Source organism: Agelaius tricolor, unplaced genomic scaffold (genome assembly GCF_023055355.1).
Source record: "Agelaius tricolor isolate 1412-34295 unplaced genomic scaffold, bAgeTri1.0.p SCAF_2, whole genome shotgun sequence".
NCBI lineage: Eukaryota > Metazoa > Chordata > Aves > Passeriformes > Icteridae > Agelaius > Agelaius tricolor.
Genome location: NW_027269262.1, coordinates 52,105,182 through 52,177,270, shown reverse-complemented (window position 1 = coordinate 52,177,270; position 72,089 = coordinate 52,105,182). Strand labels below are relative to the sequence as shown.

At 37.8% G+C, this 72,089-nt stretch overlaps 1 protein-coding gene across 4 annotated transcripts; it reads left to right on the top strand.

The window, feature by feature from the left end:
• The first annotated feature begins 18,460 nt into the window (after positions 1-18,460).
• On the top strand, positions 18,461-71,133 carry TRAPPC8 (trafficking protein particle complex subunit 8). Of its 4 annotated transcripts, XM_071418752.1 has the most exons (31): positions 18,461-18,829; positions 24,174-24,368; positions 26,973-27,056; positions 29,770-29,859; positions 31,169-31,343; positions 31,731-31,884; positions 33,022-33,103; positions 34,535-34,782; positions 36,364-36,479; positions 37,714-37,864; positions 39,183-39,283; positions 40,778-40,883; positions 42,408-42,539; positions 44,497-44,721; positions 45,732-45,840; positions 46,584-46,778; positions 46,954-47,084; positions 48,151-48,225; positions 48,912-49,038; positions 50,081-50,238; positions 51,023-51,465; positions 53,815-53,962; positions 55,206-55,302; positions 55,751-55,819; positions 55,936-55,976; positions 57,535-57,720; positions 58,219-58,320; positions 64,965-65,012; positions 66,371-66,516; positions 68,052-68,141; positions 70,100-71,133. In XM_071418752.1, the coding sequence occupies exons 1-31, from the start codon at positions 18,673-18,675 to the stop codon at positions 70,332-70,334; spliced, it is 4,416 nt and encodes a 1,471-aa protein (XP_071274853.1). In that variant the 5' UTR covers positions 18,461-18,672; the 3' UTR covers positions 70,335-71,133. The 4 variants fall into 4 exon arrangements, with proteins under 4 accessions (XP_071274853.1, XP_071274869.1, XP_071274863.1 ...); XM_071418768.1 differs by lacking the exon at positions 26,973-27,056; XM_071418762.1 differs by lacking the exon at positions 64,965-65,012.
• The last annotated feature ends 956 nt before the right edge of the window (positions 71,134-72,089 follow it).

Here is a 72,089-nt window from a genome sequence, read left to right as displayed (position 1 = left end):
AAACAATTAATACACTTTCTCGATTATTTCCTATCAGCAATGGTTGCTAGAATTAATCAGCTTAATCTGCAAATTCAGTAAAATAATATGCTTATGTACATTACTGCTGCTGTCTCTTCTGATCTGTGGTGCATGAGGCATGACCCATTAGCTCACCCTCATCGACTTTGCATGGGCAATAAGGAAAAGAGGATCTGCAAATAAGAAGTTGTATGTTTTTAGTGGATACTGATACATTTTTGTTACTACAAACTATAAAAGAAGTATTGAAATTTCCTTGGTCAGACATCATAAGGATCCTTCTTTTGCCATGCCAGACTGCAGCATGAGTGTGCAGCAGGCACCTGATGTATGCTATGCTGGCAAGAGGTCAGCCTTGCTAATGGATGCTGCACAGTTCCCTGTGCCAACATGTCAGGATATTGATCCAGAAAAGCACTCAACTTATGTTATGGTTATCCATGACCTTAGAGAAGAACAGATGAAAATACTGATCACTACCACTACAGGCATTTTCTAAAAGCATAATTTAATTGCTGTGATATTCTTGGAGCAGGCGTGACCAAACTATCAATTCTCAGGAGTGCTCATTGAGTATTGACACCTCTTAGCACAGGACTCCTACTCATTTTTCAGTACAGAGCATGGTCCTTTTGCATGGTGGAGACAATTTTTCAGGTCAGTGCAGTTTTCAAATGTATGTGGACAAATGTTCAAGTTTTTCTGAGCATCAGAACAGTAACTGAAAAGGAGGTAAGTCTGTCTTCAGCAACCTGAATAGCATGTAGTTTACAAATTTACACTGCAGAGTATAGGCACTTTAAATTCATAAATAAAAACATTTCAATAATGATACCAAAATTGCTTCTTATCATTAAGGAACAAAACTAAAGGCCATTGAATTTCAAGACCCGAGTAATTTTAGAATGGCTACACACTTAATCAAATTCTCTAACATGTTCTGCTCTGAAAGAGAATGAAAGGAACATAGAATTTGAACTTTTGACATACAACACACATATATTTTTAATATATATATATATATTCTTTCTATATACTCTATATTAAAAAGAAGAGCTGCTAATCTTCATAATTCAAAACTATTTCTGAAGAATAAATTCTTAGGAGATGGTCAATTACATTCAGATTATGATCAGTCTTATTCAACATTTTCAAGGCATTTTATTTGAAAGTAAACATAATTCTCCCCCAAGAAAAACAGCAAAAACTGCTGACTTTTCAAAATATGGCTGTTTCTAAAAAGCAGGTTTTGTGGAGCTAAAGTCTATCAAACTACTAAATGCTAGTAAAATGTATTGTTTTGTAGTCGTACACAAAAAATAGCATGCATCTGAAGTACTATTCCAGTATTATAATTTAAAAATATTAGTAAAGGATTAATGTTGAACTACATGAAACAGAAACAAGTCCAACTAAAACACGACAAAACAGAACAAAATCAACAAAGAGTTCTTCTACCAAATTGAATTCACTATGTTGGGATAACAAATTTAAAAGTGCTTTTAAAAAGCATTCATGGTGCATTCGTGCATTCGTGGTGTAAATGATGCCATAAATCATGACAATACACACCAGAAGAAGCTGCTGGGCAGTGGCACAGCCACAGGGATGAGCAGGCAGAGCTGGCAGCCAGGCTGGACCTGAGAGCCTCAACACTGAGGTCTACCTTATTACAGCAAGCCCAAGCTTCTGTATAGGCCTGTATTTTTCTACATATTTTTCCTAAGTTCTTAAATGAGGTTTTATTTTACTCAGATATACCTAAGCAGTGAGAAGCAGCAGCTTGTTATGGTTTATACCATGACCCATTCATGCTAAATCATTACTCAATATATTCTAGTTCAAACCTTATTACAACATTGTGGCTATACCTAGGGAAGGCTCTCCTTTGACTATGGGCTCAGTTCCTCAAGCATTTTATTACTGGGTCAGTATTGCACTAATATGTTATATAATAATAACATTCAACTTGTAAAAGTAAAGTCCATTTGGGTGAAATGATTATTAGTTTGTGGTGAATTTATTTGTCCATTATATTGGCTCTTAATATTTTTGAGTTAAATCTGGAAGGCAAAAGGGGAAAAAAAAATTAGTTTGGGGAGAGGGACCCTTCCAGATCACATCTGGCTTGTTTTTTGTGATGAAAATCTAGACCAACTGCACTAAAAGCAAAAAATATTCCACTGTGAGGGCCTGATTCTGACCTTGATGTAGTCTTCAGCCAAACTTTCTTGCAGATTCATTAAGGATAATTGGTGTTTGATATTGTTGCTGCTACTGGCTGTCTGATTTCCACAAACTCAGAACCTCCATATAACAGTGAACTACTATACTTCTGATGAAGCACAATCATGAGGTATTTTTGTGTCCTTTATCTGGTGAAAGCCAATGTAGTGGGTCAAGAAGATTCAGCTCCTGTAGGTTTAGGTCTGGAATTAAGATTTACAATTGCACTGGCAGAATGTTTTAGAGCTCTTTTAGATATCAGCTTGATGAATTCCAAAAACTTATTCTTCCATCATTATGCTGGTGGAATTTCTGTTTATCCTTGTCATTAAAAAGGGATTTCAATAGTGTTAGTTCTCAGGCATGGACACATCTCTGGAATTATTTAGCAGTTAGTGTTCAAGGCTGCAAAGCCATATTTTGCATTCTGTTCAGTTTCAGTATGTACTTTTCTGTCTTGGCCATATCAGTGGTTGGAATTCCTGCAGAAGGAAGATAAGTGCAACAGTAAGGACACATCCATGCCACATTATTTTAACCTGCAGAAATACAGAAATGACAGAATCTCTACATAGAAAGAAACAAACCCAAATGCTTTAAAATAGGCTTTCAATAAGGCAGGGTGTATAAAAAGGAATAAACATTTTGGATCACATGACATCCCTGGTGTAACATGCAGGATATTTGTTCTTCTTAGAATATGTTGTTAAGATTGTGCAAATCGGTCCTGCTTGCATCAAGCAGAGAGCTGAAAACAGACAAGCTGAGCCTCCTGGTAGCACCAAAATGCACAATGAGTGTGAGGATTCACTGAGAGCAGAAGTGAGGAACTCATTCCCCATGGGCCAGGCAAAGTCTCCAGTCAGTGATTGAAAACCTGACATCACAGCAAAGATGATTTCGTTTTTGTAGTGTTGCTGCTGGACAATGTCACAAATATGCACATTAACAGCTCACTTAAAGTCCTCCTGAGCCCAGAACGAGCAGAATATTTCCTGCTGCTCCTGTAAGAGACAACCATTTTGGGGCTGTCCTGTGTAGAGCCAGGAGCTGGATTCCATGATCCTGTGGGTCCCTTTAAACTCAGGATATTCTATGATATAAGCTATAAACTATCCAGGTTGTTGAGACAAGGCAATTTCTCCAGCACATGATGAAGTCAGGAGATGGAGAGTTACGTTCGGGGTTTTAGGCAGCAATTGAAGGGGAAGCGTTGGGCTGTTGTGTGGCAAGTGGTTCCTTGATTTAACCATCTCCGGGTCTGGCTTGGGTAAAGGCATACCTCTGCCTCTGGGAGCATTTTAGCCATGTCTCTGGTTTTAGGAATAACAACAGATTGAATTAGTGGTCACTGCAGCTGCTTTTGAAAGCTTTTTTCAGCTTTTGTCAAATTTGTCAGATATGATGGATAAGCTTTGGTGAATTTTCTTGCAGAGATGTAGAAAAAACATTGCTGCTATGTGCACTATTGAAAACTCCTGGTGCTAATGGGAGAGGAAAAGGCCTTCCCTTACACTTGCTTACTGCTTTCTGTCATGTCGAGATAGGGATCTGAAGCTCAAAATAACAGCCTGGGGCTGCATGGAAGGACAAAAGAAAGGATGCACATTGACTGACTCACAGACAGCCCCTCCGGCTTTGGAGGAGCTAGAAGAAGCTGTTGTACCAGACTGCAACCTTCAGTGTATCACAGACTTTTCCTCAGATACTTCTACTCAGTTGGCCATTTTAGAGCGAATCCACCTGTTTTCCCCGTTGCTAAAATGCTAATCTTTGCACCAAAGTGCTAAGGCAAGAGTCCACCTTGCTCCCACCAGCTCTGCAATGTAGAAGGCAGCTCTGGCAGGGAGTGGGGTTGGATAATGAGGCGAAACCTCAAACCACTGTAAAACAACCTGCCAAGCTTGCCAGAGCACTCTGCAACAGCATTTCTAACATACTTAACAGCCTGTGATCGATCTACAGGAGGATTTCAGATGTAATCTCCTTTGGAAGCCACCATCATCCATAGCTCCACGGAGCCATATAAAATACAATCAAAGTCCAAGTCAGACAAAAGGTGGTGTTTTGCAGTTATTTCACAGAAGTATAAATGATTGCACAAGGTGCAAATAGGGTACAGCAGAGACCCGACATGCTCCCTGTCCAAGGATAAACTCTGAATTGTTACACACTGTTTGCCCGCAGGCAGGTTTTAACTTAGATCATTCCTGTACTTTAGACGGGGTTGAAAAGGTTTCTTTGTTTCCCTGAGGAACAGATGAATCTTCTATAAATAACCCCGTACAAGGTTCACAAATGCTGTCTGAGAGCTTTCCCCTTTTAATGTAACAGAATATAAAATCAGATTACCCTTTGCCAGTTTGTTCACCCTCCCTCTAAAACTGTCAGTAGTAGGAAAAAAATTGATATAAAGGATCGGTGAAGAACAACTGCACTCATGCATTATATGCAAATGGTCTTATGCTGTTAGCCAGTGATTTCTTACCTTGACTATAAAAGCAATTTGCAAAAAATTCAGGTCCAGACACAAAAAGCCCTCCACCCTTAACTCAATTTATCACTTTGTTTGCTCAGACTGCACCTAAACACATAAAACAAACAAACAAAACTTAAGACGGTGCAGATAGATGAAATAACACCTAAGTATCTCAGGATATTGACTCTGAACACTGCTAAAGCCCTACATTTTTCCCTTCCTGCCTAGCTTCCAAACAATTGCCATGAGTCTCTAGCCAGGGGCTGCCTCACCCCTCCCAAATCCCACAAAAGCTAATACATTACTTCATCTAGGAGATATTGAGGCTGCTCTAAACAGTTGCACTTTTAGACATGCATGCATATATTTGTGTGTCTCAGCTCAGGAGCACCTCATTTTCCATAATCTGTGACCTGGCATAAATAGTGAAAACAAGCCCTGCCGGATGAATGGCGGAAAAGGCTCAACTGCTTAGCTGGATCACTGTTGGGAAGGAACACTGCAAAGCTGACTTAGCTTCTGAGGCCAGCGAGTGATCCTGGAAACAAGGGAGCTCAGAAACATGCAAGGAAACCTTTCATCCTTTTTTCTCATTTTCCTCCCCCTGGAATAACTCCTGAACACTTGCTTAAGTGACACTTCTGCCTGCCATAAGCAGCAGAAGGAGGCCTGTGCCAAGTGCCAGGCTGGGAAAGGGAGCAACTGCTGAGCACAGATGTTACTGACAAGGCATTTAAATAGTGGTAGGCAGAGGCAGGTTATCTCAAAGCTGATGATTCAGTCATCGATTACTTTTAAAAATACATTTCCATTAGCACTGGAGAAGGCGTTTCCTCGGGTGTGGGCAGCTGTGGCCCACATTCCTTGTGCCAGCATGATGGACCATCAACTACCTCTGTCAAAGAAAATAGGGAAAGGTTTAATGGCTAAATGTTAAAAACAATGACCACGGATATTTCAGAGAGATTTATTTTGCTCTATTTATAAAGGTCATGAAGGATTCTAATTTTTATCTGTTTTCAGCCTGTTATTTCTTTACCCAGTACTCTTATGATAGCTGTGATGGGATGTCTGTGGCAAATGACAAGATAGGGCAACAAAAGATATGAGACATGTCCTTGTGTTGGCTGACAGACACAAACGTAGGTTAATTTTAGCAGGAAGTTGAGGTGCTCAAGGAGTGCTGGGCTGTGGAAACAAAGCTGTGATTTTTCTTGTCATATTCTCTCACATCATTCATCCCTGTGCATGAAGCTTCTCTGCCAACAGTGGAAATGAGTGCTGAAGCCAAGCGAAAATCATGGAAGGAGTTGAACACTTACAAACATCACACAGTGACCTTAATGCAGCTGTCAAAGCAATCTACCAAAGCAAGTGTTGGGTTGGTTTTGCCTGTAATGAAGCAAAAAAAAAAAAAAAGGCAGATTCCTTCTAGGTGTCCTCAGGCATGTGAACACTCAAAGAACAAAGTAGTGTTCTACTTATTTCTGCAGGCACTGGGATATATATGATACATTCAGTAATGCATTTAAGTGTTTTGGGATCTGTCTAGGTTCTTCTCATTTGGCTAAAAGTTGCATCTGCCCTATTGAATACAGTTGGAAAAGGTTGCAATATCTTTTGGGCAGTGTTTTTTTTTGTCATGACAGAATAATATTTTTTCTTTATTATTGGGAAAATTTGAATATAGAATCATAAAAACTAATATCTGGCAATTTATGAATATATTTTCCAGTATCCAATGTATTTTCCACAGCTTGATATTTTTACAGAAGCAAAGTCAAGTATGACCCACTTTTGAGTAAGAAATAAAATAGGAAATACAGTAGACTTGGCACCTCCAAGATGAAAGCATCAACACATTCAGTTATCTTTCAGTTTGCATCTGGCCTGCAGTAAATCTAGTAATCTCCTGTCAAAGTGATTTTCTTGGAAATTTCCATCACAGATTTGGTTTTGGAGAAGTTATCAGCATTTTCTGGGTCCAAACTCTGCAGTGATTATTATCTCATATAAACAGCCTTTACAGTCATGTTATTAACTTGCTAAATCAAACATGTAATGACAGCAGAAGGACAGGAAATCCTGTCCTTTCTATTTACTCCAATGCTATCCCCCGATGAATAATAAAAGCAGATCTAAGAATTGTATGTCATCTTAGGTAAAACCCACAAAAGCCAGGATAGCAGCATGCATTGTTATAGAAACTGCAACAAAGTATGTTCCAGCACATGTGCAATCTTGTCAGTCAGAATCAAGTTAATGAATTTCCTCTGACAGCTTCTGGTTTCTTTTAGTATCCAATAAATCAGGAGGAAAACAGTAATACCATGCCACTGGCTGGACTCTAATTTTGTCTATTAGTGCATTACATTTGGTGTCACTTGGTTAAGATTTAGATCTGAATTACACCCAAATTCAATTTCTTTGCATATGACTGCATTAATAATCTAATGTGATAAAAGGTCATTAGCTACTCTAAGATAATTAAGTGCTCGGATTATTAAAAAAATCAATCAGGGACTAAATCTGTAGGGTTTTTCTTCTGGTAAATCACACACGCATTTAAAATCTGACTTAATGTAAGAATGAATAATATATGGAAAGCATTAAATCAGGAAGGTTAAAAGTAAAGAGGTTAAAAAAAAAAAAAGCAGACCAACAAACCAACATTAAAATACCCAGCAAATAAGCCCTTAAGTGCCTGTCAATAATATGTGAAAACAGAAATGGCATTGTCATTGCTGATGTGAAGAATGGAAGTCTCATGTAGACAGTGGTAAAACTGCTTTAGAGATTTCAGGGATTACTGATGATATTTTTCCAGTACTCAATAGATGGCACACATGGAAACCTGACTGTGGTGGGAAGGGCTGGAATGAGCACCAGGATGGAAGGTTGTGGTGGTCTGAAGACAGACACAATGCTCACAACCAATTACATCAAATGAGGTCACAGGGAGAACAGACTCAGCCAAGCTCTGTTACATGTGCACGTGTTTATGGCTGAGTAGGCATTTACAGAGTGTTTGCATTTAATGTGGACACACATATACAAATAAATTCTACATATGCCTGGTTTTAGGTTTCCTAGGGAAAAATTAGTTAAGAAATAAGGAGAATGTATTAGATGAGAAAATTAACAGTATTAATGAAAATTAGGATGTGTATCAGAAGACTTTGTTACATGGTGTTAAGCAGTGTTTGAAATATTAAAATGAACAATTTTATTTAAAACCTTTTCTGGAAAAGGAAGGAAAGACAATAGTTAGAAGAGGATAGCAAGCATGTCAATAAAAATTACCACACAAATCCAAAGAAAATTCAAGCCTAGTAAAATGAGGGACAACTGAAGGAAATCTAGAGTAGAAGCAAGAGAAGGTAAAACTGCAAGTAAGATTTGGTGCTAGATTAATAGGAGAGTGCTAATGTTAGCTACAGTATTTGGTAAGGAGTGAAAGGATGTATTTACATCTGATCAGGGTAGTGGATAATTTGCTAGGTCAAAATGCAAATGTAAGTTTTAAACAACATTAATAAAAATTCTTTAAAAAAATAAATATTCTAAAAGGAAGGGAGAGAAATAACCCCAGATGAACTAGCCAAAGAGTTTTCTATCTTGCTGTTAATCATTGTTAATAATTCTGAGCATGCAATGGAAGTCCTCCAATGCTGGACTCAAACATGTTTGACCCAATCAGTTATAAAATGTAAAATATGAAGCACCATCAATAGAAATATATTGATGCTCACTAATTTGGTTTTAGAAACAGGACTTGGAAACCTCAATTCAAGCTGTACTCTGATGAACTTCAATTATAATTGGGTTTTGTAACTGTGCTGATGTAATACACTTCTATAGGGCATTTAACTTAGTCTTTCATGGCCTTCAAACTAATATAAAATAACATTATGTAATATAAATGGGAAACAATAAATGCAGAATGGCAGATCTTACAAAGAAGTTTCAGAAACATACATACTTGACCTTACCATAGGTAATATTTTTATGGGCATTGTGGAAACAAATACACAACCACCAAGTGACTGTATTTGCAGATGCTGGAAGCGGAGATGAAGAGATAAATCATGATGGCAATGTAGATTGCACAGCACAATCTGCATTCCAGGATAAATTGGACCCATTCAGAGAAAGCAGATCCTAAAATGTCAAGTGCAATCTCATATATCCAGGGGAAGAAAAAATGTGTGCTATATTTCTGGAAGATTAACTAGTGGCTGAACACAACCTGGCAGCAGGTTGGAGAGGCAGCTTGCACTTCCCTGGTAGCTTTGCTATCAAAGAAGCCAAATGACTTCTGATGAGAAAAACAACAGTATAAACTGAAAAATAGGATATTTATTGCATTGGATTCACTGCTCTTAAATGCAGAGCAAGTGAAAGAAATTCTGCTACCGCAATTAACTAATTTTTTTTTCCTTATCCAAGGCATAACATACATCAGATAACCTGTGCCCACAAATAATCTGCACAAGGACAAGGGGATAATGGAAGGGGATGAGAAACAGGGCAATGTTTCCCAAGCACAGGATCAGGGATACATTCTTCTGGTGTAACCTGAGCATGCATATAATGAACACTGCTGTTAAACCACAGGGCATTTTCCCACCCACACAGAAGCTGTGGTTTTACAATTGAGGCTACATGTTGAAGCACAACAATGGATGTTTGTTGATTGACCTGAAAAGAGCACATCAAGTTGCCTTTCCTCTTTGTTCCCTTGTCCTAGTTGAAAATGCTAAGATTGTAGAGGATTTCCTCATATGAGTTTCCTGTCATTTATGCAAGTCAGAAAGAGGCAAGGATTTCCTACTCCCAAAAAGGAGACATTACACCATGCACATATGTCAGGCAGCAGTGCTGTTGCCTTGAAACGTGAATTTTAATTTCAGCGAGCTTATTTACATCATGATCCTTCATCTATTTACCTGATTTTAATGACACTATTATATGAGAAAGTAATCTGTGATAAGTATATTATTTGGTGTAACTTTCTAAAACCTTAATGTCTTAACCTTTGTTAGAGTGAGTCATACAATTAAGTAATTGGGTAAGGTCAATTGAAGTAGACACATGGTGCCTGGTGAAAGCATGTGTTGACATGAAGCTGGTTTTATAAAATCATGGTATAATTTCTTGCTTCTGCTTGTACCTTGAGAAACTATAGTTCCCCCAGGGAAAACCCTTGTGAATAAGAAAAGATGGCTGAAAAGATAAGCCACCAAGTAAGTACTGATATCTTCAATAGCTAGGATTTTAAGAGAAGGTTTTAAATCCTTTTGTTAATTTAGGAAATCACTTCTTTCATGGCAAAGTGGCAATACAGTGCCCAAAATTTACTTTTTGGTATCAACATTTAGGAAAACTTTTGAAACTTCCTTCAGTATTTTGATTTCCCCATTCCTCATATTTGCATCAAGCTCTGATCCTATCTGTTGCTGTGGCTTCCACACAGATTCACTGACCACCCCACTTCAGTCAGGAGGACCTTCCCTCCTGCCTCTCTTTCATTTACCTGCAGAGTATTGCCTGTCATCCTCATCAAACTGAGATTTGGGTCCAATGCTTTTTCCTTGCAGTACTGTCCTTCCAAGTCCAGCTTTCTTCATCTGTGTGGTTTTTTCTCCATCCTGTGTTTCTTTACAAGGTAGTTACCCATGTCTGCTGGCTTAGCTTTCTGGATTTGTCTATTGTTTTGCCATGCAGTATTTATTGCCTGACCAGTGAGTGAAAGCACTCACTGCTTTCCTGATGAATTTGAAGTAGAATTATTTGGAATGAGTAAATTATTTTCCTCCATGTGAGAATGCATGCTTGTCCAAATGTTCAATTTTTCTGTGTATCTTCCCTGCAACTTCCTCTGAAGAAACTTTTCCTGGAAAGAACCAGCAGGCCTGACCTGGTGCCTAGCTGAGGAATCTGGACAGTTTGATTGATTCACCAGGCTGGGCTTTTGGAAAGTGAACCAAGAGAGTGAAAAAAGGCCCTGGGGAATCATGAATAGGAGGGAAAGGGGAAACAAGCTATTACAAAAACTTCAAATTGCCTTAGAAGGGCAGAGCCACAGTGACCACACTCAGATTAGTGACATTACACCTCTTTGCCAGGCTCAGCTCAGGAGCATAAGATGACTTTGATGAAGTATAGTAGGTGTAGAACTAACAGTTAATTCCTGTTCCTCAAGAAATGACCTTGTTAATTTTTTTCCCCTTAAACTGGAACAAGAGTTGAAATTTTGAAATCTCCTACCAGCTGGCATTTTGGGGGTAGAAAAAGTCAGGAATGTGAAATACCTTTCTGAATTGAACAGAATTACTAAATGCAAAAATTTAAGCAGGCTGTTTAGAAGTGGTTCGAAAGTTTGGATGTTACTTTGCCATGTCTGGTACAGGACACAAGACATGGAAGAAAAAGTGATTATATCCTCTGGCCAGGGCTTTCTAATTTGGGAACCAGTATTGTCATGCTGAATCTATTGCGCTCCTTTCCTTCCTCCATTTCCCTTCCTTCCCAAACAGTAAAAATATAATCATGCATTCAATTCTAGTTCTCAGTAGGGAAGATGGATCTCTTATGTGTTTGCATTATGCATAGCTGGAAGCTGCTGGAGTGCAGTGCTCTGATTTTTTATCCAATTTGACCCCATCTCTTCCCAAGCTGAGGCCTATAGCCTTACAAAAATATAGGAGCAATCATGTCTTGCACACTAAATCCAGTGGCTTTTGATAAAATTCAGATCAGAATTCATTCCTTTGTGCTTCAAATTGTAATGCAGCAATTAAGATGTTGAATAATATCATAGACTAAAATATGCATGATGGCTCCTAAGATAAATAGTATTTATTTTTAATGCTGATCTTGTTTAACAAGCACTATGGTTGAAAGATATATTAAAATGAGAAAACCTTATAGATTTTAGAGGCTATTTGGACAGTTTAATATTTCACTAAACTTTCTAGGCACAGAGAATAAAAGGAGTATGTAACTTTAACGTTTCCCAAGAGCATTTTTGATAATGTCATTAGTAAAAAAATAATAAATCTCCTGAGTAGCATTTCTCATTTGCTTTTCTCTTCCTCTTCAATGACTTTTTTTTGGAAAAAAAAAAAAATTACAGTGACAGAGAGTCTAAACAAGGCACTTTCTAGGAATATAGAGAATTCTATAAACTCGAACCCAAATAAAAAATTATTTGTTTGGAAACACTACTTCTCACATCTTTAAGCATACAATTAAGACAGTTTTAAAAATTTCTGTCAATTCATTTCTCCTGTGATGGGGCAGATGAATTGCATCTGCTTGACTATTGCAACTGGTAAACTCTGTCAAGCTCAAAATGGCCCTACTATGCCTACCTGTTGTTTCCAATGCATTGAAATATATTTTGCAGTGAAAATCTGAACTGATGATTCAAAGACGAAATTTCTTTAAATGACAAGGAAAAGTTTGTTTAGACTTTTTTATTTGTTGATCTCTTAAATGTAGTAAAAGTATGTTTGTGGAACGATAGAGAGGTGATTCTAATCATAGGAAAGACAGGAAATCTCAAATGGATTGTATTCCCTGGAGTAAGATCTGGTGAACAATGGAAAACTGATATTATCATCTCACAGCATTTTATTATTATTTTATGACTTTGCACTACATAGCACTGTATTTATGTATCAAAAAACCTCAGAAAAAATACTCTTTCTGAACCAGGAAAATACTGATTTCTTGGTGAGAATCTACTCTTTGGCTCATTTTCATCTTCTGTCTCCAAGAATAATTACTTAAATATGTTGAACATAGAAGAGAAAATCTGGTTGGATACAACAATAATGTGCCATGACTCTCTTTTAAGGAAAAAAGATGAGAAAAAAATGTAGTATTAAGATGCCTTGGTAAATTCTTCTGCATAAAGCACATTGTCATTTGACTTAAAAAAAAAAAAAAAAGAAAAAGAAAAAGAAGAAAAAAGGATTCACCTCAGGTGAACAGATATAGTTTATTCATGAAATCACATATCCACTTGCATTTCCACATTCCCAGCTGTCTTTTCTCTAATTATTGCTCCAGTGACGATTTTTTGCCTTTATCTTTCTACTGCTTAAATTTAACATCCCTCTGATAGATAAGCTCAGTGAAAGCAGAGTGGAATCTGAGGAAGCAGATTTAATTAATCAGTTTTAATTTATACTTTCAGTTATTTGTATCCATTTATGTGTATGCATACTGTAACCAGTGCTTGCCTCCCATCCACTAAAATACACCTGCTTGCTTTGGATCAAATAAATAAATCAAAGCTGCACACTATACATGCACACTGTCATAAATACTGCAGTAGACACCTTGTTATAGGGACACATTACATGTAGGGCTTTTGCATGTGACTAGGACTGCAAAAATGGAAGAGCTTTGCAGAAATTAGTACAAATGTTGCCTACAAATGAAGAACGAGTTTGTTAGTCCTTTGTTAGTTTAGGGACTCAGGTTCAGGAAGTGGCAGGCAACAACCCCAGGAATATCCCTGACAAAGGGACTCCCAGAAGATTATCTGATTACAGTTTCAAAGAAATGAGCAGCAAGGATGACAGACTTTAGGTAGAAATATCTGAGATAATTAGGAAAAAAGAAGTATGAGAGTGTGTGAGAGAGTGCGCGTTAGAACTTCACTTTTTCTTACAAGGAGATTGGCAATATTTATAAATGTCCAAAGTTTTGCGGTGAATGGATCCAAAGACTGTGTTGCTGAGTTTTGATACACTTGTTTTACTTAATTTCTTCTTCGTTTCTACTTGTCTCTCTCTTTTGTTACCAGCAAAGAACAGAAGATTACTGCTAATCCTGGGCTGATTCAGGGGGGTGGTACATGGCTGGTTCTGGGGAACAAAAGAGAGGTTATAGGGAACGATTACTTTGGAATTCCCAGCCAGAGCAGGATCACCAGGAGCTACTCCTAGCTCTCTCTGAATACCCAGAGCTGTTCACTGTATTATCAAGAGCTGTATTATCATGCCTGGAAGGAGAACTGCATGATCACCGATTCCCATCCCGTGCCCATCAAGGGCATTGGGATCCCCAGTAGTCAGGGACAGTGTCCCATTGATTTAGGAGAGCAGGAGATTGATCCCTGCTACCGCCTTGAAGCATGGCTGGGCAAACCTTTCCCATTAATCCTTGTAGCTTCAGATCTGACCTTCTGCTTCAGCCAACAGACTGTCCAGAGGATCACCTGGACCATGTCCCAGCCACCCTGGCCTTGATACACACTTGAGGCCCCTGGAGCAGTTCTTACTGCTTTGCTGTCTAAAATCTTCCTTCAGAACTGGGTTTTGTCCTTGTCTTTTGGGAAAGGACAAGCGATGTTGATTCAGCTTAGGAGGAGTTCCTCTTTCTTCTGTGCATGTGTTGTTTTTCCTTTGTCTTGCAAGCTGCAGAAGGGCATTTCATGAGCTTTTCCTCATTTGTGGAAGGCAGTGAAACTTAGAGGACTACTGATGAATGGCAGATGCAGGAACCACAGCTTTGCTCTGGCAGCAATTCGTCTTCCATACCAGTGTCTGCTGGCACAGATGACCACATTGTTCACATTTGTGAAGGTCATGACCAAATCCAAAAATTGAAAAATCAGGGTCCCAGATTAACCTTGAGGAGTTGCCACACAACAGCTGAAATCTATGGTTGTAAATCCATGCTGGTATCAAACTTGTAATTATTTGTATTGCTGTGGTTTATTACAAAAAACCCTCAACCAACCAATTCCACCCCTCCAATAGATAGCTTCTTGTGTGATTTTAGCTAAATTTTAAAATTTTCATTTCAAGTTATGCTGCAGAGGATTGCTGTGAAAAACATTAATTCTGTAACTCAGAAATTTGAACTGAGCATAAATTCAAATGTGCAGTTGAAGTTTGCAAGGAGCTGGGAATCCATGTTGTAAACTTTCAAGGACATAGTTTAACCTGTAACTACCACAGGGAAACAGCTACTTCCCATATTAAATGACTACAAATGAAAGTATTGGATTAAATCTGAGATTGCAGCTCTTGCAATTCTATATTCTTTTTCCTGTGTTTTAAACCTACACAATAATACAAATATTTTATTAACAGATGCAAAAACCCTTTCAAATGAACTTCCTCAGCAGTAGCTGAGCTCAGCAGAAAGATCTAGCTGCATACAAGAATTGCAAAACTTACAAGTTCGGTAAGCTTCCAGACCAAAGGAGTACAAAAGCACAACTGGCAGCAGCAAAGAAACAGCAAAGGGTAGAGGCTAAGCAGTTTCAGCTCCAAATTTTACAGTCACGTTCTGGTTATTCTTACAATTGAAGCAGTGGACATGTTCTCATCTATTAATGACTTTCTTACTATTTGTTCTTTTCCCTATTCCCTGATTAGGCCTCCCCTGTCACTTTTCATCCTATACTCTCTGATTTCTGTTCAGTTACCATTTCCTTTGATCCACTGCTTTCTCTGCAATAACCAGAGAAACTGGTTTTCAGTTAAATAATTCAGATGGTTAAAACATGGATTTGTGACATTGTATTATCCCTTTGTATTTCTGTCCACTGTCTTTCCCATCTATTTGTACATTGTCAGAATCTGAAAGCAAAATGTTGTGCACACATTGCCAGACTTAGGGTGCTACAAGTCACCTATTATATTCCTTCTAATGAATCTTCTGCCTTGTAAATAAAGGTATTTGAATCCTAATTGACTGCCCCAATTTTTAGTAAGAGATCTGGGATACAACACCCTGAGCTGCTGTGTTCATTGAAGATGGGGTTGTTCATCCCTCTGCAGTACTCAAGGCACGTCCGAGAGGCTGCATCAAAAGGTTCTCAGTCACCACCCCTGGAGGTGTCCAAGAAATGACTGGACATGGCACTTGGTGCTGTGGTTTAATTGACAAGGTGTTGTTCTGTCAAAGACTGGACTCAATGATCTCAGAGGTCTTTTCCAACCTAATTGATTCTGTGATTCTGTTACCTTGTCTTGGGAGAGCAGTCCATGTGATGACAGAGCAGCATTAAACTAGTGTGACAAAACTGGTCCTGTAAACAGTGTCCTACCGGGAGAGATCATCCAAAGACAGAGACATTCTAAGCACCACATTTTTAATACTGGGTAAAAAGAAAATTTGTACAACATGTTTGCATTCACTGAGAATAAATTCTGAGCACAAAAATATAAGTTTAGATCTGCTATAATAAAAAAAATCCTCCAACACAATTACAATTAAATGAATGATTTGTCGTTCTGTAGTGGCTACTGAAGATTGGTAATAGCCACATGAAATCTGAATGTCTGCCAGAAATTTAAATAAAAATTTGAATCTCTGCCAGAAGGATGTGATGATGGTCAGAATTTTAAAATAATTTTTAACCTCAAGTCATGTGTGCACAGGATCAGGAGTTCTGATCCACTTCACTCTACTGGATGTAACTCATGTAGTGTTCAGAAATAATAAATCAAGAGGAATGGGAGACAAGCACCATTTTCCCAAATTGTCTGTGTGGAGGTCTTAGTTTTAAGTATCTGTGAAAACATGATTTTGCAATAGCTCTGGGGAATTTCCAAATGTGGATAAGCCATAAATATTGTGAAAGTTTGCTTTCCTTTTGTTCTAATAATCTATCAAAGCAATGAAACCTTTTTTTCCTGCAATATTTAGTAGCTTTTAGATAACATTCCCAGGATTCAATCCTGAACAACAGCAACTTGTATGGCCTATTAGATTTTTTTTTCTTAATGTGTACATGAAAAACTACTTTTTCATTCACAGAGGATGGGTTTTTTTGTGATGTTTACAAGCCCTGTCCCTGGCAGGGTGTTAAAAATCAGCCCCACTACAATACTACTTTTTTGTAAATAACATGTTCAAAATCAATTATTTCACCATGGATTATCACTGTTGTCTTCCAAATTGCTTCCTTCCTCAGGTGATAAATGCAAAAGGACTTTGGGTGATAATCCTGCTCTAACATGCAAATATCAAAAAAAAAAGGAAAAGGAGCTATTTCATCCCATTTGAATTTCATGCAAACAACAGAGCAGTAATAGGTCTGCCAGAGAACACCCAAAAACTCCTTAATTTTTAACAGAGTCACTGAGTGGCTCAGGTTGGAAGGGACCACAGTGGCCATCTGGTCCAACATCCTGGCTCAAGCAGGGTCAGCCTGGAGCACATGGCACAGGATTGCATCCACACAGTTCTTGAGTATCTCCAGTGAAGGAGACTGCAAACCTCTCTAGAAAATCACAGCAGATTCACCCACACTGTCAAGAAGTTCTTCCTCATGTTCTAGTGGAGCCTCCTGTGCATAAGTTAACTATTCTGGGGGGGTTTGTGTGGTTTTTTGGTGGTTTTATTTGGGATCTTTTTTCTGCTTTTATTGTTGTTGCTTTGTTGGGGTGGTTGTTGTTGTGGGGGTTTTGTTTCTTTCCTTTTTTTATTTTTTTTTTAATAAAACTGACAGAAGTGCTTTCCTTTGGAGGAGATTTTTGGGGCCAAATCCCAGCTCTTGTTCCACCACAAACCAGCTTCCTGGTGCCAGGAAATCCCCTAGGACAGCTGCCCACCACACTATGCACAAGGATTTTGTTTAATATCATGCTTTAATGGGCAAAGCTTTAAAAATGAAGCTATTTTGCCCAGTTTGAATGTCTTGCATACACTGACAGATCTGCCAGAGAACACCCCAGCAACTCTTTACTTTTTAACAGAATTATTAGGGTTGGAAGGGGCCAATGGAGGTCATCTAATCCATCCCCCTTGCCAATGCAGAGTTATCTGGTGCAGGTGACAGTGGAATGTGTCCAGGTGGGTTTTCAATGTCTCCAGAAAGGGAAACTCCATGTCTTCCCTGGGCACCTGTTCCAGTGCTCTGCCACCCTCAATGGAAAGTACTTCTTCCTCACCTTGAAGCAGAAGTTGTGTTTTAATTTATGGCTAACCATTCATGGGTTTGATGCGTATACTTTTATTCATGTGTGGGGTTTTTGCTTTGGGGTTATTTTGGTGGGTTTCTTTCCCCTTTTTGGTGGTTGTTTTTTATTTCTGTCCCTCCCCCTTTTTTGGGGGGGGGGGTATAATTGTTTTGCTTTTTTGTTGCTGTTTTGTGTATTTTTCTTGTTTTGCTTTGAGGTTATTTTAGGGTTTTTATGGTTGTTGCTTTGGGTTTTTTTTGTTTTGGTTTGGATTTTTGTTCTTGTTTTGTTTTTTTTTTTACTTTCCCCCCCTTAGTTTTGTTTTGGGGTCATATTGGCAATTTTTGTTTTGGCGTTTTTTGGGTTTATTTTTGTTTTTAATTTTTTTGTCTTGTTTTGCTTTGAGTGTTTGTTGTTTTTTACTTTCCAATTTTATTGTTTTGATTTGTTTCACAGTTTTGGCGCTTTTTTTGTTGTTTCGGGGCGCTTTTCCCCCCCTCTATTTTTCTTGCTTCGGGGTAATTTCGGCACTTTTTGTTGTTATTTTTGGGCTTTTTGTTTGTTTTGTTGTTTGTCTGTTTTGAATATACCCGACAGCATTGTTTCTCTCGTTCCTTGGCCAAACCCGCTTCCCAGCGCCAGGATCCCCCTGGCGCATCCCACGGGCCCCGCACCGCCCCCCGCCCGGACCGCACCAACTGCCCGCTCCGGGGGGGAGGGTTGGGTGCTCCCTCTCTCCCCCCCCCCCCGGCCGGCCACCGTCGCCTCCCCCTCCCGGCCCGGTGCCGCCCCTTTGGCCAATCACATGAGCGGGCGCGGGGGCCGCCGGGAGCGGGCGCTCCCCGAGGGGCTCGGCTGAGGCGCAACATGGCGGCGCTCGGCGGGCGCTGAGCGGGGCCCGGGTGGGAGCCGCGGACGGGCAGCGGCCAGGGAACGAGAGAGGGAGGGAATAATCCGGAGAATTGCGGAGAAAGGTGGCGGGGCCGTCTCGGGCGGCCCCGAGCGGCGGCCATGGCCCAGTGCGTGCAGTCGGTGCAGGAGTTCATCCAGGACTCGTTCGTGCCCTTGGTGGCCGCGCTGTGCAGCGAGGAGGCGGAGCGGCTCACCCGCAGGAACAACCTCAGCTTCGCCGAGCTCGTCAGGCCCTTCTGCCGCCTCACCTCGGAAGGTCGGTGCCGGGAGCGGAGCGCGTTGTTTACACGGGGCGGGGGAGGCGGCGCCGCCGCTCCCTTCCGCCCGCGGCCTCCGGGGGTCCCGCACGGCTGCGGCCGCCGGGGCTGCGCCCGTGGGACGGGCCCGACGCCCCTTCGGGTGTCCCCGGGTGTCACCGGGAGCCGTGACAGGCTTGGCGGAGACACGCGTTTGCCGGGGTTGTCGCGGGTGACAGCTGTTAAGTCAGCTTAGTTTCATTCGGTCTGCGGAAGCGGGGAAGTTTGGCTTCTCCTGGAGGCATCCCACGGCTGAAGAGGAAGGTGTCTGTAAATTCAGCTCTTCCAGAGGGATTTTTGTCTTCCATTAAAACCACTTTGCTGTTACCTCCCTAGTACTGGTGCCTGACTCTTGCTGTAGACTACTGGGTTTCACACTTGCCGTAGCTAGGCGTTGAAAGTACGGCTAGTGTTTCAGAAACATTAATCGTGATTTCAGTTGCAGGGCTTCCCTTTCTCTTGCCTGTAGCTTTATCATTTATGCTTTTTTTTTCTTTTTTCTTTTTTCTTTTTTCTTTTTTTTTTTTTTTTTTGTTGTTGACGTTTCTGTGAGTAAGACCTGTGCAAAGAAGGAGTGGGAATCGAGCTGCTTATGTGGCAAAATGGCCACGTGAAGCAGCAGGAAAACTGGAGAATAACCACTTAAGAGAAACAACAGTTTTTTAGCTATGATGCTTTAACTTACAATGCGGAATTTGTTTGTTTTTAATTTAGATAAGCTATGCATTTCAAGCTGCTGGTCATTACAGTAGTGTGCAGGACAGCAGTTTGCAGAGAACTGCTTGTCAGAATAGTGCTGCAATGACATTTGTCAGGTTTGGTTTCTGACAGACATGTAGCTCAGACTGCAGCCTCTGCGTGTCATGCACTGAGGAAAGAGTGCAAGAAAATTAAGTTTGTACTGTCATTCTTGTTAGATTTTTGCATTTCTCAAAAAATAGCAACAGCTTAAAAGCTACTTTGTGTTAAAAATCTGCCTTAATTTTCAGGTGAGTCTTAGTAACTTATCAACTGTAACTTGTTCATAAATGTTTTTCGTTTTGTTTAGCAATGCTTATGAACTCCGTGAGAATGCAGCAGAGATAAAAATAATAAATGCAGATGCTCACATCTTTAGAGTTCTGAAGTTAATTATCTCTTCCTTTTAGTGAAAGGCTCTCAAAATGCATCTAGGAAACAAAACCAGGCAGAGTATTGGAAATGAAGCATTCACTTGAAAGGTTAATTAATTCACTTAGTTGCAACTATTTTGGTCCAATTATTGTGACAGTTAAGGAACTTGTAAACCAGAATTATCCTCAGTGTTTCCTGAGTGAAAGTTGGCACAGTGGGTTTTGTTGCTGCACTATTTTGTGTGTATTCTGATCCAGCAGGCCACAAGCCTGACTCCAGTTCCTCACTCCAAGAGTGACTTCCTCTTCCTACTGCCTGGAAAAAATGTTACTGCATGCTGACTCTCAGTTCTTGTGTTAGAAGCAGCATGTGTGAGGGTAAGGACAGAGAGGAAGAAAGGCATGATTAAATGATCTGATTGTGGTATAGCAGAATGTGTGCACATGGCATGCTCTGTGTTTTACTGCTTCTGGTTATAATGTTATTGTTATTCTCATATTATGTATGGTTATGATATTGTGGTGATAACTGTTCTGGGATTCTGTGAGGAGCAGTGGCCATAAGCTAAAATACAAGAAGTTCTGCTTCAACATGAGGCAAAACTTCTTTCCATTGTGAATGGCAGAGCACCGGAACAGGCTGCCTAGGGAGGTTGTGGAGTTTCCCTCTCTGGAGACATTCCAAACACACCCAGGCAGTTCCTGTTTACCTGCTCGAGGTGATCCTGGCTTGGCAGGGAGGTTGGAGTAGATGATCTACGGTGATCCCTTCCAACTATAACAGTTCTGTGATTCTTTAGTTCTGTTTTGATATCTTACTTTCTAAGCACAGTTTTTCTTAAGGGGGTGTGAAATGCTGTCCATTTTAAATTAATCCGTCTTTCTTTACTTAGTGGCTATTCCATTGAATTTGTAACAGAAAATTGGATTGATTAGTATTTCATCCCTTTAGAAATAAGCTGTCCCTTGCTTATGCAGAAGTTTAAAGTACATGAATAGCTTCTTGAATTCTTCTATAACTTGAAAATCTCAGTCATGGATTTGCTACTGCATTTTTAGAGTCCTATTACAATACATGTTTTTGTCTGAAATTAGGAATTATGTAGCTTATGAACCAGCTGAAGGCTGTGTGTTTGTCAGCCTTCTTGCTTAGAGAAGCAGTGCAGGTAGGAAATTAATCTACTGAAGTATGTGCAAAACAATTCTGATAAACAGAAACTGAGCTGAGCTCTCTACTGTGCACGTATCAGTCATCCTTCATGTGCTAACAGAGATGTGAAGGACCAGAACACACCATAATCCTTCAGGTAGTGTAAAACCACACACTGTTGAGGTTGCTTAATTTAAGGAGGACAGATTCTATCTAATTTCAAGTAGAACCCCAAAAAGATATGTAATGTAGACACAACAGGAGCACCCTTTGCACAGTATTTAATCTACTCATCAACTTTGGCCTATCAGTGACTTGCTAATATTGGTGTAGCCAGAAATACCCTTGCAATACTCAGCAAACTGTGATGGTAGAGTGTCCCAAGCACAGATTCAAGGTGCTCTGTCCTGTAAATTTTAGCCTTTTGACTTCTGTAAGAAAGTCACCTCCTGTTAGTGAAGGAGAAATGTTTAAAAAAGTGAAAGGACAGCTTCCCCAAATTTTCAAGTTCCTTTAATAAGGAAACCAAAAGTATACTGAGGATTTTATACCCTCATATTTATTCTCAAAGTGGCTGTCTTTCTTAACTGTTTTGTTTGTTAGTAACAACTGATGCCTGATTTAACATGTGTATGCATTGTATAAATTGTTTATATAGGTAAGTTTTCTTTAAAATAGGATCCTGTTTTTAACACTCTTTAAAAATGCTTATGAACTTATACGGTCTCTGTGGGAGGGAGGATTACAGTACACATGTCAATTAGCAAGTATCACTTTAAGATAGCATTGGTTACTCTTAAATCAAAGTATTTGACCTTAACACACAAAAAAAAGAGAGCTTCTGATAACTTTGTCTGATTCTAAGCCTTAAATATGTGCAAGATGTAAGGAAGTATAATGGCAACACTGTGCTTATTCAAGCTTAGTGTGATATTAGGAGTTCCTTGTTCATGTGTATCTTAGCATCTTCAACTTCTGATGAGAAAGATACGTTTCTAATACATGATACTGCTGCCAGTTTTGGCAAAGTTCTTTCTGAAATTATCTTATAAACATTTTAAGAAAATGTATAACACAAGACATGTCTTTTTTTGTATTAAAACTTTTTGAGGTTCCAGGTATGTCTGTTATTTCAGTCCTTATCATTAAACATATGCCACAGATGTCATCTGTGTTCTGTATGGAAATGTGCTTGCTCTTCATTATTATGGCTGTTATGTTTAGGGCAGACAGCAAGGATGAGTTGTAGTGTTATAGCTGTGCTGGTGAAGGCAAACTAGTTTCCTGGTTGTTTGCCACTTCCTTTACATCTGATAATTTCAAAATGGGGTTGATAATTTACCAATGTGATAAGATGAAAGAAGCCCCATCCAAAACAACTGCTTCAGCTTTCTGATAGAATTGCTGAACTAAGTAAAGTTTAGCTAGCACAACTGCCTTTTCTGGTGTTGGTAAATCCTTAAGATATATGAGTTCAATCTGAAACTTACAGCTGAAAAAACCCACACAATTTGAGGTTATTTTTGGCAGGATGAGTTTTCTAACCCGCTTTACTGTGTTTTCCCATGAGCTTAAGTGCTGGTAAAGCTTGGGAGTGAATATGTGCTTGAGGAAGGTAGAACTACATGAGTCAAGATTTGAACCACATTAGAAATGTGTTTCAACATTCAAAATGGATTGTGAACACATCTAGTGTGATCTGACTTTAGCTATGTACTTGGTACTTCTTTCTGAAGAGGCTTGTGGAGAAGGTGTGGAGTGCTTTCCAGGCTGGAGCAGATTGAATACTCAGTTTCAGACCTTTATGGTGTGAATCCTGTAGTTAGTTGAAAGATGAAGAAAACACTAAGAATTTTCCTTTGTGCTACCTTTTCTATGCTATACAGGAATTTGTGAAAAAGCATGCAGAGGAGTCGGGCTGTGCTGCGTGGCACATGGTAGCACCAGGTGGCTTAGGCAGCTGTAGTCAGTGTGTCCTGCCTGCACTCACAGTCTGGCTTGCTTGGTCGGGTTGTAGTTTGAAATAGGGTGAAATTACATGAAAAATCCCAGCAGGCCCAGAATTGTAACGAGTGTTGAAAATGTTGTGAACAGTTTTTTAAAACCAGATGGCTTTAGGAAGCAATTTTCACAAAGATTCTACAAAGGAAGCTGTAGCTAAAAATCATAGAATGTTTTAGGTTTAAAGGGACCTTCAGGAACGTCTAGTTCTAAATTTACCCTGCTGTGGTTAGAGTTACTTTCCATTAGACCAGGTTGCTCACATCCCTGTCCAGCCAGGCCTTGAACTGTTCCAGTGTTAGGGCATCACAGCTTTTTTGGGCAACCTGTTCCAATGCCTCACCATCCTCATGGTAAAAAATTTCTTCCCAATATCTGATCTAAATCTGCTTTCTTCTTTCAGTTTTAAACCATGCCCCCTTGTCTTGTCACTACGTGCCCTTGTACCTCTCCAGCTCTCTTGAAAGCCCCCTGTAGGTACTGGAAGGCTGCTCTAAGGTCTCCCCCCTTCTCCAGCAACCCCAACTCTCTCAGCTTGTCTTTTAGGATATGTTAATTTTGGATGAATGAATACTATGTTATCCCTGTCAAGTTTCTTAAATGCTATTTATTTGTGTGTGTGGGATTTCTTGGAAACTGCTGATTCCTTGAAAAATGATGTGTTGAGTGAAATCCATACATGGTTCCTATGGCTTTTCCATGAAAGTTGATATGTTCTACACGGAAGGGAGTGTATCAGTGTAGGATGTGCATGTACTATGTTAGATGGAGTGGATATTCTTACCAACTAAGATCCTATGCTATTCATTAATCAGTCTGCCTAGATGAGCCTAATGTTGAACATCAAGTAATTTTTTGTTACCACCTTCCTCCCCTCCATTTTTGGTAGTCAAGTATTATGGACTGTGATCTAAAATTGATGATGGAGAAGTTTAGTGGAGCAATCTTTAAAGAGAAAATGTGTTGGAAAAAGACTAATTTATGACAACTATTTTAACTCTGTCACACTCCTCAACAAATCCTCTTCTTTTTCCTTTTTAGTTCACATGAGAGATCCTAATAATCAGCTTCACATCATTAAAAATTTGAAGATCGCTGTCAACAACATCATTACTCACCCACCTCAGCCCGGTGCTATTCGGAAACTTCTGCATGATGTTGTGTCTGTCAGTCAGCCTGCTGAAGGACTGGTAGCTAATGTGATCACAGCTGGAGATTATGATCTCAACATCAGTGGTATGTAATGCTATTGTATTTTTCATAATGTAAACTGGAATTGGCTGAGAGATTTCTAGCCTTCATTTCAGCTTTGTGGCATGTACTAAAATTATTCAGAGTTGCAGTTTTGAGACATTGCTTTTACCGAATCCTTGGATTTATCGAATAGTTTTGGCTTTATGTAATGCTGAAAGAGTGGTTGAACTGAATTAATAATTTTAATTTTCCTGGTATTGTAGTTCTTCTCAACTTCTGCGAAATCATTATTTTAATGTAGCCATTAGCAATGCTTTCATTGTGTATTTTCTTGTTACAAAACTGATACAGTGACTTGTTGCACTTGGCTGAATAAATGTCAGAACGTGGTGTTGGTACTAATGTACAGCTTTATCTTGAAGTTAGTTAGTTATCTTAGTTATCCTAGCTTCTTTTATTTTTTATGATAAAGTCATAAAAAGCTTAAGGAAAAAGGACTGTGAGGAAAGGTGTGTGATTCCTTTGATTCTTTGTCTTTTTTTTTTTTCCCTCTGTGGAACTTGTGCTTCATATTTCACTGTCAAAATGACTAGAGTATTCTAAAGATGTTTTTTTTCTCAGATCTCCAAGTGATGAGGTATTGTGAATAATGCTAAATGAGACCTGATCTTAGGAGCTGAGAAGATTGAACTCCTCCCAATTAAGACCCTAATCCATTAAAGCTTCTGAGCATGTACTTAGTTTGAAGCTTGTATGCACTGCCCTATTTAAACATGCATAATTTATTGTATTTAAAGTTCAGCCTGCAGTGAAGAGTTTTGCTCTGCTATAGAAATAGACTGATAAAACTTTGTGAGGATTAGTGACTAATGTTGCTGTAGTAAATTCTTTTTTAATGTTGATAATGGAAAAATGGCATAATCTCATGTCTTGGATACCTAATTTACAAGATATGTCTTTAGCTTGATCTCCCGTGTTGGTTATAAAGCAAAAGACCTGAGCCTGGAAATTTCTTGTTTTTGAGATGTGTTGAAAATCCTACATTTTGTCAAATTTCTGTGCCCTTCTTTATAGATCACATTGGTGAATTGCCATTTTGCTATGAATTTTTTTTTTGATGGAAAGTTTGCTTCAATTTTAGAGATGGAAAAACCCTAAGAAAGCAGAATGATATCAGTGAGGAGACTTTTCCATGAGGTTTTTAATGACCTTAGTTTAGATGTTGAAAGAAGGGAAGAAAAATAGTGCCTATATTAAGCAATGCTTTGTAGTTACAGAAGCAAATATCTCTCCTTTTGTTTTCCATATTTGCTGATGGAGCCTCAGATGTACAAATTACCATGTTTGACTATCTTTTCTCTCTCAGTGATTAGGTTCCTATTTCCATTCACACTGGCTATATGCTTATTTGGCAGGAGGAGAGCTGTTTAAGATCACAAAGAAGGACAAATTCATGTAGTAGCTTTGTCATTCAGTGGAGCTCTGTGTCACAAAACACTTGACAGTGCTGTGATGGAGGAGTTTGTATCCCATTACAGTGTAAGAGAGTATGAGTAAATACCAAGTAGGGTTTCTTTATGCTTAGATGGATATGAGTATTTATTAAGACATTTAGGGTATTTTTTTTTCAACTTTCTTAGAGCATTTTATTCAAACCAAGGGATGCCTTCATTCCTGACAGCAGAACATAGTCATTTGGCATTGCAAATGGGAAACGTTCTCATCAGTTCTTAATTTGTTCTTTTTTGGGAGTGAATTAGTTTTCTAGGATAACGATATTAAAAGATATTTCCTTAATTTTAATGGTGATCAAGTGCAGTCTATTTTGAAGAAAGATAAACACTGTTTAAGAAGCTGAGTTATGTTTCTGGCACTGGGGTCATAATCCTGCTCTTTTTTTGATAAAAGTTTTGGAACTGGTGTGTTGTATTGATTTAATTGTTTGTAATCCTTCTTCGTTACAGTTTTATTTAATATTCTTTTATTTCCATAATCTAGTGCTGGGAGACTCATTTGGTTGCTGAAAAGTTGCTCGTGTTCAGCCATGCCTGCTTCTCCCATGTACTGGTGCATGTAGAAAGTGAAGAAAAATGATCCCATTAAAGAGCTAAATTATTTGAAAGAAGGAAAGACTTTTTTTCTACTAGATCAGTTCCCTGGCTATGTTTGTTCAAGGCTGCATGCTATAAATGCTGGCATGAGGCATTGGAGGAATATGTTTGAGATGAGAATGTTGGGGCAACCACTTTCAGCAGCTAATGTATTCAGGCACTTTTAACTAGTACTATAGGCTTGGAAATCTCACAAGTTAGTGCCTTAGATTTACTGTCTTCCATCTGGTAAAATAAAAATAAAGTGTAGATACAAGTTAAATCTTTGCTACTTGATAGAATTTTCATTTTTGTTTGAGCCTAGAATTGGGGCTGAACTAGAAATTAATATTGATTTCCATTAAAATACTCTGTCAAATGTTGAGAAGCTTGAACTATTCATGATTAAGGTTAGCTGGAATCAAATCTCCTGCATGCCCCTCATGGGCCTGCATGGTGTAGATTTTTTCTACTTCACGCTACCAGAGTGTAAAAGCCGAGAGTGTGTTTGCATCTGACCCTTTTTAGTATAATAATATCATGTTTTTTCTATCAGATCGCTCAGTTAAGGCTAGTGTTCCTTGGTACAGTAATTGGAAAGAGACACTGATGGAACTGAACACATCCACGTTTTATTCAGGTATTTTTTTGTGGTTGGTGCTGATTTGCCAAATTGCCCTTTACTCCTTTTCCATGTGCCCCATCCACCTTTCCTTACCATCTGCTACAACTGTTCAGCACTTTTCCAGACGTAGATGTGTGTTCCTCCATTTTTTTCCCCCTAACTGAAAAATCGTTGGTGGTGGTTGTTTTAATTTTTCTTTTAATCACATTTCTACTCCTGTTAATCAAAATCATTTGGTCTTTCCATACAATCAATAAGGGTGGTGGTGGTAAATTACCTGATGCTGTTAAAAACACTGGATTGTTTGATCCTATGGAACTGTATACTGTCACTATGCTGTATTTCAAGTGTACTTTCTGCTTCTCTGGGGAACGTCTTTCTCAGGGGACAGTAACACTTTTTAAGTTGGAACTCAACTGCTGACTGTACTTAGAGCACGTGTGTCTCTGCTATATTGACATCCTTTCTGGAGTATGATGCTTAAAAAAAGAAAAAGCTCTCTAATACATTTTTATATAGTTTATGAGACTTATTGCTGCCAAACCACATTGGTTATTGATCTCTCAAGGCTCTGCATTGTGGTCTATAAGAGCCAGGTTTTGATGTTTTTAATTTTTATATATTAATATAGTTTATGCCTTTGGTGAATAATATCCATTCATCCTTTCAGTAGTATCTGTTCAGATCCTGCTAATGCCTAAAGGGTACAAAACTTCATTAAGTAGACTTTCCATTATTACGCTGTTATGTAGAAATACTACTTTTTTTTATTCTTAATAAGTTCTGAATGTGTTAACAAGTTTGCCAAAACTTCAGTTCTGTTTCAGCATACTGGAAAAATGCAAAGTGTATGATCTGGGTACCTGAATGGCAGTGCTGGTTTACACTGCTGTAACGTGTTACAGTTGTAAAATTTTTTTCAAATACTGCTTTTGTTTTGAGTATGGTGTGTGTTTATCAAGTATCTACAGTAAGTGATTACAGCCCTGTAAAAGGCTCAAGTGAATCCTGTTGATGTTGCTGTGTAGAGGAAATCCCAGTTTCCTTTGAGGCTGCTTCCAAGGTTTTTAAATAGGCCTAATGAAAAAAGAGGGCAAGGGAACCAATCCACAAAACAGAGTAGTACTTCCCTGTTTGTAACTCTCAGATTTTAAAAAACACACATTTTTTTATTTTGCAGTGATTCAGCTGTAAAACAGAAGTGAAAATTTTTTGCCTTAGGTTGTTTAACAGTGTTTACTTTGAACCAGAGTTACTGCATGGCTTGTTATACTTGTGAAAAATGCGTATGCGTCACTTTCTTATGGCTTACTTTTAATAATAACAAGCTGTGTTTTCCTTAATTTAAATAGTTGGCATGTTTGCATGTAGGACTCAGTAAAGCCAAGAGCTTTTTATATCCTAGATGAGTACTCAGAGAACAGTTTCTGGAAAGGCTATAACCAAAAGCTGGAAGTTTGTCTCCTATTAGGCTTTTTTTAATGTGACATGTGCTCACTGCTAGACTGAATTCAAGTGTGGCTGTGTCCGACTTCTGTGTGTCTGAAGCCAGTCTAAGATGGCTTGACAATGTAGGATTGAAGAAAATGCATTAAATGAATGCCATACAAGATAATGCCAACATAAAAGTGAACCTGTTTCCAAAATTAGCTTAAGAAATCAAAGTGGTGGTTTAGCTTGGTTTTTATGAGGAGGTGCATGAGAGCCTTACAAAGCATTAGATATTTTTATTTACTAAAGTCTAGCAATGTGGGTTTTTAGGGTCATATAAAGAAAATACCTTCAGATTTTCTTCACAAATTTTTTTTCTCTGCTAGTTACTGTTTTCTAGTTTGCAGGTGAGATGACAGTGGATTCCAGTTACTTCAGTGTGAAATCAGGTTATTGAAAGTGAATTGATTTTGCTCTGGAATCTGTTTCCCACTCAAGGGAAAGGGGTTGGAGAACAAAGATATAATAGAACAGGCTTAAAAGAAGAAATAATAGTTCATTGTTTGACCTATAGCTCGAGTGGAAAGAAATGGACAATATTAGGTTCACATTTTTTTGATGTCCCAGACATCCTTGGTTTCCTTTGATTTGTTACTCTTAGGAAAATGAAATCCCTATTGTGAAAAGGCCTTGAACTTGGCAGGTTAAAATTGTTAGGCATTAATGGCACAACTTAGATCTGAGGTTTTATCTTCTTGGATCTTTGCCAGCTGAACTGTTTGTTTTAGCAAGGCATGGGAAGGGGACTGCTGTCAAGCCAAGTCAGCACTTGTAGAAAACAGGCAGCATAGGGTTTTGGTAATCCTTAGCTCCTCTACATACTCAAAAATGAATTTTGTTTCTTGGTCAATTCTTACATCCCTAGCCCAGAAATTCAATGACTGTTAGAAGAATTTATTTCTTTCTTTGCCAAGTGTTTGAGTGTTTAAAGGGATGGTAAAGAGTAGTGGTTTAACAAGAACTCAATACATGTGAGCCTGAAGTGGTGAGGAATGTGGTCCTTAAGGTGCTGTTCAGTTTCACAGGATTTGATTCAAGTGTTACTGTTTCTCCTACTTGTGTTGCATCTAAAATACTTTCTCCTTGGACTGTTCCTCCTTCTTTCCCCTGCCATGCAAACCTTGTCAGAGTTTGCAGGCTTCACTCTCAGGTGTAGTCTTTCATACTTCCTTTTCATTAATGGGTAAACAAGTTTCACTGAATACTCTAATTTGTCCTGTTTTATTGTGTATTTCAGCTACTACTCCTTGGTTTGAGTCTTACAGAGAGTGCTTTCTTCAGTCCATGCCTGCATCTGATCACGAATTCTTAAACCACTATGTTGCATGTATCCTTTGAATGTTACAGACCGCTCCAGGGAAGGCTGTTACAAAATGTAATGTAGGAGACACTGAAAATGTTGCAGTAACTCTTTCACAATTATGATTTGAAGTCTATATATTTTTCTTCTATGTCTGACTACACAGACTGGTTTCATAACGGTGTCAGGGTTTTCTTTGTGACTGTTTGGCCTGAGTTTTTTTATAGTGTTCCTATTGGGTTTTTTCCCCTTCTTCACACACTCTTTTTATGTCAAAGTGAGCTCAAAGACAATACCTGTAAATGAAACTCCATTATCCTCAGACACTTTCTGCTGTAGCTCTTGAAGTATCTCTTGTCTGTCCCTTATCTACAACAGAGGAATGTGTATTTGGGATGCATCTGCTGCTTTTTAATAGCTTTTTGTAAGCAGATGGAGTGGTGGAGGTTGGGGAGATGATGTTTTGGAAATTTGGTGAACTTTGAGCTATGCTGGATAAAAAGAAGTCTGGAAAGATGCCTGAATGCTTTCACATTTTTTTTTTACCAAAGCTTAGGCCTAATTTGCTTGTCTACAGGGAAATTGAGAATAATCACTGTTTCATGATGTAGCTGGTGTTAAGCTTTACAGTAATTATGATACTGCAGGTTTTATGACACTCCATTCTTAATTCTGTACTGAACATTATAATTTCAGTATAGTGGAAAGGTATTATAATGGCCACACCTGTGCAGAATTAACTTTGCAAAATACTGATTCTGGCTTCTGAATTTTAATAACATTTAAATTACAGCTTTGCTTTCTGGCTTCTCTGAAGTAATGTTTTTTGATTTGGTGAGTAGATGTAGCAGGGTGGGATGTTCCTTATTAATGATTGTGTAGTTGAGGTAAAAATCTGACCACTTCTGCTTTTTACTCGGGTGGTGTTGCTGTGTTTATGAATGCTGGTGATTACTGTTGTTCGGGTGATAACTTAAAGCCCCAACTCTCCTTGGAGGTTGAAAGCTAAAATACAGTGGGGATGAATTTCAGCTACATGTTTGCTATGTGAACATCTAGTCTCTATGTAAAATCATTGGCTATCATGTAGCAGCTTAAACTTAGATTCACCGTTGGAATTGGAGCAAACTCCTGTTGCATCTCATTTTACAGATGTTAGTTAGCTGATTGTTTTTTATTGAGAGTAAGGCCAAATTCTGATTGCACGTACTTTTGTGGCAGCATGTTTTACATACCTAAGTATTGTATCATCTATTCTATTTTATATACTTCCTGTTTTATTCTATGATCAGTGGTGTCCCTTTGTTCTTTGGGTATATGTCCTTAATGAATTCAGGTATGCTGGTAGTTTCTTCTAGTGAACCTGACCCTGTGGAGCAGTTCCTGAAGCTGTCCCAAGAACAGCATCGGATTCAGCACAGTAGTGAATACTCATATCCCAAGTGGTTTATACCAAACACACTCAAATATTATGTGCTACTGCATGATGTAAGCACAGGAGAAGAGCAAAGGTGGGTCATCTGCCTTCAGTGAGCTTACAGATGAGCTCTTTGACCAAAATGTTTGTGTTGATAAATTCTGTTGAGATTAGACATGCAACAGGATCCATTAGCCAGTATGCTATTATCAAGACAGATATTTGAAAGTATTATTTTTAGATGATCTTCTTGTAAAATGAAATCGATCAGTCCCAGCTTTTGGGGTAGGTGCTTTCTTTGGTAGCTTTCTGAACTAATTCTCAAAGATTTTCAGTTTACTCTTGCATAATGGATTGTTTTAAGAATAGGAGAATTTTCCTTTTAAGCACTATAGGTAATAGTCTAAAATAGTTTGTTGCAGTACACGCTCTAAAGTTAGTTTGATATCAAGACAGGATAAATGTTGTTTTACTGTTTCAGAGCTGACTCCATTTATGAAGAGATGAAACAGAGATATGGAACTCAGGGTTGCTATTTGCTGAAAATAAATTCTCGGGTGTCTAACAGAGGAGCAGACGAACAGATACCAGATCCTTGGAGTCAGTACCTTCAAAAAAACACTATCCAGAACCAGGTATTACAGTGTTCTAAAAACGGATCTTACCATGCTTATTAAAGTCCATTTTAGTTGCATTAAGTTTCACCTTAGTGTTATGTGTTTCTGCAGAATGGTTATGCAGTCCAGACACTTCTGACACAGCTGTGGCTTTTTGTGAGGGCCTAAGATGAGTCCTCAGTAGGAACTGTTCTCTGTGCTACTTAAGTTGACAGTAAGGAGCACTGAAATACTGGACTGTCTGAAATAGATTGACAGGAACACAGAAATAATAGACAAAAAATAAGAAATAATAAGAGTTGTAAGAGGAAACAACCTCAGAAGTGTCGTGTTCATAGCAAATTTCTACCTTCATTTTTATTTGTCTTCCTCGGTCTTAAATTTTTTTCCCTGGGTCTTCTGTACTTCACTAAATAGTCTGGGTGTGTTGTTTTGTGGGAGTATGTGTGGTTTTTGTGGTAACTTCTTGTGGGTCTAGTCTGGTCTGTCATCTGCTAAGATTGCAAGGGATGGTGTGTTTTGATTTTGCCATAAATATCTGTATTTTTGGCTTTAGAACCAAAAATACTCTTTTTTTGAGTTTGCTTTTGACTGACTTGCAGTTATAACTCCTTATGATTAAAAGGCTTCTGGAATCATATTTCTTTACCAAATGTAGCTGTCTGTTCTAGGTAGCCATTCTTGGCATCAGCTGCCACTGAAAAGTCAAAACATTCCATATTCTATAAGCTAAGAGGACCAGTGAGTTACAGTCCACCATAAACTAATCAGATATTTTTCTTTTTTTCTGTCTCGTGTGAACTGTGCAATATAGATCTTTGTGTGTGTGAGCTTATTCAGGAACTGCTTTAGGGAATATATTTTTGCTGCTGTAGGCATTGCTGTGCAAGAGTTGGAGTTACTTTGATTGACAGGCAAGCCAGTTGAGCAAGTTAGAAGGTACTTGATTCATTTGGTGAATATAACTTTCATCTTTAAAATAAGACAGTTTATTAAAGCCTCAGAAACTACTTAGAGAAGTTAATACATATGAACAAACACACTACTGTAGTAATTCAGTTAACTTATTGAAACTGACAACTATTGTTTAATGACTTTTGTATGTGGATGAGTAGTCTTAAAGTTCTGACTTTTTTCCCCTCTCTTTTCTGGCAGGATTCCTATGAAGATTATACTGTTGTTTCAAACAAGAATACTGATCACTTGATATCAGATGGCATAGACAGTGAAATTAAAGGTATTTTTGTAGCTTTATAAAAACCTCGATCTTACAGCGATTACACAACTGTCTTTTGTCTTGGACAGTATTTAATTAGATGGTCTGTTAGGCAGCTCAGAGTAATGGTTTTTTAAATGCTCTAAGTGTCCTCAAAGAAAAATGCTGTGGTACTGACCTACTGGATTGGTGACATCTCCTTAATGAGGTGGTTAATGATGTATTGGGCTCATATTTTGTAAGTCTAAGCATATTGTCTGCAAACTCTGGTAATTAGTGAAAATAGCATAGGTTTAAATGGCCAGTTTTCATAATAATGAAAGTTTTGGTTTGTATACTTTGCTATAACTTGGAAGCTGAGGTTTTGGAGTTTGTCCTTGGTTTTCCTATTAAATCTGTAAATGTTAGGGAAGTGCTTAGTTTCTAAGTTGATTGGAAGCATTTGCTTTGGAACTCGGCTTGTGGATGGGAGAGGATAGTAAATGAAATTGAGTGCAAATTATTGCACCCTTCAACACAATTAAGATAGGTGTGTAGGATTCAGATGAGAGGCATCACCAAACAGGGAAAAAGTGAGGTACCCTGCATTGCCTGGCCTGCCTCAGCCCAGATCCTTCATATCTCACCTGAAAGGCTTTTGGAGACCTAGTATGTGTAGGAGACCCTACAGTTGCCATCTTTGTAAGCCCAGATGTAATCTAGGAGCTACCAATTGATCTAAACTCAGGATTAGATTTCATGAGTAATATCCATTGAGGATTTGCTTTCACAGCTCAGCTTTGCTTGGTGCCACATAGAGCAAGCTGATTTTCTTATAAATAAGAGAACTGCTTAAGTCTTAGAGTGAAGCAGTGTCTCAGTCTATTTCAGAGAGCCAAATGCAAGAGTGATAAGCAGTCCTTCTCATTGAACAAAGAGGACTTTGGAGGAAATTGTTTTACATCATGATTGCTTGGAACAACATGGAAAATTAGATTTGTTTTGTTGGTTTTGGTTTGTTTTTTTTTTTTTTAACCTTAAAACATAAACAGAAAAAAAGAGAATGGACCCAATGGAGCCATTGTAGTAATTGCTGCAATCCCAACTTTGATGAATGCTTTATTTTGATTTTAATGTTTCCACAGTTTTCCTTCAAAGTTGTTAATATTAATCAGCATACTGGAAGATTTTTTTGCACTGTAGTTGAGGACCAAAACTGAACATATTTAGTCATGTTGTAATTCTTGAGATTGCCTGAACTTTCTGAGAATTGCAGGGATGATACAATAGTCAGTGCTCAGCTGCTGCCTGCTCAGCATTGATGTGTAGTGCAAAACAGTTGGTGAATTGCTTTGCTTTCCAGAGTTCTGAGTAAGGGAAGCTTTGAAGTAGGTTAGTAAAAATGACCTTTAAAACCCAAAATATTTAAGTAGCTTTATACTTACTGGAACTTCTATTTCAATCTTTCAACAGATGGCTTGTCAAATAACTTTAAGACTCACCCCCTTCAACTGGATCATCCCAGTGGCAGTTTGGATAGCACTGATTACATGAAGGCTTCTACGTCACTTCAAGACTCAAAGAAGTCAAATTCTGGGACACCTCATGGTGCTTGTTTAACTCTCACAGATCACGATCGAATTAGGCAGTTCATACAGGAATTCACATTTCGGGGACTTTTGCCACACATAGAGAAAACAATTCGACAGCTCAATGATCAGGTCAGTTTACCCTTAAAAACACTTTGTGCTATAATAAGGAAAAATGGTTAGAGTATAAATCCAGTTACCCAAAAATCTGTTTTGACAGTATTACTTCCTTCTGCATCTAACGATTCAACAGTCTTGCTGAAAACTGTTAGTAGATTTAAGAGAAATAACTGAAGTTTTCTCATTATTATTTAATTTGTCTTTTATAAAAACAAGAACTAATTCATATCAGCAACTCCAGTGCAAGGTGGCTTCTTGGTGAAAACCTGTGTGACTTGTTTCCAGGGAAATCTGTTGTACCTTAATATTCTATGCTTTTGGATTAGTCTGGCCTGGGGAACAAAATAGACTTTGTGTTTCAACATCAGAATACACAACTAAATTTAAGAAATTTATTTAATCAATAGTTGTCTGCAAAAAAAGCTGTCCCCCTCAGTTGCTACTTGACATGGAAGAAATGCAGGGACACCCTGAATTGCGTAATTCTGTTGATTTCAGCAGTTTTTGCAGCTGAGTATGCTTCTCTCAAACTAGCATTTTTTGGAAGTGACATTAATATCATGTCCATGTTCAGTCAAGGTCACGCATTAAAGTTATTTGCATCACAGTGAAGTCCTTTATTTTACAAGTGTTTCACTCTTACATGGGCTTAAGCAGCTGAAGAGATGGATTGACTTGCATTAGTGCAATCAAATTACTGTATTCACATTAAGTTTTGGACCCAAATATCAGTCAGTTGTCTGAGTTCTGGTTTTATTTTGATTGGATTGTCTATTCAAGTTATAGTTTTAAGTATGAGGGCTTTCCATATGAAGGGTCATGTTGTGCTAGGAATGCTCACTCCCTGAATTGACTTTTGGGAGTTGGTATGTGCTGACCATATTTACATTTAGTAAGTTTTATGGAGAAGCATTAAAAAGAAGTGGTTACGTAAAGTGTAGCAAACAGGAATGCAGTGATATATTCCTAGTCCTGGTAAGAAAAGAGAGATGTTCTGCTTTTTAAAATTATCTTTAAAGAGTGATTATAGGTTGCCATATAGAACAGGAGTGGTAATTTCCTGCAGAAGTTTCCTTCTAAGTGGAACTTATGTAAAAGAATGAGGTTGTGTAATGTTGCTTGCCTCATACCTTTGACACTTGAAACTGTAGTTCGTGGTGTGATAATGCTTTATGTGGGTGAGAGAGAAGGTTCTTTCTTGTAGTATGCACTTAGTCTAGATTTTAGGTTGGACTACTACCCAAAATTGGATAATCTGATTATTTAGAATTTAGTTTTCAAACACATGTAGCAAATGTTCAGGTTCTTAAGATGTCTGTTTTACAGAAAGAATATAAAAACCTCAACTGTAAACCTCAACTGAGATAAAATAAACATATGAACTATGAATATATAAAAATAAATATAAGAACTTCTGTCTCAATGTCAGATTAATTCTAAGAAAGAGGGTTCTTAGTTATTTTACTCCTTTAATTATTTCTGGTTTATGGAAGACAAATCAATTTACAAGTGAAGTTTGACTTTTTATATTAGTTTAACTTATGTCTCTTGCAATATAGTGCTCTAATTCTCTAATTCAATGTCTTCCTCCAGTTAATATCCAGGAAAGGCTTGAGCCGATCACTGTTTTCTGCTACTAAAAAATGGTTTAGTGGCAGCAAGGTTCCAGAGAAAAGTATAAATGAGCTCAAGAATACTTCTGGTTTGCTGTAAGTAATCTCAGTCCTTATTTTTAGTTCTAAACTGGAAATGTAGCCTTTTTTAGGGGCGGGAGGGAAAGCATGTGTTTGTTTGATGGTGTTCTGCAAAGTGAACTAAACCAGCAGTGTTGTGAATGATTTCAGTTAGAAAAATCATGAAAAGTACTGTGCCTGAATATGTACAATAAAGGAGTAGCAGAACTTGAAGGGGTAAAATAGACTGTAGAGTCATCTGCCTGCTCTATTTACAGTGAGGCTTTCTAAGTTAATATGAACACATGATTTTAAGAGTACTGGTCATAAAAAGAAGCTATGGTTTGTCATGGGGGATTTTTCAAGAATTTGTACAAGCTTTCCCACCTGTCATTACAGCCAAACTCCATGTATAGGTGTTTTTGCTTATGCAGTTTGTTCCAGCAGAGTATTGAGTATATTGCTTTTACAATGTGTTCAAGAGCTAAACTGAAGGGAATTTCATACTTAGTGCACCTGTGTCTTAGTATACATTAAAACCAGGTTTTAAGTGTTAGCAAAATACAAATTCTGTATGATTTGGTAATTCCCTCTGTGGTTGTATAAACTTGAAAAACAACTGTCTTTACCACAGAAGTCCAAATAATTTTGATCATTGTCTAGTCAAGGTTAACGTCCTTGACATGCACATACAGCTTCAAATGTCTGTATTGTGTGTCTTTGGATTCATAATGAAAATGTTGCTAATTCCAGCTTTCTGTTTTGAACTTGTAAGCGTAGTTCACTTCCTACAGCATCTGACATACAAGTGTTTGTGAAAATGTATTTGATTATCACTGAAGTGAATCATATATATTGGATTAACCAAAAATTAGATTGATGCTTGCAGAGAACAGGAACTTGCAGTGTTTTGGCATAAAGCATAGTTATTAGTGGACTTATTTATTTCAGGAGAAATGTGGAGAAATAACAACTTGAAGCCAAGTGAACAGTCAAAGTCTTATTTTTTTTCCTTCTCATACAGTTCTGCTTAGCTCTGATGGTAATCTGACTGAGCAGTTTGAGTGGTAGCTATAAACTCCATTCAGTATTTCTTGGCTAAGAGGAGTGTGTGCTTTCAGTGTTACTGAAACAGTGAATCTTGCTAGTAAGAAAGTAGGATGTGAAGCCAAGTTATGTGTGGAAGCAAGGAAAGAGATTCACTTTTCTTGGCTGTTTTGGGGCAAGGCTGAGAGAGGACAACTTTGAATTTAAATATTTGTATTTATAGGTATCCACCAGAAGCGCCAGAACTTCAAATCCGGAAGATGGCAGACTTGTGCTTTTTGGTGCAACACTATGAACTTGCATATAGCTGTTACCATACTGCAAAGAAGGACTTCTTAAATGATCAGGCAATGCTTTATGCAGCTGGAGCACTGGTTGGTACTTCATGTAGCATGAACATTCTGTGAACTTTTTCTAATAATCTCTAATATTTGTCTGAAGGTAACAAAATGCAATCTCTCTTCTCCACCTCCAAATTTGTAAGGGTCTCCTCAAATCTGCTGCCTATCTTTAGGAAACTCCAAGGTGTTGTAAAATCTGTTTTCTGCTGTTATATGAAGGGAATAAAGGTATGAATAAGAACTGGAGAGTTAATTCTTAAAATGTGGATAGGAGAAAAACTAGAATGCAATCTCCAGAAAAATTGATCTTTAAACTGATAACTCAAAGCCAGACATAAAATAGCTTTAGAGTATCTCTTTTAGACTTAAGTAAAATATTTATTTGCCAGAAATTCAAGACTCTGTCACTATAAATATGGTATTGTATGTGTTTTTGGGTGACTTAAAACTTGAAGGCTACACTGTGAGTATGTCACTACTGAATTTCACCCTAAACATATACTCATTCATCATTTCCTCCTAAGAATGATGGTGTTTATGACTAAAATAATTTTAAACAAAAGGAATGGGAGTACTGGGGGAAAACGAGTAATTTTATCAATTTTTAGAAGATACATATTTTAAACTTTAGTCTGGTTAACTTGCTAAAATTTGAAACTCTGCTTCATAGACCCATGGAAGCATTATTGTACACCTTTGCATCTTGATTAACACTTTTGCTTAAATATCTGTTTTTACAATTCAGAAAGTTGCTCTGCATTTGGATAATATGAATAAGCAGAATAATATTAAGAAATCTTAATTTCCAAATGAATGGAAGGAGTCTTAATTATGAATTTGTTGCAATTTCCTAGTCTTAATGTTTACTTTCTGCAGACACTCTTTGCTATAATATTTTCAATCTGTGAGAAAAGCAGTAAAATTTCAGACTGTGTGTTCACTAGAGTTTCCTTGGAAGCTGATAATGTAATTTCATTTAAGCAAAACTGAAAAAACAGACCTCATCTTAAAATACATGTTAGTGCTACTTTGCAGGAGCAATCTTCCTGATAATAGGAAGTTCTTTTGGATTTGTAAAACTGCACTGAGTCAATGCTTCTGCACAATGTTGGGTGTACTGTCAACTGCAAACACTTCTGTGTGTAACTCTCTGGCTAGTTACAAGCAGAGCCATAAATAGGCTGTTGTCTTAAACCTTTTATCAGTTACAGTGTATTGGATACTTTTATATGCCAGTAACTGATTACATGAAGATCTTGAACCTAATAGCTATTGAAACATGTTCCTCAGTATTTTGAGGTTTATGATTTGTTGAAAAACCTACATTGACTTTACTGGATTTCTCTTGTAGGAAATGGCAGCAGTATCAGCTTTTCTTCAGCCTGGAGCTCCTAGGCCATATCCTGCTCATTATATGGAGACAGCAATTCAGACCTACCGAGATATCTGCAAGTATGTTGTTTACTTTTGTACTGATCTTTGTATGGTGAAAGTTGAAAGATCTGGTGGCTTAACTTTCTTGCCCTGAACAGTAATAGTGTGCCAGATGATCACAAAATGATGGTAACATTTTAAGGAGTAAGATAAACTAACATATCTAGGATAGCATGAAAGGAGATCTGGGCTCTTCTTAACAGAGTGCTTATTGAACTTGTGTATTGAATTCACATGGTAGATTTTTAGGTAGTGGGATGGCTGCAAGGAGGGTTTCTGTGAGAAGACAGCAGGAGCTGCCTGTGGCAGAATCAGTTTTCACTCATCTCCAAAATGAACCTGCTGCTGTCCAAGCTGGCAGTGCTGCTGTTACCTCTGTGATAACACATTTAAGAAAGGGTAAAAATAGCTGTGCAGCAGCTGGGAGAAAGGAGTGAGAAAATGAGAGAAACAGCCCTGCTGATACCAAGGTCAGCAGAAGACAGGACTTCCCTGCAGCCTGTGGTGAAGACCATGCTGAATCAGGTTTTCCCTTGTGGCTCATGGAGGTGCATGGGCAAGCAGGGACCTACCCTGTAGCCGGTCCAAGGCCAGAGCAGGCGGATGTACCTTGGAGGTGGCTGTAGTCTGTACAGAGCCTATGCCACAGCAGGTGGCTGTCAGGAGCTCTGACCTGTGGGGAAACCACACTGAAACAGTTCCTGAAGGACCCAACACTGCAAAAATGATACATGCTGGAGCAATTCTTGAAGAACTGCATCTGTGGGAGGGACCCCACACTGAAACAGGCGAGGAGGATTTGGAGGAGGAAACAGCAAAGAAGAAATGTTATAAATTAATGTTAAAAGACCACAGCTTCTTCTCCCTGTTCCTCTGCCTTGCTTGTGGGGAGGAGGAGGTAGAAGAATTTGGAGTGAACTTGAGCCTGGGAAGAAGGATTAGTCAGGAGAAGGTGTTTTATTTCTGCTTTTATTTATCACTGTGCTATTCAGTTATTAATTGCCAATAAATTAATTTAATCTTCCCCAAAACAAGTCTGTTTTGCCCATGACTAAATGGTGAGTGGTATCCCTGTCCCTTTCTTGCCACATGAGGTTTTTAGTCTGATCTTCTTCCCCTGTGTTGCTGAGCAGGGGGCGTGACAGAGCAGCTTGGTGGGCACCTGGTATATGGGTACAGCTTGCCAGTACAACCTGCTTCTAGTTGTTGGATTTCTTGTTTATCAGATAATTTTATTTGGTACTCTTAAAAACACAATAATGTTCTAAAAAATGCTCTCCAGCTTTGACTTTCATAATGCTCCTGTTATAGTAGAATTGGACACTTAACATGTCAATCTGTATGTGGTTGTTTTGTGGGGAGTGAACTGTCATATATTTTGCTTTAAGAAGAATAAGCTACAGAACCTCAGTCTGATGTCATGTCTAGCAAATTAGTAAGATTCAAGAAAAAAAAGTTCTCTGAGGTTTATTTTGATAAATATTTATTAATACATGCATGTTTTTACTTCAGGAACATGGTTCTGGCTGAACGCTGTGTACTGCTTAGTGCTGAAATCTTAAAAAGTCAAAGCAAATATTCAGAGGCAGCTGCTCTTCTGATTCGTTTGACCAGTGAGGTAAAACTTAGTAGCTTTTTCCATTTCTGCCCTCTCACTATTTGTTTTCTTACTCAAACACTTCTAGGTTGCCTTCTGATTCTTGTGCTACAGTATTTTCTAGCCAAAGGTAGCAAATGAACAGGTATAGAGCATGAAGTGAAGAAAACTGTGTACACTGTAAGTGAAGGAACTAGTACAGTTACTCTTTTTCTAGTCAAATGACTTGCTTGACTTCCTTAACCATGCTAAATATGTTATCTTTGGCTTTGTAACTAATTTTCTTTGACATCTGCCTAGCTCTTGGATGGTGTAGCTTACAAACTCATGTGTTACAAGTATTAGCATGGCTTGCTAGAGCCATAGTGGACACTATCCCATATATAATCAGAAGTTCTCTATAGTTTAGGCAACTAAGATTGCTGTAGCTCAGCTGGTATGAATCATTAGAACCTTGCTGTGTAAATGAAACTGTACACTTCTGTGATATTAATTGGTGAAAATTAGCATGGATCAGCTTCTGACCCAGGAATTGTCTTGCTTTAAAAGGAATGAAGAAAAATGTTGGTGTAGCATCTCCTTTAAAGCTTGGAGGGAAGTTTAATTAGTAGTTCTGATTTCATGGCCAGCTGCACCAAATGTGATGCTTCTGAGACCTTCCTTGGACTGCTTAAGCACGGAATAAATCTGTTTAGTTCTGTAATTTTCTTTCTCAACTGTCTCTGTAGCTTCATTCTTTCCCTTTCAACTTAAGCCTGCTATCAGTGTTTACAAGAGCAGACTAAGTTATTAAAGCAAGGAATTTAAATCCTGTTAGGTCTGCATGGTCATTTTACAGCTTAAAATTGCACATAGTATGCCTGTGGAGCATTTTGGTAGTTGCAAGGAAAATCTTCACTGGATACTATATTGGTGTCCCAGAGTATATTTGTAGTCAAGATACAGACTTGAGCATCACTGATAGCGTGGAGTTCAGCTGTGGTAAAATCAAGTAGATTCTGTTCTGATTGGTTAAAGTAATATAGCTGTGTCTTGGCAGAAGAGAAGTATATAATAGTAAGAAATTGTACATTAAGAAATCAATACGTTCAAAAGGTTCATGTGATAAAAATTCACCAAGTTTCATTGCTTCCTGTATTTTTCAGCCCTCCTGGTAGAGGTCTTATTTTTTGGTTTTAGCCCTAGTATCTGCAGGGGGAGGGGAGGGTAAAAGGTGGGAGAGTTCTTCAGAGGTAATGGTAAGTGTTTGAAACTGTAGCCTGAGTAACTGAAAAAGCAGAAAATACTTCTTTTGTTACTCATACTGAAAAGGGTTCATATATGCTTCGCTAGAATAAGTAAGAACATGATGGCATTGAATGTTGAAAAATACTTTTAGTTATATTTTATGTACTCACATATGTATATAATGTTTGCATATGAAAGAATCTTCAGTTTCACAGAACTCTTACAACTTACTGTCCCTCTTAGCATTAAAACAAGGCCACTGTTACCTTTATGGTTTTATTCGACTCAGGCTAACTCTTCTTTTTTCCTTTTGAACAGGATTCAGATCTTCGCAGTGCACTCCTGTTGGAGCAGGCAGCCCATTGTTTTATAAACATGAAAAGTCCCATGGTTAGAAAGTTTGCATTTCATATGATATTGGCTGGCCACAGATTTAGTAAAGCAGGCCAGGTAAGTATTATCTTTCCACATGGAAAATATGCCTGGTATTAGATACTTTGTGTGTCATTAGTCTGGAAAAAGATGCTTAGCATCTGACACTTCTGTGCTAGTCTGCAATATTCTGTTTTGTAATCTTCTGAAAATGATTTCTGGAGTGATCACCCTAGCCTTTTACTTCTGTTTTTGAAGGAATGCTGAAGATTGCTGACTTGAAACTTAAGTGATGTGTGTTTTCATTTCTAGGTCTCATTTTATACACAGTAATTTTGCTTTTTTTGGGCAAAGGAATATTTTTACTCCTGAGATAAGAGTGAATTGCGGGAGATAATTATTTGTTAAACTCGGCTTATTAGAATAGTAGCAGAATTTAGGTGTTTGTTTTTCCTGGTGACTTAAATACATGTTCTGTATTGGAGATGCAGGTGTGTGAACAGTTACAACAAACCAAAGCATCTCTGTGGCTGTTAGACTTAAGTGGCAGTTAAAGCAATACAGATCAGATTGTTTTTACTCCCATTCACATTACTTTGCAGGCAGTTCTAATGGTGGTAGATGAACTTCTTTGGATAGAACTTTTGTGCTTTGTTTCTGCATTAGTTGTGGGATATATTCTGTAACGATAGCTTGTGCTTGATTCCTGCTGGACTTCTTATTGCTAGACAATAATACAGGAGAATCAAGGTGTCAAATTTCTGTTTTAAACAAAGCCCTATGGTCTTGGCTGGGGATTTTCTCCCACCCTGCCCAATCTCAGGCTCACTGTGCTGGTAAGGACTAGAAAAAGTATTTTTGCATTGTTGGCTTCTGTGAAGTAAGGAATAGTAGGAGTACTTCACCCCCTCCTTGGTTTTCTTCATGCAACAGTTTTCCTGTCTGTTGTTATGACAGAACAGTAATGGCAGGAAGCTATTGATCAGTTTTTCATGTTTTTACTCTTTTATATCCTGTTCCTTTGTCTGGGAAAGTGAATGCATTTTGTAAAGTTTTGACTTTTGTGTAACAGCTCTCTTCGCTGTTTGTGTCTAATATTTGTAGGGATTCTGGTTTCCAAGAAGTACTTTTTCAGTGTTACAGGAAATGTAGCTATTTTATTTTTCCTTAGAGGTACGAAACTATAAAATGGTACTTAAGAGAAATCAGCCAGGCTGTTTAGCTGCAGACCATAATACCATATTTTAAAGTGACACTAGTACATGCTGATGTTAAGGATTTACTGCTTGTACTCTGCTGTCATCACCATATCAGTGTGAGCGTGTATTAGATTTTTTCCCCGTTAGTGCTGTAAGTAAGGGAATGCTGTTGCCATTTTTTAGAAGCTGAGACTTAGCTGTACAGTGAATGTCTATACAGCTGTTCAACACCTAGACTTGGGATTGAATGCCTGGGTCCTGAGGTACGTGCAGGAAAGGAGCTATGTAGCTTACTGGGATCAGTCCATCTATCTCCCAGTGGCTGATACGATGATTGGTAATTTTTCTTGTATGTAGGGCTGTGTTTTGTTGGTTTTCTTGGCATGGATTTTTGTCCCAGATACATATACTGAACAGCAGTTGGCTGAAAGTATCACACTGAAAGTTCAGTTCAGGTGGAATGAAATGTATTACATCTAGCTTATGTCCTGAGGCTTGGCAATAGAGCTCTGTAGACTTTAGCAGTCAGTCCTAAAGGAACTTCAAACACTGTTTTAAAAGTATTATTTGCTTTTCTAACTTACTGCCTGTTACTATAGTCTGAAAATGTGAACTTAATCTGGAGGCCAGGCTCTGTACTGTAGGAACAAGTACTTTGGTGCTTAGATTAGTATTGACCAGATTCTATGAGGCACAGTTCTGAAACATTACAGTTTGCATAGTGGCAGGGATGTGATAAAAAATACTTTTCTGACTTAACTGTTCAGTCTTCCTAATGTTATAATTTCAGTCAGTGGATAACAGGAAAATTTGACAAATGACCTTTGTTCTTGCAGAAGAAACATGCCTTACGTTGCTACTGTCAAGCCATGCAGGTTTACAAAGGGAAGGGCTGGTCTCTTGCAGAAGACCACATTAACTTCACCATTGGTCGTCAGTCCTTTACACTTCGTCAGCTGGACAACGCCGTGTCTGCCTTCAGACATATTTTGATCAATGACAGTAAACAACCTCCAGCTCAGCAAGGAGCTTTTTTAAGAGAATATCTTTATGTCTATAAGGTAAATTACTTCCTTGTCTTTGTTTCTTGAGTAATAAGTAATTTTGTTGCCACCAATTCTCTATTAAATCATTAAATGATTTTCTGTTTTATCTGCTTTGTTCCAGAGTTTTTTGGTTTTTTTTTAATCTAGTTGATGTGTTCAGTTTTTTACTTCAGACTTCAAAAAACCTGCACATGCTGCATTTCATGTGTGTAGTGCTTTCACTAATGGGTATAAGTATATGAGTTATTATCACAGTAATGTATGTGTTTTTATTACAATAAAGTCTTCTTTTTGAGGGTCATAGCTGGATTGTAGTTGTGATAATTTTAGAGGAAATGGGTCAGTTCTGTTTTGATCAATTTATAATGATTTTGAGGGCTTTTGATAATACATGTTTAATAAAGACTAGATAGCTCTGTCATCATCCATATAGTGAATTTCATTCTTTATTAAGGATAGAATTTGTTGGATCAAGTGACTCATTGAGTTGTGTTTAAGTTCATGGGTGATTCTGGATTGCAGTATACTATATACATCATGGGGTGTGTAGTGCTGATATTGCCACACAATATGCAGCCATGTAGCTACTGTCTTTTAAAGCTTATGAAGAGAATTTCTGGGGTGTTTAAGTTATGGCAGACCTTACTCAAAGGCTGGTAGTTGAATCCGCAGCTCAGCTTGGTGAGAGTCTTGTTTAATGGTGATGGGATAGTAAATATAGTTTATCAAATTCTGAGTTAGAGAGTCAAGCTTTGCATCAAATAAAGCTCATAACTGCAATGCAACCATGGTAGTAATTAGATTTCAGGGTTAAAATAATTATTCTCTTTTCCCATAAGGATTTCACAAACTTGAAACACCTATTATAGAAAAAAATTAAACAATGTCAAACAGTTAATTGAAATTATTTATTCCATCTTAAAAGTACTTCCTGTTCAAACATTGAGTGTTTTTAACTTGGCTTCCTTATCATTCAACCATTGGTAATGTACATGACACTCTGTTTTCTTGCTCCTTTTCTCCAGAATGCAACCCAGCTGTCACCTGATGGTCCCTTACCACAGCTTCCTTTACCATATATTAACAGCTCAGCAACTCGTGTTTTCTTTGGCCATGATCGACGACCAGCAGAAGGTTAGAAAATTTTAAGTTAACGGTTTCAAGTCCCTTTTTAAAAGAACCAAAACAAGTGCAGGAGTTGGTGACATTTAAAAGAAGTCTGTCATTATGTAAAACTAAAGTGACTAGGTAACTTAAAAATATTTCAAAAGGAAAGCTTGAGCTTAATATCTACTGGCTGGATGTTTTCAGAATTTCTGTGTAAACATGAAATCTGTGTGTGTGGTTGTGCGGACTGTCACTGTTTTTCACACCTGGAAAGCTTCAATGCAAGTCTGTAATGAACTTCATGAAAGGGATTATTATTGCTGTAGCAAATACTGGACACTAGTGGCGATGCTACAAATTAGCTTTACAGTTAACTTCCTCTAGGATGAAATATTTGAAACACTCTGATTCCTGAGTGTAAAGAAAGCTGAGTGGAAATACTTATATAATCCAAGGCTGTACTGTGGAGTTGTACTCCGTTATAAAGTAGAAATGATTTGTAGCCTGGGTATACTATGTAGCATGCTAAAATCTTGGAATGCTGTAGTATCCAAATTGAACTATATTCAAATTAATCTCAGCATTGTCTTCCATGTGTGCATTTCAAACTGCCCTGCAACTCACTTTTTAAAATCAATTGTAGTATAAGAATTATAGTGACCTAGCACTTAAATATTTTAAGAATAGTTACCAAACTGCCAGTGCAGCCCTCTGATGCAGCTGTTGCACATCACTGTTCTAAGCCTTTAAGACTGCCTTTCTCTTCCCAGGTGAGAAGCAGGCAGCTACGCATGTAAGCCTGGATCAGGAGTATGACTCAGAATCATCTCAACAGTGGAAGGAGCTTGAGGAGCAGGTTGTGTCTGTGATAAATAAAGGAACAATACCTTCAAGCTTTCAACCAACGCAGTTCTGTTTAAATCGTTACTCAGATAACTCCAAATTTCCACTTGCTGTGATAGAAGGTAAAGTTAAGATTTTTACACTTCAGAAATAAACTGAGTTAGGAAATATCCATACAAATTTATCTATCTTATTAGAGATTTGAGCCAACATTCTTGTGCAAGTTTTGTATGTGAATATTCTGAGATTGTGATGGGGAAAGCCTGTTGTCATTATTTTCTTGCACTTTTTTGATAGAGCCAATAACTGTAGAAGTGTCCTTCCGAAACCCTCTGAAAGTTCCGCTTCTTTTGACTGACCTTTCATTGCTGTGGAAGTTTCAACCTAAAGACTTCAGTGCAAAGCATGATGGAGAAACAAAAGAGCAGGTAAAGAAAGCTTCATCCTTTTCCAACCCAAACAGCTGCAGGTATGGAGTATATATTGAGTATTCAAAATTCCAGAGTATGAAAACATTTAAGCATAAGCATTAAACATGAAGATTTAAGTGTAAACTGAAAAAAAAAGGGAAGAAAAACAGTAGCTACTTAAACAATTTTCATATTACCTAGATTTTCCTAGATCTGTAGGGCACAAAGCAGCCAAGTTAGCAAAAAATTCTAACGTGCATTGTAAAGCTGAATGCAAAACAAAATACTTCTAAGATTTCATTATATATGTACCACGTCTATTTTGAGTCACACTAGCCTTGACTTGCAAATATGAGTGTCAGTAGGTAGATTATCAAATACCTTTTTCTTATTTGAGTTGTTGTACGTAGTGAAATGTGTGTTCTGAAAATCTGTGCTCATATAACATAGAAATATCTTAGTATCTTGATTTGAAGAGAAATGAAAACTTATTGTATTAAAAATTAATGTTTTGAATACTTTAGTGAGCTGTTGTGCTACTGTTTGACTTAATACTTCAACTAATGCTGCCAAAAGCTCTGATGGACTGTTGTCATATCCAAAGGTTTTAATATATTCTAATACTGAGTAGTACAGTAAATTCCTAAATAATTTGTTTTCCTGGCCAAAACTTTGGGAACACAGTGATCTCTAAAGGTTCTGTAAGTATTTACCAGAGTTATAAACATGGTTCTACATAGTTTAAGTCTCAAGGCTTACCATACACTTTCCCTTCTATTCTGACCTGAACTGCTACTTTAATGATGTGATAAATACTTCTGTGAATATCCGTGAAACAGACTGGGAATGGTTCCAATTTATAGTGCTAAATCTTAAATTTCTCTTAAATAAATGTTTACTGAGCTCTCAAGCTACTTTTTTAATTTGTAAATGCTGAGAAGCTGAGCATGTAGCACTTGCTTTTCCAAACTGTTTGGAAATCTATGTGATTTTTTTCCCTTGAGGAAGGGGAAGGGTATTGGAAATATTATTTATGGCAGTTTCTCTGCCTAGAAGTATCTAAAGAGCTGTTTCTTCTTTTCAGGGTACGTGTGATGAAGATATGGTAGGAACTGAAGCAATAGCAGAATTTTTAATTAATAGTGAGGAGACAAAAGTGGTAAGTACTATACTTTGTTTTAAAAAGTCTTTTCAGCATTGAACTTTAGTATGCATTTCAGACTTGTTATGATCTGAACTTAACACTAAACTGACAGAACACATGACTGAATCAGAAATTCCAGTACCTCATGTATCTTATCATTTCGTATAAATGTGACAGGACCAGAGACAGTGGGCACAAGAGGCTGCTCCTGAACATGAGGAAATGTTTATAACTTCATCTATAACACTTACTTACTTTGTAAATGTGATGGTGCTTGAGCACTTGGCACAGGCTGCCGAGAGAGATTGTGAAGTATCCATCTTTGGAGATGTTCAGAGCCCTTTGGATGTGGTCCTTGGCAATTGGCTCTAGATGGCCCTGCTTGAGCAGGCAAGTTGGGCACGATGACCTCCAGAAGTCCATTCCAGCTTCAGTCATTCTGTGATTCTGTTAATCACAGTGAAAGTTAACTTTAAGGAATTTTTTCTAATGTAATGAGCATTTCTCAGCTCTGAAATGGTTTGGTAAATTCTGTGTATATGAAATTTTCAATCTAGTAAATGATCTATATTTACTGTTGCCTTTATAGCTGACACAGCTATAAAGTAAATGTAGCCATGAGTGTGTTTAGCAATTGGACATTTAACTGTAATACTTCTTTCTAGTAGCAACAACAACAAAAATTTAACGTATCTCCACAGGCAAGACTAAAGCTCTTTCCCCATCAAACAGGGGAGCTACATATTCTGGGAGTCGTTTATAATCTTGGCAGTGTTCAAGGTGCTGTGTCATTAGATGGGATAGATCCTTCTATTGGATTACAGACAGGTAAGTGTATTCTTACTTTAAATTGTGTGTTTCTGGAAGGAGGAGACATGGCTTCTGCACACTAGAGCAAAATTCTAGTGTCTAATGTTCAACTGTCATGATACAAGGCCTTCCGTCAGGTAGGGATGTAGAAATAAGAGAAACAACTGAAATGGAAAAAGAACAAATTGGCTCTTGTAGGAATCCATAAGGAAGGATGCCAGATCCATACTTTACTTCTCCTTTTAAATTTGCTAAATTTTTGAAATTTTTGAATGTAAAAAAATCAAAATGTAAATATTCCATCTATGCCGCGTTGAATCTATAACAACTTCCATTTACTCTCTTGCTGTTAATTTTTCTTCTGCATCTTTTTGCATTGTTAACTTTCAGCTTTTTTGTCTAAATGTTGCACTGCAGTCCTTTCTATAGGTTCCTAAATTTAAATTTGGCTGATAGCTTTTTTTTTTAGCTTTTTTTTTAGCATCTTGAATTTCCTTTACATTACTATATAAATTGACAATTAATTGCATGCTACTTGATCTGTTTTGTTGAATCATTCATCTGAAATTGTCTCTCATGTGGTGAATTTAGTTGTTAGATGAAACAGAAATTAAAACGTGTCTGAAAGAAATAGAAGCTTGTTTAGAGGCTGGAAACCTTTTGAATAAAAACCATTTGGAGAGTGGTAGCTGTCTTTAAAGGAAATAATCCTCTAAGTGACTTTTCCAGCCTGGCAGAAATTGGGAAAGGAAATAAATGCCATCAGCTTCATGCACTGTCTGCCGCTTCCCTTCCAGTTGTAGTCAAACTATGGGAGGGCAGAGTAAGCCCACAGCAATGGATAACTGGCTGTTGGAACTTGAGCCGGCCATGTGATATGTGGCTGTAAGCTTTGAATAGTTCTTTGTTGGTGATGCTGCTTAATCAATGAAAACTGCATTGCATGACAAAAAATAACTTTTGAGATTGGATTGGGAGCTTTGGATCATTTCTTAGAGACAAAGTCAGGAATTACTTAAAAAAACCCAACTAAACAAAAGTTTAAAAACCTCTTTTTCAGGAAAGTTTGTTTCCAATGGGTTATCTGTACGAGGAAGACAAGATTTAGAAATCCAAGGACCTCGACTTAATAACACAAAAGAGGAAAAAACATCGATTAAATATGGACCCGATCGACGTTTAGATCCCATTATTACAGAAGAAATGCCTTTGTTAGAGGTATGTAGCTACTTCCTGTTGGCAGTTTTGAGAAAATAGCTAAGTCCAGTTTATAAATGCAGTTCTAACAATGGTGGCTTGGATTTTGGTAATGCCTAATCTTTCCAGTTAATTTCTGATCTGTTGGTGACAAACTTGTGTGGGTTTTTTTCAATTGAAACTTGAAGCCTCAAAATTAGTATCCTTCTGAAATTGCTATATTCCCTTTAGAATTTTAGTCAGCAGCACCTTTGGTAGCCAGATTTTAAAGTAAACAGGGAACAGTCAAAGAAGCTTTTTTCTGTTTGCTTGCCATTCATCCAGAAAAGTTACTCCAACTGGTTAATTAAAATACAGTGCTTTTTCTTTGTAGGGTTATTAAAATGGTAACTGGTTAATGATAGGGGCCTATAGAGTGGGATGGATCAGCTAGAAGGGACTGCAGTGATCATCCAGTCCAGCTGCCTGACCAAGTTACAGTATGTTAATGGCTTTATCTAAATGCCCCTTGAACAGTGTCAGGCTTGGGGCATTGACCACCTCTCTGGAAAGCTATTCCACCCTTTTGGCCACCTTCTCCATACAGAAATGAATCTTAAGGTCCAGTCTAAACATCCCCTGGTGCAGCTTTGAGCCATTTCCACATGTCTGATCACTGGATTTCAGGGTTAAGAGAACCTCCCTCTTCACTTCCCCTCAGGAAGCTCTAGGCAGCAGTAGAGTTTGTGTTAATGGTTGTTTTCTTGGCATTCCCGACTTGGCTCAGTGTTCAGGTTTTTATTTTTTCTTTTTCTCTCCCATACAGGTGTTCTTTATAAATTTTCCTACCGGGCTTCTCTGTGGAGAAATCAGAAAAGCATATGTAGAATTTGTGAACGTAAGCAAGTGTCCTCTTACTGCACTGAAGGTCGTGTCCAAGCATCCAGAATTTTTCACTTTTGGTGGAAATACTGCTGCTTTAACACCGCTAAGTCCTTCAGCCTCGGAGAACTGTAGTGCTTACAAGACTGTTGTGACAGATCCTACCTCTGTGCGAACAGCACTGCTGTCTTCAGCTTCTTCTGCAGACTTTGGGGTTGGCACGGGAGGTTCACCTGAAGTAATACAGGTTCCACTTCCTGATGCTGTTCTTCTTCCTGGGGCTTCGGTGCAGCTGCCAATGTGGTTACGGGGACCAGATGAAGAAGGCGTTCATGAAATTAACTTCTTGTTCTACTATGAAAGTATTAAAAAGCACTCAAAAATGTGGTAAGTTCTTCTAATCTACCTCCTCTGTCATGCTTATTGGATTCTGTGATTTTGTGATTGTAATGGTAAAAGTAAATATTACTGAATTTCTCTCAGATGATGTGAAAATGGCCTGTTATTTGCTATTCTAAGCAAAATTTTTTCTACTATATGATCTAATTTCCATAGGAAATTGAGTAGCCTACGCTGCTTTTATTGGAGTAGTAAATACTAAATTAATAAAATAAATTAATAGAAGGCAGGTTAATGGAATTCTGTTATAACAACCTTTATTTGTATTTAGTTCCTCTGGAACCATATTGTTCTGAGGTATAGGGTAAAAAATCATAACCTAATTTGTTTCTCATTTTATAAAACAAAATCTTGTCTGCATTGAATGAAAGATTTTGTTGTTAGTTAAAATTTGGTTAGTAATTGTATTGTGATGAAGGATAGTCTCTTTCCAGAGGTTAAATACCAAGTTTGATTTGCACACTATTGTATAGTTCCTTTTTGGACCATCTTGAGAGAGTCCACAGTCAAGTTTGACACAACAAGCTAAAACAGCCCCAAGAAATTCATTCACCACTTCTGTGGGCAGGCAGGTTTTCAGAAAAGGGAGGTTGCATCATGTTTAATGATTACTTGGCAAGTGATCATCAGGCCCTGCTTTCTCCTTTTCCCTGTTTTTGTTGCTGAGCATAACACCATATGATATGGAATATCCCGTGGGTCAGCTGGGGGTCAGCCATCCCAGTGTGTCCCCTCCCAGCCTTTTATGCAGCCCCAGCCTCCTTGCCGGTGGAGTGGGGTGAGGAGCAGAAAAGGCCTTGATCTTGTGCAAGCCCTTCTCAGCAACAACAAAAACATTCCTGTGTCTACACTATTTCTAGCACAAATCCAAAACATGGCCACTTACTGGCTACTGTGAAGAAAATTAACTGTCCCAGCCTAAACCTGCACACTTGGTGTCTGTACCAGAGTTACTTCAGATAAACTCCAGTAAGATGGACTGAATGTCTTCTTGTGGCTGAAGCTTGTTTTCTAGGCTAGTTCTGAGAGAGAAACCAAGTTCATGTACTGTGAGACTGGTTTGGGGCATAAACCAAAGCAGAGTAAGTTGAAGATGGTTGAGACAGTGGATCAGTAGCATATTCTCAAAACTGAAGTCATACAAATGCACCCTTGCTTTAGATTTTTCTGTAGCTTCTGAAATATCAAAGTTAGCATTTCATTTGGCTGTAAGCTGATCTGTAGGAATAGGGAATTTGTTCCCTTACAACTCATATTATTCAGAAACAGAGGTGCTTGAGCGATGGAAGAGGGTTTTTTGAGTAATGTACTTGTTCCTTACTGTACTGAAGTTTTGAGGGGAACTTAAGGGAATTGCTCTGGTTTGAGTGCTCTTTGTAGATGGAGCATAGCTTTTAAGTGTTGAAAAAATTATGTAATTTGTACCACTTGAAAGATATACAGGTATCTGTATATCTGAACAGTAACTGCAAAACTTAAAAGTTTCTTCCGTAATTGTGACATTGTGAAGTAGAGTTTAGGAAGCCACTGATTTTTCCTTCCCAAAACCAAGTGTCACATTATGTTTCAACATATTCAGTAGGTAATGCGTATCAAACTTTTACATGCCTCTAAAATGTTTCCAAGTGGAAGTTATGGTAACTAAAAGCTTCTACATTGGAAAAGCTCAAGTGCTTTGATGGCAGCTACAAATGGAATTGTCAAGATTAATTCATCCTTAGAAAAGCAGAAAGATAACTTTCACAAAGGGACTGCTGTCCTGGAGGTTGAGCATACCTGGAAATAGGCAGGGTAGCTGTGGTTTGATTCTCCTTTTTTTAAATTCTCTTTTCAGGAGAATTTATTGAATGCAGTGGTATTCTAAGTGCTTTTTAGTAAATATTTATGGCAAGAGATGTGACTAGGTAGTGGTCTTTCTCTCACTTATTTACTCAGAAACTGTTTTCCAGAGCATTTGGTGGCATTAAATAGCTTAATGATATCTGTGTGCCAATACATGTATGTTTGCTTTCACTCTGCCAGTTGTCTTACATCTGAAACATTTCTGAAGTGTTTTTCCTCATGGTAACACCTGAACCTTTTTCTCCAATGTTTCACCCTGACTTAGATTGCGTGTTTAAAGAGCACCTACCCATGCAGCAAGATGGTTAAAAATAAAGTAGGTTTGATAGGGTATCTTCAGTGAAAAGTGTATCTTTCATGCTTGGGATGAACAAATTGTCTAATGGTCTTAATACTGATGAACATAAAAGCTAAATTTCTTGATGTCATGTTCTGGGCAGTCCTGGTTGTTCAAAATGTTGTCTTTTTTTTTCTTTTCTCTCCTCCCTTTCCTAGTCACAGAGTATTAAGGCACACTGCAGTTATTTGTACCAGTCGGTCTCTGCACATTCGGGCTACTGTCTGCAGAAGTAATGCACTTGGGGATGAAGAAGGCAGAGGGGACAACATGTTGCTCTTTGTGGATGTAGAAAATATCAATACTGTAAGTTCTTATTTGTATTCATAATAATAGTACTGTCCTGAAGCTCAGCAGATATGAACCAAGACTCAAGTTTTTCTACAGTAACTTTGCAAACAAAAAAACCCCAAAACCTTGCATATTTGATCATTCAGTTACTGTTGGAAAGAGTATTAATGTGAAGTTATATCCTAACTCTCTGGAAGTCTCCTATACTAATCATATTGCAAGACTATAGTTCATAGAGTTTTTAGGAAGATTTCTTCCAAATTGATGAGTGTTCTTGGTCTCAGCTTCCAAGGTTGTCTTATTCAGAACTGTGTCCCCTTTCAGTGGAAACACTGGTAGAATTAGTGGTAATGTCAAAGTCAGAATTTAAGCTCCAATTTGAAGGAAGTTTTTCTGTTTACATTTATCACTAAACTATAAAGACATTTTTACTAATATAATCCAAATACAGATATGTCTGTTGACTCACTAAAGCAGATTAAAATACTCAGTTTTTCAAACATGCTAATTTAAATTTACTAATTTTTTTGGCAAAGCTGCTCCCATTTTTTCAGTCACAAAGCAAGGTAACTGAATTGTCTGTTCATAGAATTCATAGACACTTAGTTGGTAATGGAACCACTGAGCTGATTTGTCATTTTCTTTTAAAGGTGTGTACACTCTGGTTTTTTTCTTCATTTACCAAATATTGTCCACTCCTTTAAGGAGGGCGAAATGTTTTTATAAAGGACCTACCAAGTTAACAGTGTGAGGCAGAGTTATTTTTCTACCACCACCTCACTCTTTACAAGAAAGGAAGCCAACTCGAAAAGCTACATTTTATTGTATATATATGTAAACCCAAAATAGTTCTTGAGTTTCTAGGATTTATGATATAGCAATGCTCCTAAAGTAATCCTAGAAACTAAGCAGCCTTGTGGACAGTGTTTGCATTGGAGTTAAAAAGCCTAGTTCTTGTTGAAGTTGTTCTTAATCTAAAGTACTAGCTTGTGAGTCTTTTTCTGGGGGATCCTTATTTCCTCTTTGTGTGGCTTTGTTTATTGGAATTGGAAGTTGCTGTGATCTGGGACTGTTGCTTTACTTTACAATGGGTCTTACATCTCTCCTTGTCTCTAAGTACTGTGTGTTATGAGTGGCGTGAATAACGAGTTAAATTAAGATTCTAACAGTGCCACCTTGCAGTGAACACTTACTGTGCAATGTAGCACATCACAGTTGTGATTGGTTTTCTTTGACATAACTTTTGTTTGTTCTGTAGAGTGAGACGGGTGTTAAGGAATTTCATATAGTGCAAGTTTCAAGCAATAGCAAGCACTGGAAGCTTCAAAAATCTGTTAACATCTCTGGAGACAAAGGTGTGTATCTTTATCACCAAAATGATGGCAAGTCTAGCTTCTGGCTGATAAAAATAGTTAAAAGAATCTTACAAGGAACTGAATTTGGTTTTTAGAATAATTAGTTTCTAATAACTTTGTCCATTCCAAAAATAGTAAAGCCCTTCTTTTGTTATATTTCAAGAAATATATATACACAGATAACTTATTCAGACTTAGTGAATTTTAAAAACAAATTTAATTTACAGGTAAATTATTTCTGTGATGTAGAGAAATCCATGTGTGGGGTGGCTGATAACTTTCCTCACAAGAAATATGGTTGTGTTGTGTGCCATTGCTATGCCTGATTAGCTGTGCTTGTTGGGTGTCATAAGTGTGTTTCCTGCTTGTGAATGTTCAAGACTTTTGTCTAAGGGACTCCGATCATGCTGAGAGGGAATAAAAAAATCTTGCCACCTTTTTCTTTCAGATACTAAACTGGCTAGCAGAGAGAGAGCGAAGTTGTGTTTTAAAGCAGTGAGATGCAAAAACTCAGAAGGTAGGTTTTTTCCTGAATGTGGTAACTTTTTGAAAAAAATCCTCTTTTGGATACTCTATGCTGAAGTTGTGACTTCCCATGATGCTAAAACAGTGTTTTCTCTTTTTATCCCTTAGAAAATTACACATTTGCAGATATTGTCTTTGGAAATGAACAGGTAGGTGGATGGGTGCAACTGCATATTTTGTCTTCTGTAAGGTGTCCCTGTCATGTGAAAGGACAAAGAGGTGGTAAGGTAACTTAGGCTGGCTTGTAGTCAGGAATAGTAGGATCCCAGCTCCACAGCTGAACTACTTTGGAACCACATTGCAATGCTGGGCCTTTTTGCTAATGCTTTTCCTTCCTTTTCACTCTTGGAGTAGTTATTTCAAATATATCCCAGCCCTCTATTTTTCTAGTAGAGGCCTGCAGATATTATATCCTTGTTCTTAATTGTTCTTAGTTATACTTTTACTAAGACAGGCTAAAAATTCTAATTATAGCTTATTTGAAAAACTGGAAAACTAATAGATGTTGGTCCCTGAATTTCAAAACTACTGCAGGAGGTTGCAGTGAATTCAAGGAGTCTGTTTGATTTTTCTAGAAGTTTAGGATTCTAGACTACCATGCTCTTCTAATCTTTTTTAAACACACAGATATTGAATAATCCTCTCAGTAAATGATCTTGGTACTACAAATGCTTTCCCAAAACCTGAGGAAAGTAGGCCTCTTGCATTAGGTCAAAAATCTGCATAGTGGATTTAGTCAGTTGAATGACAGATTGCTTATTTTATGCTGAGCATAGATTTTTCCTGAATTTATTCAGCTTTTAAAGCCAAAGAAAACCTATTCACTGCCATTTCATTTCATAGGCATATAAATTGAAGTCAGGACTAAAAATCTGAGGTAGATGATACCTCTGTGCATTTTTAGAGTTGGAATCTGAGCTACAGGAGCTTTAGCTTTCCTTGAGAACATTTTATTACAGTGGAAAGATGGGGAGGGAGTCCTCCCTTCTGAGCAGTGGCTCCAAAGGTGGATTTTCTCCCTGGGTATCAGCATTCTGCTGGTGCAATAATTAGCAGCTTTGCAACAGCATATTCTGGAAAAGCTAGCAATTTTGAAAGGGGTTGCAAAGCTAAAGTTCCTTGCTTATCTTGTTGCCTCCAACAGGACACAGTATCATTGCTCTTAGAAACCAGTTTCTTTGCCAGGCTTTTGGTGTTGGAAGAGCTTGGTACGCATGACAGTACAGTGTTTCTGTTTGTGCCATGTATCTGTGGGGATGTGCTGTGCACATCTATTATCTCTGCTATTGCTAGCAAAATGTATGTTTCTAATTTAGGTAAATAATTCTAGCTAAGCTGAGGAAAATATTAGTAAGCAAAAATGACTTCTGTGTGACTTAGTTGGATGCTGCAGCTCTCTTTAATAGATTTGATATATCACAGTAGACTGCTTTGTCAAAGCTCCTATTTCCAAGTTTGGTATTTGTAGTTCTAAACTAGCAAGTTATAGCACTGTGTTCCCTATATTACCTTTAGCAGCCCTTTAGCTATTCTGGTCTCTAACAGGTCAGGCACAGAAACCAAGGTGTCTGGCATCCTGTAGCCTTTGCAAAGGGAAGGCCACTGGGATAATGGAACTGAAATGCTACAATGAGCTAGCTCTGTTAGAGCAACTTGAGTCAGCTCACATCCTGTTTTGAACACTTTCTTCCTTTTTTTCTCTTGTAGATAATAAGTTCAGCCAGTCCTTGTGCAGACTTTTTTTTCCAAAGCTTATCCTCTGAATTTAAAAGAACACATGTGCAATCTCATACTCATGCATCTCAAAGGGCAGTGAAACAATCGTTTGATGAAACAGTCAGATTGATACAAAAATGCAGTGAAGTTGATTTGAACATTGTGGTACTGTGGAAGGTATGTATGGTTGTGGCCTTTGTGGTAATTTGGACATGAAACATTACAGTTAGAAAATAATTTTATGTGGTATCCTGAACTTTCAGGCATATACATATGGAATTTATGGGTGAATTTTTTTTCCTGAAAACAATCAAACAAACTATAATGATGCCAACAGCAAAGATAGTCTTAGTATCTATTACTGTAATAAGTGTCCCTACATTACTCTGGATGCACCCAGTTCTTCTAATCTCTCTTTTAAAAGAGAAAATTATAAAATCTTAAACTAAGAGACTTATTAATGCTTAATCTTACAGAACTGTAAGAGCAACCCAGTCTGTTTTGAAGAAGAGTCTCATTTGAAGCAATGGAAATTAGAAGAAATATGTCATGCTAGCCTCTAAGTTTTGATCAGTACATCATGTTCCACCTAAGTTAGGGAGCAGTCAGTAATTCTGTGTTATGACTCTTATGATAGTTTCTGGTCTGCAAATGTCTTTGTATTATGTTCTGTAGGCATATGTTGTGGAAGACAGCAAGCAGCTTATTTTGGAGGGCCAGCATCATGTTGCCCTTAACACCGTTGGGAAGGAGGCCTTTTCATTTCCTCAGAAGCAGGTAATCTACTGTGAAGTTTTCCTTTACAATTGCTTCTTGCTGTAAATAGACTTAATGAATTCCCTAGTATGTAAGTGTAAGCTTTTGTAGAATCTCAACATCAGATATGTGTTATTACTAAATAATTCAGGCTGACAAACTCCAGGTTTGCTTAGTCTTCTGTATTCTGAACTAGCCAGGCCCAGTTGAAACATGAGAAAAGCAATATGCAGGTAAGCATGTTGATGAGCTGTTGTTGAGGTAAACTCTTCTTTGGTGTTTCAGGTAGAACTAGAAACTTGTTAATGGCATGAAAGGTAATGATTATTACATAACAGTAGTAAAATGGTGAAGTTTGTAGTTGTTTTGCTTGATGAAAGAAAACAGCATCTGTAAGAAACTGGTGGCTGTCTTCTGGTACATGAATTGATAACAACTATTGAAGTTACAGATAAGGTTCTGTAAAAATGTCTGTACTAAATGCAGTTTATGTGGATGAAGAAGACTAATGTTCAGAAAAAGAGGAAATAGATCTTGTGCTTGTTTAGACTTCTCCTGAGCAGCATATTGCTGTTCTCTCTTGTTTTGGTGCCATGCTTAATGTTTTTACCAATATTGCAAACATAATATATATCTTTTAGTGAGCTCTTAAAGTTGCAGCAAAGAGTACTATGTACTAATTTTGTCAAGAAAACAATACAGGACAAATGTCTTCCTATAAATACCATGCTATAATGCAAGCAATGAATTACTCTGAAGCTGTGCATTTGGCTTTGGTTCATCAGCCTTTAAGTATTTGTACATTGCTAAAATAATTTTTTCCACTTAGTTATTTGTGCTACGAAATAAATGGGAATTGGCACACATGTGCTCTAGCTAGGCTGAGGAGTACAAGAAGCTGTATTAATCTAATGACAACTGCCCCCTCAGGTATTCCTTTCCCTGTCTTAATGTATATGTAGAACAGTAGATCACTCTGTAGACATCTAAGGTTAGGAGACACAATACTGTGAGCTTCTGATCTCACCAAGTTCTGATTCTCAAATGAGTAGGAAGAGAAAATAGAAATTAGTCACATCTGCATCCTAAAATAAACAAATGACTGAATGGTATGGGTATGGGTAGAAATTCACATTTCTTGTTGACTGGAACTCTGTCTGTATCACAATCAATTTCAAATTAAAGAAATTGATCCTGCCACTAGCTACAAGGAGGATCTGTATGTACTCTCAATGTTTTTTGAGGAATATATGCTACTGTATTAGCATTCTCTGTCTAAAATCTATTTCTAATCAGGTTTTGTTACAACTGTCTTCATATAGATTGTACATTGATTATTGTATTCACTTCCATGAGGAGTGCACTTCTTTTGAAGCATTCTGTTGGGAGAATGAAATTCAGTTGGGAGCAAGAAAGCATCTGCATTGTCATGCAGTTGAAATCTGCTATAAGAGTAATTAGTTGTTGAGGTTTTTTTAATAAACATGTAAATTCTGTGTCCTCATGATAACCAAAGCCCAGAGTTAGCATAAGTATTAAGAATCTGTGATCTGAGGACTGCTAAGAATTGAGAAATTGCATATCCTCACATACTGCTTTTTTTAATTGGCTCATAATAGTGTGGGGAGAGCAGATAGACTGCTCTGAGGTGGGAGGTGAAGTGTAACAATTAATTGATTTGAGACTTTGCAGCAGTCTACTTCATTCAGTCCACATTTCAGAATTAAAAGACTCCCCAAAATAGAATTAGATTAGGCTAGATATAGAAAATAATGTACTCTAATCTCTTAAGAGTTGTGTATTGTCCTTGAATTGTTTTGCTCTTTTAAAGTAATACAAGCAGGGAAAAGCTGGGGGGGGGGCAGTGGTAGAAAATCCCAAACTCAAATGTTACCTCTAATTTGGTATTTTCAGTGTATAATTTTGTCTTATAAGCCTGTATTTATTCTCTTAAGTCATGAACAGGGTTAGAAACTACTCTAGACTGTTTCTGATTTGCCTTGTGCCAACAGTATTGAAGTTGGTTGTTTTCTGAGGACTGAACAGCAGAGGGAGATGGAGGTGCATGCTTTTTACCAACACATGTGGGTTACCCGTTCATAAAGGATAGAGGGCTGCTCTGATCTGGGGGGAAAAAAAAATTCCTGACTCTGAACTGGGTGTCACCTAGGATGCAAGAGTTCACTGTCTGCATTTATTGCTGAGTTTTGTTTGTTGCTTCTCTACAGTGACTTTCTTCTTGACTTCTTTAGTTTCATGCTGTTGTATGCAGTAAAGACATTTTTGTCTGTCTGGCAGACACTGACAATTATCTCCAGCCCAAGAACAGTCATACAGTGGACACTGATGAAACATGAACAAAATTCCTCTCTGCCTCCCCCCCCCCCCCCCCCCCCCCCCTTAATTTATTTTAGTCCTCTGAGAAATGGCTCAGATCTTAGCCAAATTAATCAAACAACTCTGTTGAAAAAAATGAGATCACTTACTTTATATTTTGGTTAAATTCTCTGTGCTGGTTAGCTTCTGCTACATTGTCATTTGTGGTGTATCTCAGATTAACTCTTTGTCAGCTTCTAAATATGTAGTTTGGGTTCACAGAAGCTTCTACTACTGTTCAGGGAAACAAAGCTTCAGTAAAGCACTGTAGTGAAGAACAGGAGATAGATATTTTTCAGCACTGTTATGTTTAAGTTGTTCCAGCAGTTTCTGGTAGATTGGTAGTTGGGTGAATTGGCATAAATCTATCCTCATATGTCTGTAAGATGTTAGACTGCTGACTGAACCATGGTGATGGGTGGTTACTTCTGCTTGGGTCCTTGTGGGACATTTAATGCACAACAGGGATCTGGAACAGGCAGCAGGGTGCAATTATTCCTGTACCACAGTAGCATAACTTGCTATAGTATGTGATAAAACCAAGATAGAACTTCTGGTTACAGTGGGGCTTGGGGGAAGGCTGAAATGTTTTTCTGGGTAAAATTTCTATATGTACCAACATATTAAAAAGGTAATCAGCAGTAAAATTCTATACAAGTTTTTTGATGCTCAAATTCATGTGCTCCCTTTTCTTCCCATGTTTGTTCAAAATAGAATTAGAGACACTAATCCTTTTTCATTCCAACCACTACAATAGCTATGACTTTAAAGCTGGTTTTCTGTCACTAAATTAGAGATGTTTATTGTTGCTGTTTGCACTAGAGTTTTTTTGTATAACAAAATAGCACTACTTTAGAGCACAGGCTACTGGATAGTGTAGACCTACCAAGAGATGTGACAATCTACTTCACTTTTATGTCCTAGAAGTTTGGAGTCATAACATGCAGTGTGCTGAAGGAACCACTTACAGAATATTGACTTTGTTAAAGTGTTCATGTGTTTCATATAGAAATCTCTCTGGATTATATGGAAAACGTTTATCTTCTTATCCTTCCTCTCGTTTGTATTTTTGAAAAAATGTCCTTTGGCTAAAAGTAGGGGAAAAAATGCTAAATATAGTTTGTTGCCTTGAATCAGAAGGTGCCACAAAGTGATATGTTAATAGTCACAGGCAACAATATATGAAGAAAAAAAATCATATAAGGTGTAAATAAAGTGAATTGCTTTGAATAAATCCATTTCAGGCCAAGTAATAAAAGCCTCACTTATAAATTCAGTTAAGAATTTGTAAATTAGGGCTGGTTTTTTCAGCTATGGTACTGCTGTAGGTTTTGTTTCTCTTCTGAAACATGCTTTTTGGAATCAAGTAGTTTTAACTGAAAGTCAGCTTAAAATTGCACTTGAAATACAGCTACTCTGTCTCTTCTTCTTGACCTCTCTGCTTTAAATTAGTGTAAGGACAAAAACTTCAAATGCATTAAACATCCAGTCACAGTTAGGGCTATTGATTAATATTTTTTCTTACTGCTCTCTTCCCTGTTTTTCTAATCTGGTGAATTCAATCCAAAAGATTCTGAAAGAAAAGTTCAGTGTAATATGGTGGGATAGAAGTAATAGTGGAAGTAATAGGACATTTGACACACTTCTGGTTTACAAAGATTTCTCACCAATGGAAGGTGAGAAGCAGCCTAGAGGTTTGTCATTTGAATGTTGGCATGTTGGGAATAGCATCCATCCTTTCCAGGTGTGCTTCGGGACTGCACATGATGTTCTGGGCTGCATGTTTAGTCCTGTGCATTAGACCAGTGCTAGCCCAAAGTAAAATCCATAAAATGTGTATAGAATGCAAGCACAGAGGATAATTTTAGGTAAGACAGCTTCTTAAAATGTATGCAGCTTAGTGAGTCAGCAACAGTTTGGTTGGAAGCAGGAATTCTTGAAATGTAGGATGGTAGGCTTTAAGTAACTATTTTTCCTATTACTGGAAGTGACATCTTTTGCTACTTCAGGACTTTTTTTACAGAACATGTGGGAGAGGATGCTTGAATAAAACAAAATTGTTGGAAGGATTTAAGACTTTCCTTAAACCACCTCAGTAGAGGAAAAGCAAAGTTCTTAAGGGTACATGAATGTCAAGAGCTGAAACACACATTTTTCACTCTGTTTTATCAATTAATAGAGCAGATAAAGTACATTCTTGTCATGAGTGAAATATTACAAGTAGTTGCAACATTTGATCTGCTGTTTTACTCATTGTGGACGGAAGAGCTGAAGGTATCTCTTTTCAAATGCATTATTTTATTCTTTGTAGCAGTAAAATACTGTTCCTGGAGTTCTCATTTCTGTAAATTGAGAGCTAGAATGAATATGGATGAGTCACATGTTGAAGGAAGCAACTTAGAACTGGGGTTTTAAAATAGAAATTCTCAGATCTAAAATGGGAAAGGGAAAAAGCACATCATCTAGATGTCTCACTCTTATTCTACTGCTTTCATATATTCTGCTTTTACTTATGCTTAGTTCCATTCAAGAGTTTCCTGTTTAGGTTTTCTTCTGTGCATACTGGTCCCTCATATTTGACTGAGCACATCAATCCTTTTGGCTATGTGTGACTTGTGGTTTATGGGGCAAATATGCTGATTTTCTATACAACTTGGAAATCAAATTACAGTGCTTTTTCTGGTGTGCTTAAGGGCACATTGACCCAGTCTCTGGGTCAGTTATTCATAAACAAAGAATATTGTTTATGAAACTGAAAACTTTAAGTTGTTTAACATTTGGTATAAAAATCTTTTAAAATGACTGTATGTGAAGATACCATCACTTCTGTCTATCTGGTGGAAAGGAGGAACTTCTGAATTTGAAAATGCATTCTGAGATATTAAGGAATGTATTATGGGTAGATCTGTCTGTTATATCTATTAAAAGATGCTTTAAATTGTTAAAATGTTGCTTTTTCAACTTTTAGCTAAGCATAATTGCAGGAGAGATCTGAAACTAGTATGAATGACTAAAGCACCATTTCAGAAGTGTATGTAGAGATGATTTATAGCTATTTCAACCTAGCAAAATACCAGACTCTAATGGTTGTGACTTTCTTGTAACACAAATAAGTGAAGATGTTGAGATTATTCTACTTGATTTAGAAATCTTCTGTCTAGTTTTGAGTGTATTTGTTTGAAGCTGGCCTGTGTAAATGGCTTTGGGCAACAAGAAGCTTTCTAAAAATAGAAAACCACTTGCCAAGCACCAGTTGTGCAGTTTGTAGCTCTTGGAACATAACTGAGGGAGCACTGTTGTTCTGGTGCTAATGCTTGTTGTGTATTTTTAGGCAAAAGCAAAAAAGCTTTAAAATACAGCTATAAAATGTAAAACAATAACAAAAACACACACCTGTCTTCCAACCTCTTCCAGTCAAGCCTCTCTACCTCTACTAGTTTGTATAGATGAGACACTCAAATTACACCATAACGTTTTTGAAAGGGAAAATCCTAACCATTTATGTGGCTTTCTTGTATGCAGCTTCTGCTGGTTACTGGAGCTTGTGACACTTCTGGAGGCTTTGCAAAGAGTGACACTGGGTCAGCAAGCAGATTTTAGGGGTCAGAATTCACCCCCCCCTCCCCTTTTAAAAGGCAGTACTTCACTTGGGCTGATAATCAAGGTGTTCAGCAACAAAATATCACCTGTTTATTTCTTGATTTTTCTTTTGCTTTGTTTGTGAGTATAAGGCTGTTACTGCTTGGTGTGTATTCTTGAAGGGAAGACACAGGTGCCATGTAGGTATGGGCTTTTGGTTTGGTTTTTAAAAGCCTTGATCCAATTTCACAAGCTCCAGAATAGGCCAGGAGTTTAATGCATCTTTAAACTTAGCATTTATCTCTAGGTAGCTTTCTGATCTGTATGCACATCTTCTTGGTTATTGTTTGGAAGTCCTTAATTCTTTCCTGAACCATTCACTAGGTAAGAGAAAAATGGGCTAAATGTTGTATCCTAGCCTTTGTTCTAGGTACACAATCACAAAAAGCCTAGAGTCTGAGCAGCTAAACTTGGATAGACAGACATCTTTTCTGACTCTGACACCCAGAAGGTGGCTGGAATTAAGGTTTAGCTCTGCTGGAAAATGATTAGTTTTGCTGATTTCCAGTCCTTTGTCAGAGGTGTAATATTAGAAGTAAAGGTTTGAGGTATCAACAGCACTCTGTACTTTCACCACTATATGTTTCTGCTGCATTTCATGATGTTCTTGTCTACTTGTAGAGGTAAATATTCGTATTTGTCTTTTGTAGGGTTTTAAAAAAATACTCGGGAATTCTGATTGGGAGGACTTGGAACAGGTAATTGACTCTAGGGCAAACTACAGTGTGTAGGATATTGCTGTGTGGTTGAAGGCAGCCTTGAAAATTGTTTGGACTATTATTTGAGAGAAGAGAGTAATTTAAATGAGAACCTATAATCTCTGCTGTGTTTCATGCTGTTAGTTTGCATTGTTAGATTGGGTAGGATGGAAACACCAAATTCATTCAACACTTAAAATATATTTTATTGTTACTATGGAATATCTTTTTTTCTTATCAAATTACTTTTTGAAAAAAAACCACAAACTACTCTTCCTTTCAAAGGGAAGACTTACAAGCCTGTGAAAACATTTGGTGTCTTCCTGTTATTATCAGCACAGTGACTAAGGTGTTCACACACATTTCCGAATGCCCAGTGTGTTTGGTTTTTAAATCAGGTTTCATTGCCTGTACTGTTTCTTTTCAACTTAAAAGGTACAATCTATCACCTTTTAATGAAAAGTATTAACTTTATTATATTGTACCAACTTACTGGTGGCTTTTTAAAAATCTTGTTTCATGTGTTTTTAGTAGGCAGTGACATTTACTGCTGCAAATTCTTTTTTTCCATTCAAGATGGATTTTCTGCCGAATAGGTTCAGAAGGAAGTACTACAGGCAGCCCCTTCCTGAATAAATCCTGCTCACAAACCAGATTAGATGATGTTGGACAGAAATGCTGCACCAAATGCAGGCTGGTTGCAGCTTTCTGTATCACTTAATTTCTTCTGCTTCAGAGACTCATTCCATCCAAAGGGTTAGGGGGAATCCCAAGTAGTGTGTTAGAGCTTGTCTTGGGCTTTCAGCTGGGGACAAAAGGTAGCTTTCATATCTGCAACTGCTTGTTATGCAATTTCAAAGAAACTCTGTTATTCAATCCTTCTGTCAGTGTTCACACATTCCTGTAAATTTCTGTTTGCTTTACTTTGGATCTGTTCTGGGTAACTTGTGCATTGGCTTTCCTGTTTTGAACTTCCTAGGGCAGGTTGTGAATTTTTTTTGTTGTTAGGTACAGCTACTGAACAGGGAACAGTATAAATGCTGTCCCTTTTCCTTAGAAGCCAAACCCAAGCACTAGCAAATCACTGCAACAATAGTGTGCTTTTGTGAAACTTGCACAGATAGTGTTTTCATAAGCAGCTGTGAAATCTGTCTGAAAAGAGGGTAATAGATAAATCATACCAGTTCCTTGTCCAGCATGCTTAAATACAAACCACGTTGGAAAAAATGTGAGCTTCATGATGCTGCAGACTTGTTTCCCTTATGAGTTATCATTCATAATGGAGAATTATAACTTCTGTGACTGGATTTCTCATACCTTATGTTACTATTTTCAATGTTACTTTAACTTTGTTTCAGGAACTACCAGAAACAGTTCTCTTAAAGTTTTTTCGACCAGAAAACACACCTGTACCTGCAAGACCAACGCCAGAGCAGCTTTCTAATCTTATTAAGACAAGTCTTCATTATCCAGAGTCTTTTAATCATTCTTTTCATCAAAAAAGGTGAGTGAAACATTACCTTTAGAAACTTTAAAAATATTGTTAATTAGACATAAATCCTTTTGAGACATGCTGTGTGCGTTATGATATTAAGTTTGGTATGCAAGTGTGAAATGTTGTTAAGTTTTTAAACTCACTCCTTCAGAAGTTTATAGATAAAATGAAATTTTCCTGTAACACCATAGCTCACAGTTTTAATGTTAACAAGTAATGTTATCAAACTTACTGAAAAAGAATAGTCTGCTCCCTTTGTGTTTATTTTTGTTGTCAGAGTAAACAGTGTGATTTCTTTGAGAAGCCAGACAGAAAGAAAGATGCACTTTTAGCTCAAAGGAACTGTTATGTCTACAACATCTCACTTGCCAAAATTAGCTGCACATGGTTCTGACTTGCGTCAGAAGGAAAGGTGGTAACAGTTCAGATCACTGGGGCTTGTCTCCTGGAAGAATATCAGTATTAACCTCTTTCAAAAAGCCTGCTGCTAGAGTGAATTGGTTGGAGCCTGTAAAATGCATGAGTCTTTCAAAATTGTAATGACATGAACAAACCCCCTGGCTTAAGTTCTGAACATTCAATGCGTTGTACTTGAAACGTGAAGGTACCTATTTAGACTTGAGTTGTTTATCTGAAAGCTCTAGTGTTTTACAGTTTTTTATAACAATTAATGTAAGTTGTCAAAAGAAAGGGATTTGTTTCTAAAATCTAACATTTAAATGTTCTATAAAGTGCTGTATTTTAATGACAGTGATAAAGCATGTATTTTCCCTGTAAGACATTCAGCTCTTATTGGTTACAGTCTCAAATTGTTCTTTTCTTACAATTCAGGTTTAGGATATTTTAAGTGTTTAGGCAACGGCAAGGAATTCCAGTGACACAAATCACTTGCTGAATACATAGAGCTATTTTAGCTGCAGTAGTTGGTGTTCCTGCCTGTTGATATCTTGGGGTCTTTCTTGCTCCAGCATTATTTATAGAAACAATAATAGTAATTGTGAACAAGCAGAATATCCATTAACTGTATTAGTTTTATTTGGTATAAGGGCCTGCATTAAATCCACGTATACGTGTGCTATTTGTTCTGGTTGAGCACTGTTCAGGTTATAACTTAAAGCCCAGTGTCAGCAATTCCTCTATGGGAGGCAGTGCAGAAGTATCCAGTCAAAGTCTGCCAATCAGAAATCCAGAATATAGTGTATTGGACCATGTTATCCCATTCTGGTATGTTTCATGTCAAACAAGCAGATTTCCTGTAAACTGAGATGGTATTTATGATTTTTGTCTCCTTTCTCAGCTGGATGAAGGGAGGTGGTAACTTCATTTGGCCCAAATGAGCCAATGCAGTTTGCCTTAATTGACAGCTTTTGTTATAAGTAGCTCTATTCAGTATAAGTGATTGTATTTCTACCTACACTGGCATAATTGACAACTACATATAAATTCTGTGTTACTGGAAATCATTTTAACTATTTAAGAGTATAATTAAGACTATCCAAAATGAGATTTTTTTTTCTTTAATGTAGAACTGTTTCTCTTTGCAGCCTCTGTCTGGTACCTGTCACTCTCCTACTTTCCAATTGTTCCCAGGCTGTTGTAGATGTGATGATTGATTTGCGGCATAAACCAACAAGGTAGTGTGCAAATGTTAATAAACCAATATTTTTTAAGAACCCTTCCTAGCTTGGAGAGTCTTGTAATATTTTAACTACATTGAATATCTAGAATAGGATTTTTTTCTACAGTGGCTTCTTTGAAAGAATTGGAGTTGGTAAAGGTCTCATGCAATTAATTGTGAGTCTTCAGTCTCTGCTAAGACAGGGCCTTTAATTGTGACTCTTGAGCAGTTAAAACTTGGCAGATCTTTTCTAGAGAAAGGGAAGTGCTTTTCCACTAGTGAAGTAGGAGCTTCACCAGCCTTTATTAAACATAAATTGTTAGGTTTTCATTTTTAAAACTTTGAATAATTCGTAGACAGCAACTTCCTCCCGCAGTTTGGCTTTGTGTAAAATTTTGTAGAACCTTGGATATTTTTAAGACTTCCTCTGTGTTTAGCAGCTGATTCTTATGACTGCCTTTTTGCTCAGTACTGTAATAGTATGTGGGAAAATATTATCATTGAGAAAGTGTTCATGAGTTGCTTCTAAAAGTTTCACTGAAGATTTTTTGTCGGATAGAGAATTCAGTACCATGATATCTATACCATTGTAATTCTTCCACTTCTGTTTAAACAAGGCAACTTCAACTCATGAGTAACACAGGTGACAGCTCCCCTTCTGCCCTCTTAGGTATAATACTACCTAGTCTGTTTGCCACCAGGAAGGGGGAGAAAGATTGTGAAGACATTGCAGGGGCTTAGTCATGGGTGAGCAGTGGCTTCTTGCCAACAGTCCGTGGAGCGAAGTAAGATTTTAAAAGCCCAGAGCCCAATACACAGGTTCAGAAATGGAAGACAGAAAATTTAAGTGTGGTTTACTTTTCAGGTACAGTTAGGGAGCCATTCACTGATCTGTTTTTTCACAAGATGGTCATATTGCATTACATTGGGAGACATGTCCTAAGACAGTGTACTCCTCATGTACCTTGAAACTGCTTAAAAAGAAAGCCCCCTCATGCTCTCTCCTAATGTATCAGTGCAGTGTCTCTAAAGCAGTGTATGTCCATTTTGACAATTCCTGTGTGACATGCAGGCTGATTTAACTCTAGCTCATGGGACAGACGTAAGAATGCCTGAAATAGGAATTCCTTAAACTATGACAATTTGAATATTGTTACTACGTTTAGTGTTAGTGTTATGTAGAAAGCTGAGAATACACTGAGTTCTTCATTATACATCTTTGTGTAATTAATGTCCTGTGTATAGTGTACAGTACATTAGGAACCAAAGAAACGCATTAAATGTAATGATTCATCTGAGCTAAGGGAAGAGCCACTCTTAAGGATTTTTAAGTGAGACAGAGAACATTAAAAAATATTTGGTAAGACTCAGAGTTAAATTGAGCTGATGGATAGACATAAGCATCCCGAAATTTACCCAAGGGTACCCTAGGTATTCTGAGTCTGCATGTATTTATGTATTTGTGGGAATAGGTGTGAGTGGATAGGGATGTAGTAGGAAAGAAGACAGACATAGGTGATTTTTTTTTTAAGTTGTATTACAGTATCTCAATAAAATGTTAAGTGGAGTTCTCTCTGTAGCTATGATGTCAGCTGTTAATCCTCGAAAAGTCCAGCTTTGTCTTGCTAGAAAACCTGCTCTTAAAGATAAGGAGGGTTTGAAGAACAAAGACAGCAGTATGCATTTGGGGAAGGCAGTGATTTAAGGGTAGTGATTGTAGGCAAGCAGTCAAAAAGACTCAGCAGCATCAAAGACAAATGGCAGTTGGCACTCATCCAGGGAGAACCAGAATAGTAACATAAGTTCCCTACTGACTTCTGAAAAACTTCTAGAAAGTATCAGTCTTTGTAAGGGCCTGGTGACAGGGACACGGTGCATTCTGAAATCTTAGAAAAACTTGGAGGGAGTCCTGTAAATTGGTAATACATACTTCAAGTGCAGAGAATTAACATTTTTATCCTTTTTTTTTTTCAGCTCCGAAGCACTAGAAATACATGGATCTTTCACATGGCTTGGGCAAACACAGTACAAGCTTCAACTTAAAGGCCAGGAGGTCTATAGCTTGCAGCTCAAAGCTTGCTTCGTTCATACAGGTGTCTATAACCTTGGAACCCCCAGAGTATTTGCCAAGCTCGTGGACCAAGTTACTTTGTTTGAAACAAGTCAGCAGAACTCCATGCCTGCACTGATTATTATCAATAATATCTGACCACTTTCTGAAAAAAAAAAAAAGGCACTAAAAGAAAGAATAAATGGGATTCTTTTCTTACATTGCTGGTTGACATTTTGCTGCAGTTTTTTTGAAATAGCACCTCAAACATCTAACTTGTTACTAAAGATCGTGTAGAAAAGAAAATAGCAAAATATTCAGATGACTTGTCAGTTTGTTTCTCGATGCAATGCACGTTGGACTGAGCATACGTTTATCCTTTTATAATGTATTTCTTCTCTGGTAATTAAGATACTCATAAAATACTCTAACTGCAGATCTGAACATACTTGTATGTCCAATGCCCTGTCAAAAATGCAGCTTGACTGCTGTTACAACTTCCAGCATGGTGTGTTTAATATTTGTGGCTGTATTAGGATACGATTCAGGAAGAAAACCTCACTGGCTTTTTCCTGTCTGAAGCCATTAGTCATGGTAAATCCCAACCTTACTGTGAAGTTCAATAAGGTCTCTCAATTCCATTTCTGATTCTTGGTTCCTTAGTTAAAGATTTTGGTTTCATATTTATAGAAACTGGTGACTTTTCAAGGTTTACATAAAAGTCCACCTAGGGTGTTAAAAAAAATTTTGAACCAGTTTGAGTATTTTCTCATTCATCTCAAAACAGAATGCACTATTTCACAACCATGAGATTGTCATTTAAATTGTCACTTACTTTATTATGTAACTATAACAACAGATCTGTTTAAAAAAAATCTACTCAAGATTTTCAAGAAATGTATTATATTTATAACAAATGTACTGTAAATAGAATAAAGCATACACCATATTCACTGTATGGACTGGTGGCCTTTTTGCTTCCCTTTGCATACAGCTGTAGCAATCCACAGGTGCTGCTGCCCTCACAGGACATCTACCTTCTGATACATTTTATTCTTTTTAGGTAAGGCCTTCAATTTTACTCATGTTTGGTACTACTGCATGACTGTCTCCAGGACTTTAGACTTCCTTAAAGACTTGGAGCCCATTCACAGCACATAACCTTTCACAGTCAAACTTAATAGGACTGTGGATCATGTTACTAAATCAATAGAATACTGAAATATTCTCTGTCCATGAATATGTTGCTTCAGGCCTTTTCTGCTGATGTACAGCTTGAAAGAATAATCTGAAAGGTTCTCTGCGTTGTAGCCTTAAGCTATGTCATCACTGCTTTTTCTGTCTTACACCCATTTAGGGAAAGAAAAGTCATTATAGATGCCATTCAGCTGTGCTCTGTAGGCCACAGTATTCTAAGTCACAGTTGGTATATATTTTAGGACAGCCTGTCCAAAGTGGGTTATCAAGAGCATCATGTTTAGAAACTGGATGAAATAAGAGAGACCCTGTAGAGGGAGTTGGGCTTATCTGATGGAGGCTGGAGGTGGTACAAATGGCAGCTCACAGTGAGATCCAGCTGTTGAGCAGTGGCTGGCAGGTAAAAAGCAGGTGAGAATTGGAGAATCTCTGAATGACAGAGCAGTGAGGTGAGGTGAGATGATGCAGGGCAAAGCAGCTCCTGGAGCTTCTCAGCACTGCAGACCCAAATGCGTAAGCTCTGACGCTCACCTGCACGTCTGAGCCGCCTGCAATTCATCAGTCTGAGACTCAGCAGGAGCTGTGGGTGTCTGGGGGAGGAGGGTCCTTGGTAACCTGCGTTTCTGGATTTCAAATATAACAGTGGAGCTTTTCCTTTCTTGGAATTGCAGTAGCAATGGTTAGCTGGAGACATGCTCTTTGTCTCTCCTGGTGTGT

Excerpts from the sequence above, each read along its gene's own strand:
- TRAPPC8 (XM_071418752.1), top strand. The coding sequence starts at position 18,673 with ATGGCCCAGTGCGTGCAGTCGGTGCAGGAGTTCATCCAGGACTCGTTC. Across the intron at positions 55,820-55,935 it reads GAGATGCAAAAACTCAGAAG|AAAATTACACATTTGCAGAT; the intron begins GTAGGTTTTTTC and ends TTTATCCCTTAG. Across the intron at positions 68,142-70,099 it reads TTGCGGCATAAACCAACAAG|CTCCGAAGCACTAGAAATAC; the intron begins GTAGTGTGCAAA and ends TTTTTTTTTCAG.